General features: G+C 41.6%; 1 protein-coding gene across 1 annotated transcript; it reads left to right on the top strand.

The window, feature by feature from the left end:
* Nucleotides 1-38,003: 38,003 nt before the first annotated feature.
* Nucleotides 38,004-60,866, top strand: LOC308346921 (cationic amino acid transporter 3-like). Its single transcript, XM_080810029.1, has 2 exons — nucleotides 38,004-38,136; nucleotides 58,131-60,866. The coding sequence occupies exon 2, from the start codon at nucleotides 58,324-58,326 to the stop codon at nucleotides 60,136-60,138; it is 1,815 nt and encodes a 604-aa protein (XP_080666155.1). The 5' UTR covers nucleotides 38,004-38,136; nucleotides 58,131-58,323; the 3' UTR covers nucleotides 60,139-60,866.
* The last annotated feature ends 11,223 nt before the right edge of the window (nucleotides 60,867-72,089 follow it).

Genomic DNA, 72,089 nt, shown 5'->3' with positions numbered 1-72,089 from the left:
GGTGCCACCTCACTTGGAGTGCTTACGAGAACACAAATTGCTGGGTCCCATCCCCAGCTTTCGGAATTCAGTACGTCTGGATGGGGCCCAGAACTTGTCCTTCTAACAAGTTCCTAGGTGATGCCTGGTGACGCTCCCAAGAGTCCAGGGATTCCACTTTGAAAACTTATTTGTGGAGCATAACAAATAACATAGAGGACAAGGGTAGATGGAGAGGAGAAGGGAGTTGAGGGAAATTGGAAGGGGAGGTGAACCATGAGAGACTATGGACTCTGAAAAACAGCCTGAGGGTTTTGAAGGGGCGGGGGGGGGTGGGAGGATGGAGGAACCAGGTGGTGGGTATTAGGGAGGGCACGGATTGCATGGAGCACTGGGTGTGGTGAAAAAACAATGAATACTGTTACACTGAAAAGAAATAAAAAATTAAAAAAAAAAAAAAGAAAGAAAGAAAACCAAACTCCAGCTGAAGGCTCTCCATTTATAAAGTTGAAGGGAGGGAAACAAAGAACAGTGTTGTTCATTCAAGGAGTAACAGGGAAAATGAAGCCTTGGGACAAGACAATGCCTGAAACAACCTCCCCTGTTCAGCTCCATCTCATCCCATGGGAGGTAGGGACGGGCCTGCAGTTGGAAATTGATAGAAGGCCCAACCTGCTCTGACTCCAGGGAATCCTTGAAGGTGAGACTAGCTCCAGCAGGAGCACAACAGGTTTCTTTCTCTGTCTTTCCCCTTCCTTCCACCCATCCTTCCATCTGTCCTTTCTTCTGTCCTTCCTTCCTTCTGTCCCATCTTTCCTTTCTCTCCCTTTCCTTTCTCTCTCTCTCTTTCTTTCTTTTAGATTATATTTATTATAAATATATATATTTATATGTTTATATATTATATATTTATATAAATAATATATAAATTTATATAAATTTAAATGTTATTATTTATAAATATATATTTATTTGAGAGAGAACAAGCGAGCATGCAGTCCTGCACTCAGGAGCTGGGGGGAGGGACCAAGGGGGAGGGAGAGGGAGGGAGAAGCCTAAGCAGACTCTAAGCTGAGCAAGGAGCCCAACTCTGGGCTAGATCTCATGACCCTGAAATTGTGACCTGAGCCCAAAACCAAGAGTCAGGTGCTTAACAAACTGACCCACCCAGGCACTTCAACAGGCATCTTTCTTGATGCACTCAGAGTGTTATGCTTGGTATAGGAGGGCCAGTGTTTTTCTATTGTGTTTATGTAGACCTCTTCCAGGCAGGTTCCTAGGAGGAAAAGGATAGGAGGCTACTTTGTTACTTGTGGAATTTCCCATCTTCCCAATAGGGAGTGGGTGACTCCAGGGAAGCCTGCTAGAGACAGGGTTACCCATATACTACCAACTCCCTTAGATACTTTTTGAGAGATTGGTGCAAAAATCTTACAATAGCATCTCAGATTGTTTAGGGAGAGAGAATTTACACCCCATATAGGGAGGAAAATGGACCAACATAGGAGGAATTAATAAATGGATGTTAGACCAAGGCATCATTACTTTGAAAGGGAAGGTGGGTGTAAAAATGGGAAAGAGGTATTGGTTAAGAGACACTTCCTAGAGGAGGATGCCTATGAAGCAACTTGGGAAATAAGAGGAGGATAGGTGAGTTGGAAAAGAAATAGGACAGTAATTCTGGGTTACCTGGATCTTTAAGAGTCATGAAAGATGAGACTTGTGAGGGATGTGTTTCCACACTTGAAGAGAATTTACAAGCCGGGTTTGTATTGGGTATTGTGCCATGGAGTGAGACTCTTGAATCAGAAAAGGATGAGATATGATTCTCATTGCCATCTGGAGGATAGACAGGGAGGAGGACGTAGACAGAAGGATTGTTTCTGGGAGACACTTGTAGCAACTGCTGCAGTCATCTAGATCCTGCTCTTCAAAATACGGTCCATGGTCACTGGGGTGGCTCAGCTGGTTAAGAGTCTGCCTTCAGCTCAGGTCATGATCCCAGGGTCGTGGGATTGAGTCCCAGGCTCCCTGGTCAGTGGGAAGTCTGATTTTCCCTCTACCCATCCCCCTTGTTCATGATCTCTCTCTCTCTCTCTCTCTCTCTCTCAAATAAGTAAATAAAAATCCTTTAAAAAAAAAAAAAGTATGGTCCATAAACTAGCAATGTGGGTATCACCTTGGGTGCTTGTTAGAAATGCAGAATCTCATGCTCCAACTTAGACCTACTGATACAGAAGCTGCATTTCTAACAGAGTCCCAAGTGATTTGTGTGTTCTTTACAGTTTAAGAAATGCAGGTGATCCATGATGTGTGTCTGGCCTCAGATAAGCACTATGGAAGGTCTGAAAACTTAGGAATTTGGAGCATAAGAGGAGAGGCCTAGGCTGGGGAAGTTGAATTTGGGAAGAGGGGAAGTCTGGGCCCTGGCTACTCTCCTGTCTCCAGGCCTCCCACGATAGTCACTATGCCCACTTTGGGGAAATACCTACTGTGCCCCTCCTGGTGTCTGCCTGGTCGTCAGGGGTCTCTCCTGGTGCAAGCATTGCATGCATCAAAACTGATGCCAATTCTTTTACCCTTATTTCCTATCATGGCCTGAAAGGAACTGGGGAGGTCATGTTAGTCATACCCCACCTCAGGGTTGTACTGTCCCCTTGTCAAATGAATGATAATGTGATGATAGTAATTGAGGAGACTATGGAGGATGGGGGGATTGAAATAGGAGTTCTTAACGATTTGTCCTGGAAATTAGGATACTTTCATCTTTCAAAAGCTTTAAGGAGGTATCAGATGAGCTCATGAGGGGTTATACCCTGGTAGGGACCAAACTGATGCTTTTTAGGGGATCTTTTGATGATTTTTAGTGGGTTAATAACAAAACATAAGAGCCCTATAATTCCACAGATCTGGAGTGATAGGAAAGGAAATAATATTATCAGGTGATAATATATAGTGATATATATTATAATATATAGTGAGAATTTATAATTATAATATATAATTATAATTATATATTATATAATTATAATATATAGTGAATTATAATATATAGTGAGAATTTTAAGAATTTTAAGAATTTTAAGATTTTGAGAATTTTCTTAAGCTTTTGAGGGTTTGTGTACCTCATTTCCAATCAGAATGACTGATAAAGAGAGACAATATTGAAGGAAAACAGATAGAGATTGAACATAAGGGGGAATTTTCTGAGATTAGAGGGTGACAGGGGAGATGGGAGAGTGCAGGCCCTCTAGCCATGTGCATGGCTATCTCACTTGGGTTTGGAACATCTCAGATGGACTCCTACTCAGAAACAGGGAAATGTGCAAAATGAATTCCCAAAAAATCTTTTTCATCCCAAGAATTCTCCAATCAACTCCTGAAATGAAAGGCTGGGATGAATGTGTGGGAGTATGTAAGGTGGTGAGGCATAGGAATGATGAGTGACAGAAGAAAAACACCAATCTTCATAGAGCATTGAAATCTGCTACAACTTTTAAAACATGTCTTGGATTTAGGAGAATAATTTGCATATCAGGGCTCAAATAAGTATTTTATGTTTCCGTGGCCTCCCTCTCACAGTGTATTTAGCTTGTCTCTTTGATGAGATTTAAAAACCTCCTAAGGAAAGAACATCTTTTTTTATGTATTATGTCTTTTATCTTCAATGTCCCTAAAGTGATGATGATAATTATAGCTATTTGTTTAGTACTATGCCCTATATTTTGTACCAAACACTTTACATGATCACCTATGTAATACAAAATTTCTTTAAGGTGAGTATTGTTATGCTCACATTACAAAAGTTGAAACTAAGGCTCAGAGAGGTTAAGTCATTTGTAAAAATAAGTGATGAAGCTAGGATCTGTACTAAGATTAAGCAACGGCTATACACTTCATGGAGTAGCCACTGAGTAAGGGATAGATGATCTTTGAAACGTGATGGCATAAAGGTAACTGAAGGCAGTGGATAAGTACAAATAGTGAAAAATGAAAAAATAATTTCTATTTGTCTGTGGCATGTGGTCAGAGACACACTTAATGACACATATAGCTCACACTCAGACATTCTCTCCTTCACCTTCACTATGTCCCAGTGAGGAGCTTGGAAAGGGGATGAATCGTGTGTGTATGTCAAAGTGGTGTGTGTACCTACTATGTGGACATATGTTAGAATTTGAATGGAAATATGCACCAAGTAGTTGGGTATGTTTATTTTGGTAGGTCTGTAAACATGAGCATATTTGTTAGACTTTGTGAGTATGGGGTGTGTGTGTGTGTGTGTGTGTGTGTGTACACAAACCCTGTTTGGTGTGTTTGTACCAAACTATGATATTTATTTTTCATTACCTCTCAAGGGGACCATCAACGAATTTTCTTTCTGAGGAGTTTATGACTAAGATCCTGGGCTACTTGGAGCCCCTATACATCTGACACAATCAGACCAGTTTTGCAGAGAAAGACAAACAGCAGCCAGAGGCAATGCCTTCTTTACCTTTCTTTATAGCCTAATACACAGACACTCCTGTATGTACACCACCCACATAAACACCTCCCCTCTCCTAGAACCCCCTCATGAAAGGTACTAAGAGAACCTATTTTATTATCTTATTTGCTTCCAAGTAGGACTCTGCACTTAAGCCATCCCAGAAAGAAAAGAATTAAAAATTATACTAATTAAGGAATCTAGAGTTGAGATTGTGAAGTACTAGACATTCATGAAAACAATTTCATAAAAAAGCAATGAGCTTTGAAAATAGCAAGATTGGTAAGAAGAATTTAATGTTTGTTTTACTCTTTACTTTGTTTACATCTTTAAAAAATCCTAAGTAAAGCTTCTGGAAGCAGGAGGCAGAATGACCTTGCACAAGGTTTGAAGGCAGACACAGCATAGGAACCCTCTCCTCTACCTTCCAATGACAGTGCTCAGAAGAACTTTTTATGAGAGATTTTTATGACAAACCTTCCATCTGACATTTCACAGCATGTCTGTCCAGAGAAGGAGAAAATATACGTATTTATTTACATACAGTGCCAGAAGATCTAGGAAAATGGACTACGGAGATGGAAGGAGGAGGGGTTTCTCTCTTTCCCCAGGTATACAAATCACCTAATTTAATTAGTATAGTATATGCTTTTCTGTGCTTTGTGGTATTCTCAATGATGTGATTAAGAAATCCTTTCATTGCTAATCAAGGACTCAGTGGGGGAAGAGAGAAGGTGGGAGACATACAGAAGGAGACATACTGGGTATTCTGTCCCATTTGAACTTCACACCACTTCACTAAGATCAGGTGCAAGAAGAATGGGGATAAATGGACCCTGAGCTGGGACCCAGGTCCTGGCTCCTGTCTTCTGTATTCAAAGCCTCCAGATACTGTAGTTTTACCTTGAATTTCACTGGCCCTTGCATTTCACTCTCTCATTATGAACAAAAGTTCAATATGAAATGATACCCAAAGTTAAGAAATCCGTCCCAGTAGCTACTGTTTTCCTTGGAATTCCACCCTCTCAATATCTGACAATGAAATGGTACACAACCATCACAGTATAATTTAAATGTTACCTCCAGCCCACACCTTCCTGGATAATTTGTATCAGAAGCAATTTATTTTCTTTGATCTCCTCTACTTCTTTGTGTCATTCTTACCCTGACTGTCTTTCCACACGCTTTCTACAGTTGTAGTTACCTTGTGTCTTCCCTTTCTCCCTCACTCAACTCTAAGCTTCCAGAGTGGGGAGACTGTGTCTTGTATATTTTTATATTCTCTCCACAATGTTTAACACAGAGTTAAAGGATTACTAAATAACTTTCATGTATGGGATACAGTTTTCAGGAAGGATGCCATGGGTGGATATGTAGAATAGGGGTATTATGAACATTGATTAATGATATTATTGTTAATATAGGTCTCCGCATGATACTTTCAGGTATACATCATATTAATAGGAATTTTTATCCCACCTGTACATTTATTCCCATATAATATATTTATTCATCATGTGTTCTCCCTCTCCTTCAAATATAGAGTTTTTCCTAGTAAGAAATAGATAATAAGAAAGAAAACCGGGTGGCTCAGTTGTTTAAGCAACTGCCTTCGGCTCAGGTCATGATCCCAGGGTCCTGAGATCAAGTTCCTCATCAGGCTCCCTACTCAGAGGGCAGCCTGCTTTTTAAAGGGCACCTGGGTGGCTCGGTGGGTTAAGCCTCTGTCTTCAGCTCAGGTAATGATCTCAGGGTCCTGGGATCAAGTCCCACATCCAGCTTTCTGCTCAGCAGGGAGCCTGCTTCCCACCCCAAACCACTGCCTGCCTCTCTGCCTACTTGTGATCTCTCTCTCTGTCAAATAAATAAATAAAATCTTTTTTTTAAAAAAAGAAAGAAAACAAATGTTCAAAAATTATAATGTGTGATAAACACCCGAAAGAAGCAAACAGGGTCTTGTGATAAAGAATAATGGAATTTTCTTTAGATATGGAGGTTATGAAAAACCTTTGTGGTTTTTGTCATATATTTACCTAGTATGATTATAAGTTCATTCAATTTCTAACCTGAAGAGCAATAATAATAAATCCAAAATGAGAATAGTAGTCTTCCCAACAGGAGACATGTTTGTCAATGCAACCTTAAGATTGGTTCCCTTTTGGTTCAACTTTGTAACCTCCCCTTCCCTTGGGAAGCAGGGAAGTCTGGGCCTTCCCCTTGCCTCAGGATGGGCCCTCCCTGTCTTCTCCACCCTAGGAGCTGGCAAGGAAAACACAGGTTAAGACCTTTGATCTTGCTAGAGACAGATCAAGGTTGAGTTCTCTGAAATAATGCCCCAGGATGTGAGAAGCTAGGGAAGAGATGGAGACAGAAATACACAAAGATAGAGGTAAACTGTTGTCACAGAGACTCCCTTTCACTTCCCACCTAGACTGTATACCTCTTGGGGTAATTGGTCAGGCCTTTTTAGCTTTGGGAGAGGAGGAAGATAACTCTAAGTGACTTTTAGAGACCCCCCCACCCCCCGCCAACCGTGACAGTTATCCCTGGATCCCTGCTCCAAGGCTGAGGACTAGCAAGGCTGTGAGGAGCATGCAGACTGCCAGTATCCCAGCAGCCTCATCTAGATTTTTCATTATCAGAGTCTTCCTTTGACTACTTCTCCTGGCACCAGTTGGTAGCATTGGTTTCTGTCTCTTTTAGAGGAGTAGTAGCATTAGGAAAGGTAAAGAAAGAAAAGAAAAGAAAAAAAGAAAAGAGAAGGAAGGAAAGAAAGAAAGAAAGAGAAAGAAGAAAGAAAAGAAACAGAGAAAGAGAGGAATGGAGGAAGGGAGGAAGAAAGAGGAAGAGAAGAAGAGAGGAAGAAAGAGAAAGAAAGAAAGAGAGAAAGAAAGAAAGAAAGAAAGAAAGAAAAGGAAGAAAAAAAGGAAAGAAAGGGAAGGAAGGAAGAAAGAGAAGAAAGGAAGGGAGGGAAGAAGGAAGGAAAGGGGGAGGGAAAAGGGAAATGGGGAAGGAAAGGAAAGGGGAAAGGGAAGGTGGGGTGGGGCGGGGCGGGGCAGGGCAGGGCAGGGCAGGGCAGGGCAAGGCAAGGCTTGGGAGTGGATATGAAGAATCTGACACAGGTACCTGGAGTTTTACAAGCACTAACCCTTTCTTGACACTGTTTCCTGTGGGCTTGGTTGTTAGCTCTTGGGTGAAGGTACCCCTTCTCACAAAGGCCTTGACCTCCTTGGTCATTCTGAGGGACACCTCAGACTGTTGAGAAGGCCTTGATTATGTTACCATAAGTTCCTGTAATTCAAATTGTAGCCCACACCTCTCTTCAGCCTTCCCCCACTCCACTGGGACCAGCTTCTCTGCAAGTGGCATCCTGCACATGGGTAAAAGCTATTCTTCTGCTTCAAGAGGAACCTCACCTCTCTGCTCTATAGTCCAGAATTGTGCTTAGAGGACTCTCACTGCTTTGTTTTGAGAATTCTTTGTTGTAGGATGAGGAACTATAACTCGTTCTAACTGCTTAGGGCACACACAAGGCACACATCTATTCCTCAGAGATGTACAGGTACTTTGGAGGAGTGGCATCTACATATCCCTTGAAGTAAAAAAAACAAGTTCTCTCTCTTTCTTTAGATATTTATTTAAATTCCAGTTAGTCAACATATAGTTTAACATTATTTTCAGATGTACAATATAATGATTAAACACTTCCATATATCACCTAGTGCTCTTCCTAACAAGTACATTCCTTAATCCCCATCACCGATTTAACCTATCCCCCTAGACACCTTCCTTCTGGTAACCATCAGTTCATAGAGTTAAGTCTACTTTTTGGTTTGCCTCTCTTTCTTTATTTTTCTCTTTGCTCGTTTGTTTCTGAAGTTCTCATATGAATGAAATCATATGGTATTTGTCTTTCTTTGAATTACTTATTTTGCTTAGCATAATACTCTGTAACTGCATCCATGTTGTTGCAAATGGCAATATTTCATTCTTTTTTATCGCTGAGTAATATGCCGTTGTACAAATATATACACCGCATCTTCTCTATCTGTTCATCAATTGATGGGACACTTGGGCTCTTTCCATAATTTGTCTATTGTGGATAATGCTGCTATAAACATAGGAGTTCATGTATTCTTTTGAATTGGTATTTTTTTATTGTTTGGGTAAATACCTAGTAGTTCAATTGCTGGACTGTAAGACAGTTCTCTTTTTAATTTTCGAGGAACCTCCATACTGATTTCCATAGTGATTGCACCAGTTTCCATTCCCACCAACAGTGCATAAGTGTTCTCCTTTCTCCACATCCTTAACAACACCTGTTCTTTCTTGTGTTGTTGATTTTAGCCATTCTGACAAGATATGAGATAACTTTTCATTGTGGTTTTGATTTGCATTTCCATGATGATAAGTGATGTTGAGCATATTTTAATGTTGGACATCCATATGTCTTCTTTGGAAAATGTTCAATCATGTCTTCTGCCCATGTTTTAATTGGATTATTCACTTTTGGGGTGTTGACTTTTATAACTTCTTCATATATTTTGGATATTAACCTTTTATTGGATATGTCATTTACGAATATCTTCTCATATTGTCTCGACTGCCTTTTAGTTTTACTGACTCTTTCCTTTGCTCTGCAGAAGCTTTTTGTTTTGGTGTAGCTCCAATAGTTTATTTTTGTTTTTGTTTCCCTTGCCTCAGGAGACATATCTGGAAAGAACTTGCTATAATCCATGTCAAAGAAGTTACTGTCTGTGTTCCCTTTTAAGATTTTTATGCTTTCAGGTCTCACCTTTAAGTCTTTAAACCATTTTGAATTTATTTTTTGTATATGGTGTAAGAAAGTGGTCCAATTTCATTCCTTTGTGTCTGTTGCTGTCCAGTTTTCATAACACCATTTGATGAGGAGACAGTCTTATTTCCAACTGGATATTCTTCCCTGCTTTGTCAAACTGATCATATCATTGTGGATTCATTTCTGGTTTCTCTATTCCATTCTATTGACCTATGTGTCTGTTTTTGTGCTAGTACCAAACTGTTTTGATTACCACAGCTTTGTAATATAACTTGAAGTCCAGAATATATTGCCTCCAGGTTTCCTTTTCTTTTTCAAGGCTACTTTTATTTGGGGTCTTTTTTGGTTCTATACAAATTTTAGCATCCTTTGTATAGCTCTGTGAAAAATGATTATGCTGAGTGAAATAAGCCAAGCAGAGAGCCAATTATCATATGGCTTCACTTACTCATGGAGCATAAGGAATAACACTGAAGACATTAGGAGAAGGAAAGGAAAAGTGAATTGGGGGAAGTCAGAGGGGGAGATGAACCATGAGAGACTGTGGACTCTGAGAAACAAACTGAAGGTTTTGGAGGGGAGGGGGATGGGGGGGTTAGTTGAGCCTGATGGTGGGTACCAAGGAGGGCACATATTGCATGGAGCACTGGGTGTGGTGCATAAACAATGAAACTTGGAACACTGAAAAAATAAAATTAAATTTAAAAAAGAAAAATGCTGTTGGTATTTTGATAGGGATTACATTAAATGTGTAGATTGCTTTGGGTAGTATAGATAGTTTAACAATATTTAGTCTTCCAATTCATGAGCATGGATTATCTTTCATTTCTTTGTGTCATTTTTAATTCTTTCATCAATATTTTGTGTTTTTCAAAGTACAGGTCTTTCACCTCTTAGGTGAAACCTCTTAGGTTTATCATGAGTTATCCTATTGGTTTTGGTGCAGTTTTAGATGAGATTGATTCCTTAATTTCTCTTTCTACTGCTTCATTATTTTTTAACATCTTAATTTTATTTTTTCAGTGTTCCAAGATTCATTGTTTATGCACCAACAGATTTCTGTATATTGATTTTTATATCTTGCAACTTCACTGAATTAATTTGTCAGTTCTAGCCATTTTTTGATGCTTTGGGGTTTTCTGTATAGAAAATCATATCTTCTACAAATAGTGAAGGTTTTACTTTTTCTTGCTGATTTGGATGCATTTTATTTCTTTTTGTTGTCTGATTGCTGAGTCTATGTTGCTAAGTACCATGTTGAATAAAAGTGGTGAGAGTGGACATCCGTGTCTTATTCCTGATTATACAAGAAAAGCTTTCAGTTTTTCACCATTGAGGATGATAATAGCTGCAGGTTTTTCATATCTGGACTTTATTATGTTGAGTTAGGCTCCATCTAGACCTATTTTGTTGAGGATTTTTATCATGAATGAATGTTACTCTTTGTCAAATGGTTTTTCTGCATCTATTGAAAAATTATATGGTTCTTATTCTTTTTTTCATTAATGTGATATATCATGTTGATTGATTTGTGAATTTTGTACCACCCTTACAACCCCAAAGTAAATCCCACTTGATCATGGTAAATGATTCTTTAAATGTATTGTATTCAGTTTGCTAGTATTTTGCTGAGGATTTTGGCATCTATCTCTGTTCATCAGAGATATTGGCCTATAGTTCTCTTTTTTGGTGTGTGTCATCTTGTGTTTGGTATTAGGGTAATTCTTGCTTTATGGAATAAATTTGGAAGTTTTACTTCCTTTTCTATTTTTTGGAATAGTTTGAGAAGATAACTATCAACTCTTCTTTAAACATTTGGTAGAATTTGCCTGTGAAGCCATCTGGTATTGGACATTAGTTTGTTGGCAGTATTTTGGTTACTAATTCAATTTCTTTGCTGGTTATCGATCTGTTCATGCTTTCTTTTTTTCCCCCCATTTTAGTTTTGGTAATTTATATGTTTCTAGAAATTTGTCAAGTTATCAAGTTTGTTGGCATATAGTTTTTCACAATATTCTCTTGCAATTTTTTCGTTTTCTGTGACATTGGACATTTGTGATTTTATTTATTTGGGTTCTTTCTGTTTTCTTTTTGAAATGTCTGGCTAGAAGTTTACAATTTTGTTAATTTTTTCCAAGAGTCAGCTCCTAGTATCATTGATCTCTTCTCTCTCTCTCTCTCTCTCTCTCCTTTTTTTTTTTTTTTTTTTTTTTTTTAGTTTCTCTATCATGTATTTCTGCTCTGATCTTCTTTCTTTCTTTCTGTTAGCTTTAGGCTCTACCAAACAGCCAAGCTCTTTTCTATGTTGTGCCACTTGCTATGCCTGAAAGCAGAAGATATATCATCTAACATCTGCACTAGGGGTCAATACCTGAGATGAGCTGAAGTAGATTTCAGATCTGGCAAGGAAATTCATGCTATGGCTGCAGAGAAGTAAGGTGGGAAATAATGAACCCTGTCTGGAAGAGGAAAAGGAAGAGTGAGGCCAGAATATACATGGAAGCAGAGGAATGGTGAAGCTGACTCCTGAAATGAGGGAGCCCAAATTTATAACTTGGGCAGAGTTCATAATCTATAAACTGTACTAATACTTTAGTTCCAAGCTGAAGGGCCTTTCTGGAATCTCTCCTTCAATGGGCAGCAGCATTACTGCTTCCCTTCTGAGGCAGACAGGATAGAGCATGTGGTTCAGGACAGGCCAAGGCACATGATGGTGCCAGAGCTGACATGAACATGGGTGAATATGGGCAGATTTTCCCAAGGTGCTTTCTTCGAAGAGAGAGGATGAGAGGATGGGAGATAGGGGAAGGAAGAGAGTCAAATTATCTCTCTGGGTTCACTGGATTAGGGGATAAGAAATGGGAGGCTACAGTCAGAATCACTGTCTCCATTGATTGCTTTGCTCTCCTACTTTATCCCTTGTCAACCACAAACTAAGAGATTAAAAATAGAAAATAGGGACGCCTGGGTGGCTCAGTTGGTTAAGCGGCTGCCTTCGGCTCAGGTCATGATCCCAGCGTCCTGGGACCGAGTCCCACATCAAGCTCCTTGCTTGGCAGGGAGCCTGCTTCTTCCTCTGCCTCTGCTGCCACTCTGCCTGCCTGTGTGCGCTCTCTCTCTCTCTCTCTCTCTCTGACAAATAAATAAATAAAACCTTAAAAAAATAAAAATAGAAAATAGATTGCTAATGTATTCCCTGATCCTCCATTCCACACTATGTGAATTTATCTTATCAAGTCTTCCTAGACAGATACTCCTGTGACCCATCTCTTTCAGGGGAATGCCTTTTGGTCCCAAGTCCCTTTCAGAACAGGCTATGCAACACTAAGCAGCATATCTGTTGGGGATTTCTCCCCTAAACTTGGCCTGCTGTTGTTTCCCTACAGAAAAGCTGTCTGCCTCCCTCCCTATTCTTCTCCCATCTTCCTCTTTTCCCTCTTCATCAGGGCTGTTTCTATAACCACCTAGTGGAGTCAGGGATAATGTTCTATACATTTCACTCTCTCTAATCATGCTTCTTCAGTCTTCGATTATCCCTCTGCAACTTCTTCTTCCCTCCCTCCCCTTCTTGTTACTCCACTCCACACACTGCCTGGTGAGTTCTTTTTACTTTCTTTATGCATCATTTAACTTTTCTTTTTCTTCTCAACCTTCTTCATTTATGATTCCAACTTTGAAGGGATGGAAAGAGGAGTTTTAAGGGGAGCATCTGTGAGGGAGTGGGCTTTGGACACAGCCAGAGGCATGGTGGTCAGACATCAGGAAGAACTTTAAAGGCACCAATAAAGTGACCTCAGTGCCTCCTGACCCATCTTCCCTAATAGATGGTGCTGAGATGCAAATGACATAGACTTAAATAAAATTGGTTAGTTTAAGGGGTCAAGGAAAAGGGAACTCTTTGGTCCTACAGAATATTTCTTTCCCCGTTCTTCTCAATTTCTTAATTCATACTTTGTTTGGTGGGGTTATAATATAATTAGGGACCCTTACGAAGATATTATAGACCAAAGCTACGGCCTCAACTCCACCTTTATCCCAGCTTCAGTAGAGGTTACCTTCTTGGTCTATGTTGTTCCTTTGGTATGGCTTCAGCCTCTGGCATCACTTCCTTGATAATTATCTCATGTTTGGAGTTTGTGTGGCCATGTATACAGGGGGTTTTGGTGAGTGGTCCCCTGTTTTGATTTTTCCATTTGCTTAGTTCTGAGTAGACCAGAATCATCATAATAGTGATGATGATAATAATAATAATGGCAATAGTTATTTATTGAGAACTTATGTTAAGACCCTGCACGTATCATTGCACAATATATGCAAATATCAAATAATATATACAATTATTGAAAAAATACTCTACCTTCTCTCATTCTATAAGAATTATGTGGAATAGGTGATATTTTCATTTTACAGATGAGAAATAGAAGCTTAGACAGGTGAACTTCTTTGCTCAAGAAATTGTCTATCTGACTCCGAAGCTGTGCCTTTTCCCCACATTGCACAATATTGTATAACTATCTTTTGGAGATCTTTAGATAAAAATACTTCTTATCTTCAGTGTTGCTAATTGGTCTAAAAGCAGCAACAGGAAAGTTCAAAAGTACTGAATTACTCTTGGAATCAGAAAACTGGTAGATTCTGGAGACTGTGGAATATGTCCTCCTCCATAATGACAGGAGGATGGATGAGACCCTTTGACCAAATACAAGGATTCTCTTGTCTGTCCTGAGAACAATATCTGGTATCTGATAGGAAGTGTGGGTCTAGTGAAGAGACTGTCCTTAGTCAATTTAGAAATGGGGATACTTGTGAGAACCCAGGGTAATGCCCAACATCCTCTAAACTGGCCTCAGAGATGGTGACTCCATGGTTAGCTGGGGTTACTGGTGGAAGGATGATTACCTGTCTTCTAGAGTATTTGTGGCAGACTTTGAATTCTATACTGGCTTTCTTCAATGATACTCTCCTTGCCCACTCCCTTCAGCTTTTTTGGCTATATATACTCCCTCTGGTACCCCTGAAGGAATGTGAACTTCTAATATTTATTTGCATTGAATGGAATTAATAAGGTAAATTTGTTTTAAAATATAATGCTGTACTTTCCGGTATCTGCATCAACTGAGGACACATTCATGGATAATTCTAATCAGTAGATCATCAATTTTTAAATAATCAAAATGTCACTTTAGTTTGGAAATGATACGGACATAGGAACAGGATATATCTTCTGTTCCTGGACTTCAAAAATTTCAGATCAAATAATGGAGTGTCTTTAAAGGGGCTCAAATCTTTTTAGGGAGCAGGACAAGCTCTGGCTCCCATGTCCACCCTCTTAACTCAGACTATTACAAATAACCTGTCTATGTAGACAGAAACTTTTTGCTAATTAAATTACAACATTTTAGTAATTTATTTTAATTTTGCCATCCAAAGGACAGATGGGTGTTCTGATGGCTAGCCCAGGTCTGGAGTGGGAGATTCTCAGTCACTGGTATCTGTAGCCCTCCACCCGAAGATCTGAGGAAATAGTTCTGCAGCTGGTGAAGATGACAAAATCAAGCTGCTTTATAGACCCGAGAGAACTTAAGGGAGGGGAGGATGTGGAAGTGGGGTAGGCTGGAATAAGCAGATGGCTTGGGATGCTCCTTGGCACTGGCTCCTTGACAATAGTTACTTAGGAACCCTTGTTCATCTTTCCTGGCTGCCTTTTCCCTTGGCACCCCCCAGTCAATGCCCCCCTCCCTGTAGCCCTGTAAGGAGATAGAGGGCTTAGAATGAATGACAATATTTGGAGAAACAGCCACAACCTGAAGATCTATAGTAGCTATAAAGAAGATGGATAAGAAAATTGATGGATAATAAAAACTGCAGGTGAAGCCAACTTGATGGAGGGTGTGTGGCTCTCTCTTCCCATCCTTAGTTTCTCTGGACTCAAGGCTTCCATCTTAGTCCAGTGTCCTCCTCTTCCTTCTTTCCATTTACCTTTTACTGGCTTAGGGAGACTTGTTTGCCTTTGGGATGGAAAAAGGTAGCAAGGACCCCAGAAGTGAAGAAAACAAAGTATACAAAGGGTGATGTGGGGATGCTGGGATAAGGGATGGAGAGGGATAAGGTTGGGATTATAAGAGAGAATCTTTGAATGGAAGTGAGTTTAATTGTACCATAAAGTATTGTCCTTAGTCAAAAGAAAAACTTTATGCATGGAAATAGGGAAGTCCCATATGAAATGTATGATGTTACCCTCTCTGCAGGATACAAAGGAAAAAGTATAAACAATCTTTCTGGAAGGCCTGGGTTGTAGATATGGCTTGCATAAATGAAATAATATATGTGTAAGCACCTACTACTGACACATAGTAGGGATATAACAAGAATCACCTTCCTTCTTAGAAGTGAGGAATGGAGTAAAATACATTTTATTTTATTTTGTAAAATACATTTTAGAGGGCCATGTTGCCCTGAGCATATGTGAAAATGACTGTGCTCTTATGTCATGTTACCACTTAAATCTCTGTATCGCACATTCTCATCTTCATGATCTTCCACCCATTAACTGCTCCTCCCTCCCCAGGTTGTTTACTCTCTTTTCTTGTAAATCTGTAGCTTGAACTCTTTTTATGTTCCATTCTGAGCATAAAATTCTCAAAAATTATTGAGGAGGAAGAGGCATGTCAGGCTACACAAGTAGAGTATGACAGATACACACCAATAAAATTGCAAAATGAACACCAGATACTAATAGTATATTGTGTAAAAAAAGCTTGAAATTGGAAATTTGACTTACTTAAAGAGGTCTTCCTTGTGGAAAAGAATACTGACAGGTTTTGAAAGAAAAGAAGGGATAGACCTAGGGATAAAAGAGGAAAGAAAGTATGTGGCAGTCAGAAGTCAGTGTGAGGGTTTGAAGGCAGAGGATAAAACAGTTTGCTTTGTGGAATTACAGCCTGAAGCTGAAGCTCTTAAATTTAAGCTGAGAGATAATGATTTAAGTTTGGGGATGATCGTGACCCACCAATGGCCCTTCAGAAGAAGAAAGATCAGGATGACAGTGAAGGTTATCGTTGATGAGTGTGGAATGGCCAGATGGAAGCCCCAGGCTCTTAGGAAGCTTCTCCTGTTGTCCTGATTCTGACCAGGGACCTAGTCAGTGACCTGGTTGGGCTGTGGGAAGAGGGGGTATAAGGTAGAGGGTGAAGATCCCCAGAGCTTGCATCACAGACTTCTTCCCCCTGAACGAAACCCTCTTTTTCTAGCCTCTGCTGACTCATCCCTCCCTTTCCTGTCTCCCATTGGAGGAGTTCTCCTGGCCCCTGTGAAATCTGCTGTGGCTGATTAAGGTGGTGGTGGTAAGAGAGGAGGCCTCTGCCTCTGCTGGTCCAGGATTCCTGGATTTTCCCTTTGGGGCTTTTTGTCTGGTGTTTTGTTTTGTTTTGTTTTAATTCTTACCTGAATCTAAAGAAAAACTGAAAGAAGCTTTTAGTCAATTCCCCTCCTTCTGGGGCAGATGACCCTTGACTTTTCAGCTGCACAGAGAGGTACTAGACTTTCCTGAGCATTCCATGGCCACGTCACTGCTCAGGTCACTGTCCTAAGATTTCTCACAATATCTGTGAGATGTTGGCAAAGGTGATGGTTGAGGTTCATGAGGAGAATGGGCTCCTTGAAGGGAAGCTGACACCCCATGACCTAATACCCTAGAAGGCTTAAGTGTTTTCAGAAAAGATGGATTGATAATGTCAGGCCCAGGAAATGGGAGGATGGAGGAAATCAATTCTGCAGATCTGGAGTCCTGGGACTAATCTTCTAGCTTGGGGAATCCTGGGTAAAAGTTGAGTGAGAAGCTTCCTAGACAATGGGGGTTGGGATATAACAAATGTAATTATAAATTACATAAATTATGGAGAGAAAGCCAGCAGTGATTGAGTATGTTAGTGCTTCTTTCTCAGTTGTGTTCCTAAGACCTGTAGAGGCTAAATCTGGAAGACCCAAGGAGGTTATTCCATACAACCTGCCATCTTACCAGAGCCAAACTGAAATAAATGAAGAAACAAATATTTACTGAGTATTTATTTATAGGTGCTAGGCACTGATCTACTCTTTCCACATGTTTTCTCATGGAAGTTAAATACTCATAAAACCCTGCATAGCTGGTTCAGAAGTTAAGGTCTCAGCTGATAACTGGTGGAGCTGGGAAACAAAGTCACTTCTTTTTTATTTATTTAATTTATTTTTTTATTATGTTCAGTTAGCCACCATATAGTATATCACTAGTTTTTGATGTGGTGTTCAGTGATTCATTAGTTTCATATAACACCCAGTGCTCATCACGACTCGTGCCCTCCTCAATACCCACCACCTGGCTACTCCATTCCCCACACCACCCCCTTCCCTCTTAAGCTCTCAGTTTGTTTCCCACCACTTCTAACTTCAGAAACATTGCTTTTTCTAGGACTCTACAGCGCGTTTTCATTCCGGAAATTCGATTCTTCAGTTGGCTGGTATGGTGTCGTGTCTCTAATGATATGCACAATCATGTGTGTAAGGCACCGTGCTAAATGCCTTGGGGTGACATAAAAAGGCAGAGCCCCAACCCTCCAGTGCTTAAAGTCATTTGGGGAGATTAAATATATATCATAATATAATACATATAATTGAGTAGTGTCAATTGAGTAGGAGACTAAATATATATCATATATATAATACATATAATTGAGTGGTATAAATATTATATATTATATGTAATATATAATACAGAGTGTATTTAAGTATAGCATTGGCAAACTATACCTCAAGGCAGTAAGACAATGCCCAGATACAGATAATTAAAGGCTACTAAAATTCTGAGAAAGGAGGGAGAATTGTGATAGGGAAAGCTTCATGGAAGTGGTAGAATTTTAAGGAAAAGGTTAAGACTAGACAGAGCACTCCACATGAATGAAATGGCACAAAGTTATGGGAGTGGGAAAGCAAAAAATATATTCTGGGGATACTAAACGGAGATTTCTCTGAGCTTCTTAAGGTCAAAGGTGATGTATACTCACATTTGCCTTCCCAACATGCCAAAAATACAGTAGCTAGATGTTAAGTCCATATTTGTTGAATGAATGAGTGAGTGAATGACCGGTTTATCTGGCACGGAGCATTCATGTGCGGATCTTCTAAGAGATATGAATAGAACTGTGGGCTGTAGTGGAGGGGATGAACTGACATGCAAAGAGGTTGAAATGAGATTTTTCTTGAGGCAGTGGGAAGTAAGCTTGGAGAAGAGACAGAGGCAGAGAGACCAGTTAGGATGCTAGGGTGGAAGTCTAGATGAGAAATGCTACAAGACTAAAGTAGGATAATGGCACGGGAATAGACATGAAAGTGTGGGGTTACCAGCATTGTGTAGTTTGTGTTTTGGGTAGTTTGGTTTCAGCTTGTCCTTCTGAAGTGCCTTTATTACTGAGGAGACTCAGAAAAGAAGCCTGAGCTGGAGGAACTGAGGAACAAATGAAGCCATAAAAGATGCCAACAAAATTCCTAACAGCCCAGAATAGTCTTTGGAGCCTCTCTGAAGAATCTCAGGGCAATCTGGAAGGGCTAATTAAGACTCACAGACCTCACTGGGGATCAGGGCTGGACCAGGGCAGCCCCAAGGTTAGAAAAGGGGAGCACTGAGGGTTTATCTTCTCTCTTTCTTCCCTTGAGGGACCCTGGTATTCAAGCATCCAGTTTGGAGGTTGAATTAAGACTGAGAGGGAAAGGGAGAATGGACAATAGGAAATCCTGATGTTTTGTAAGAATCCTTTTTATGAGGGAGTGTTTGAGAACCTGGAGGCAGGATAAGTGGTGAGGAATCTGAACTGGAGGACATTAAGAATGGGGGCTCTGGGACACGAAAACAGGTACTACACATGGGAGTGGTATGAAGAATGGGTCTAGATAGGGGTGAAGGTATCTGGCCTCAGAGACTGTCAGTCATAGGGTGAGCAAGTCTGCACTGAGGGCTTATGAAGCTAAAGGATCTGTAACTGGGGACCAGTAGAACAGGAGTTCTGGATGGGGAGGTACTGTGTAGAACTAGGGAGAAGGGATCGGAGGGATGGTGAGGTTGGTGGATGGTAGGGGTTAGGAGGAGAAGCAGGGTGATGATGAGGGAAGGTACTTCAGCTGAGGTGAGTGGTTAGAAAGACTTCCCCCCCCCCCCCAGAGGAGCAATTCCTCTGTTCCTTCCAAATGAATTGGTATATTGGTCATAAAGAAATCTTATGAGCTTATGTGGCTTAAAGGTGGGAGCTAAGGAAGTGATGGGGAGAGTGTGAGGGAGAGCTAGAGAGACAGCCAGTTTCTATGCTGATGACCAAAAATCTTCACTTCTGTTCTGATTTCTGCAGCAGGTCCGGGGAAGCCATAAAGGAGAACTGCTACTTTCTCACATCCTCAAAAGAATCAAAATCTGGGGTAGACCAGGAAATTTGGTGAGGGTAGAGATCTTTGGTGGAGGTAGAGTCTCTAGTTCCATGACTGAGTTATCTCCTCTGGTATCTCTAGTTACATTTACCAAGTCTGTGGATGGAAAGATGCAGCAGAAGCCAGAGACCGTTCTTGCCAGCGGAGTGGTCTGGGGTTTCAGGGAGTCCTTCAGGCAGCGAGTGCCATTCTGACCTGAGTATAGCCAGATGGGCCTCTCTTCTGAAACCAACAACCAAGTTTGGGTAGCTATAGTCCAATGATCCTTCCTGAAATTGCTCTCACAGCACTAGGAACCTATTTCTGAGTCTCTTCAGCTCTTCAAGGAGCCTCAACGCAGTCTGGCTGATGTCAGGCACTGGGCATTGAATCATGGGAGAAGAGGTTGAGGACAGTGGGTGGGCAGGAAAGGCCATTGAAGGAGCTGTTGCTTCCATGGTTCAAGATTCACATGCGTAAGACCTGGATTTTGTAAAACTCCTGGATGTTCAATTTTGTTCACTTTCCATGGGACGGTCAGAGAATTGAGTGACTTACCCAAAGTACAAAGGTAAGATATTTCTCGCATATCAAGGATTCAAACTTGCTTTCTGTCCCAGAATACCATGACTTTTGTGTAACCGTCCCTCAGAATAATGTACTGCTTGACTATACTAGTCACCAAACATGCTTAAACATGTACTGGCAACAGGCCTCTGGGGGAGAAGATGATATTGTCCTTGAAACCTAGCAGCTGGGAACTGCCCAGCCTGCTCAGGGTGGAACCCGCCTACTTCTCTTTTCTGTTATCTGTTATAAGGTAGAGGGTGAAGATCCCCAGAGCTTGCATCACAGACTTCTTCCCCCTGAACGAAACCCTCTTTTTCTAGCCTCTGCTGACTCATCCCTCCCTTTCCTGTCTCCCATTGGAGGAGTTCTCCTGGCCCCTGTGAAATCTGCTGTGGCTGATTAAGGTGGTGGTGGTAAGAGAGGAGGCCTCTGCCTCTGCTGGTCCAGGATTCCTGGATTTTCCCTTTGGGGCTTTTTGTCTGGTGTTTTGTTTTGTTTTGTTTTAATTCTTACCTGAATCTAAAGAAAAACTGAAAGAAGCTTTTAGTCAATTCCCCTCCTTCTGGGGCAGATGACCCTTGACTTTTCAGCTGCACAGAGAGGTACTAGACTTTCCTGAGCATTCCATGGCCACGTCACTGCTCAGGTCACTGTCCTAAGATTTCTCACAATATCTGTGAGATGTTGGCAAAGGTGATGGTTGAGGTTCATGAGGAGAATGGGCTCCTTGAAGGGAAGCTGACACCCCATGACCTAATACCCTAGAAGGCTTAAGTGTTTTCAGAAAAGATGGATTGATAATGTCAGGCCCAGGAAATGGGAGGATGGAGGAAATCAATTCTGCAGATCTGGAGTCCTGGGACTAATCTTCTAGCTTGGGGAATCCTGGGTAAAAGTTGAGTGAGAAGCTTCCTAGACAATGGGGGTTGGGATATAACAAATGTAATTATAAATTACATAAATTATGGAGAGAAAGCCAGCAGTGATTGAGTATGTTAGTGCTTCTTTCTCAGTTGTGTTCCTAAGACCTGTAGAGGCTAAATCTGGAAGACCCAAGGAGGTTATTCCATACAACCTGCCATCTTACCAGAGCCAAACTGAAATAAATGAAGAAACAAATATTTACTGAGTATTTATTTATAGGTGCTAGGCACTGATCTACTCTTTCCACATGTTTTCTCATGGAAGTTAAATACTCATAAAACCCTGCATAGCTGGTTCAGAAGTTAAGGTCTCAGCTGATAACTGGTGGAGCTGGGAAACAAAGTCACTTCTTTTTTATTTATTTAATTTATTTTTTTATTATGTTCAGTTAGCCACCATATAGTATATCACTAGTTTTTGATGTGGTGTTCAGTGATTCATTAGTTTCATATAACACCCAGTGCTCATCACGACTCGTGCCCTCCTCAATACCCACCACCTGGCTACTCCATTCCCCACACCACCCCCTTCCCTCTTAAGCTCTCAGTTTGTTTCCCACCACTTCTAACTTCAGAAACATTGCTTTTTCTAGGACTCTACAGCGCGTTTTCATTCCGGAAATTCGATTCTTCAGTTGGCTGGTATGGTGTCGTGTCTCTAATGATATGCACAATCATGTGTGTAAGGCACCGTGCTAAATGCCTTGGGGTGACATAAAAAGGCAGAGCCCCAACCCTCCAGTGCTTAAAGTCATTTGGGGAGATTAAATATATATCATAATATAATACATATAATTGAGTAGTGTCAATTGAGTAGGAGACTAAATATATATCATATATATAATACATATAATTGAGTGGTATAAATATTATATATTATATGTAATATATAATACAGAGTGTATTTAAGTATAGCATTGGCAAACTATACCTCAAGGCAGTAAGACAATGCCCAGATACAGATAATTAAAGGCTACTAAAATTCTGAGAAAGGAGGGAGAATTGTGATAGGGAAAGCTTCATGGAAGTGGTAGAATTTTAAGGAAAAGGTTAAGACTAGACAGAGCACTCCACATGAATGAAATGGCACAAAGTTATGGGAGTGGGAAAGCAAAAAATATATTCTGGGGATACTAAACGGAGATTTCTCTGAGCTTCTTAAGGTCAAAGGTGATGTATACTCACATTTGCCTTCCCAACATGCCAAAAATACAGTAGCTAGATGTTAAGTCCATATTTGTTGAATGAATGAGTGAGTGAATGACCGGTTTATCTGGCACGGAGCATTCATGTGCGGATCTTCTAAGAGATATGAATAGAACTGTGGGCTGTAGTGGAGGGGATGAACTGACATGCAAAGAGGTTGAAATGAGATTTTTCTTGAGGCAGTGGAAGTAAGCTTGGAGAAGAGACAGAGGCAGAGAGACCAGTTAGGATGCTAGGGTGGAAGTCTAGATGAGAAATGCTACAAGACTAAAGTAGGATAATGGCACGGGAATAGACATGAAAGTGTGGGGTTACCAGCATTGTGTAGTTTGTGTTTTGGGTAGTTTGGTTTCAGCTTGTCCTTCTGAAGTGCCTTTATTACTGAGGAGACTCAGAAAAGAAGCCTGAGCTGGAGGAACTGAGGAACAAATGAAGCCATAAAAGATGCCAACAAAATTCCTAACAGCCCAGAATAGTCTTTGGAGCCTCTCTGAAGAATCTCAGGGCAATCTGGAAGGGCTAATTAAGACTCACAGACCTCACTGGGGATCAGGGCTGGACCAGGGCAGCCCCAAGGTTAGAAAAGGGGTGCACTGAGGGTTTATCTTCTCTCTTTCTTCCCTTGAGGGACCCTGGTATTCAAGCATCCAGTTTGGAGGTTGAATTAAGACTGAGAGGGAAAGGGAGAATGGACAATAGGAAATCCTGATGTTTTGTAAGAATCCTTTTTATGAGGGAGTGTTTGAGAACCTGGAGGCAGGATAAGTGGTGAGGAATCTGAACTGGAGGACATTAAGAATGGGGGCTCTGGGACACGAAAACAGGTACTACACATGGGAGTGGTATGAAGAATGGGTCTAGATAGGGGTGAAGGTATCTGGCCTCAAAGACTGTCAGTCATAGGGTGAGCAAGTCTGCACTGAGGGCTTATGAAGCTAAAGGATCTGTAACTGGGGACCAGTAGAACAGGAGTTCTGGATGGGGAGGTACTGTGTAGAACTAGGGAGAAGGGATCGGAGGGATGGTGAGGTTGGTGGATGGTAGGGGTTAGGAGGAGAAGTGGGGTGATGATGAGGCAACAGAAGGCTTGCTGAGGATAAAGGAGCAGCTGACACCCCCACTCCTGGGTGTGACATATGTGACATTCTTTAGGAATTTCCCAACTATCTTAATATTAACACCTTGTTAAAGGGAAAAACTTTGACAATGACAAGGTCTCAAGGCCTTAGGTATCTTGTAGGTTCTCTTTAACATATGAAAGTCTTTTGGACCCTCCCTTTTTCCTTACCTTCCCCAACCCCATGGTATATAACTTGCCACCCCTCACAACCCCAGTGCAGCAGCACTTTCTGCCCACTGGTCCTGTCCCTGTGCTTTAATAAACCACCATTTTGCACCAAAGATGTCTCCAGAATTCTTTCTTGGTCATGGGCTCTGGACTCCACCCCACTTAACCTCACCTATATTCTAAAATGTCATCAATTATGCTCCCATTCTGGTTTCACTGGTATCCTGGTGGCCTTAGTTCTCTTTCTCCTAAGCCGTTCAATGCCTGTTTCTCCTCTGCTGGTATACTGTAGCTCCTGCACCTTTGTGGCCCCTGTCTGTCTCCCTACAATATCTTCAGCCCTGCCTAGGCTCCTTTTCACTCTCCATGCCCTTTTTGCTTCACCAAATATTTTTTGAGTACCTATTATGTGCCATGTCCTCTGGTTGGTTCTGAGGGCACACAGGCTGAGGGATTTGTGGAAGCACAAAGTAATCCAGAAATTTTGATATATTGTGACAAGAGAAACTCCCAGGCCTTCTCCCAGGGTCCTCTTTTGTTTGTGACAAGTTGGATTGACTCACATCCCTTAGTAGTGCATTCCAATGCTTCACAATTTCTACAGATGTAGTTCTTCCCAATGCCTAGCCTTAGTTACTCTGCAGGTGAGATCATTCTCTGGGCTTCTGTTTACTCACTTTTTTTTTTTTTTAACTGAGCATCATAATAGTAATGTCTACTTTCCCCATCTCTATATGGGATGTTTGTGAAGACTAATTGAAATAATGGATGTAAAATTCTCTAAATAAATTTTGTGAATGTTAATGAGTGCCTCTTAACTTCTCAGTAGAAAGAGCCTTCTTCTATGAATAGTAACCAGTCAAAAGATAATTTTAAATAATTATGAGTTGTATCAACCTTTAGTCTCTTTTCTATTTACTCATTTGTAGATGGCGATTCTTTGACAGCTTTTGCCAATGAGACCCATGTCTCCTTTTATTTTTTAACTTAAATTCATTTGACGTATAGTACATCATTAGTTTCAGATGTAGTGTTCAATAATTCATCCATTGTGTATAACACCCAGTGTTCATTACATTACATGCCCTTCTTAATGTCCATTACCCAGTTAACCCACCCCCCACCCATCTCCCCTCTAGCAACCCTCAGTTTGTTTCCCAGTGTCAAGAGTATCTCATGGTTTGTTTCCATCTCTGATTTCTTCCCATTTGGTTTTTCCTCCCTTCCCCTATTGTCCTCTGCACTATTCCTTATATTCCACATGATAATTGTCTTTCTCTGCTGGACTTATTTCACTTAGCATACTACCCTTCTGTTCCATCCATGGCAATGTAAATGGTAGATATTCATCCTTTCTGATGGCTGAGTAACACTCCATTGTATATATAAACCATATCTTTATCCATTCATCTGATGAAGGACATTTTGGCTCTTTCCATAGTTTGGCCACTGTGGACACTACTGGTATGAACATTGGAGTGCAGGTGCCCCTTCATTTCACTACATATGTATCTTTGGGGTAAATACCCAGTAGTGCAATTGCTGGGTCATAGATCTTAATAAACATATAATGTATTTTTATCCCCAGGGGTACAGGTCTGTGAATCGTCTGGTTTACACATTTCACAGCACTCATCATGGCCCATACCCTCCCCAATGTCCATTTCCCCACCACCCTCTCCCGTCCCCCTTCCCCCCCGCAACCCTCAGTCTGTTTCTTGAGATTGAGTCTTTTATGGTTTGTCTCCCTCCCAATCCCATCTTTTCATTTTTTCTTTTCCTACCTCCCCCCAAACCCCCCCACCTTGCATCTCCCCTTCCTCATATCAAAGAGATCATATGATAGTTATATTTCTCCGATTGACTTATTTCGCTAAGCATGATACCCTCTAGTTCCATCCACGTCGTCGCAAATGGCAAGATTTCATGTCTTTTGATGGCTGCATAGTATTCCATTGTGTATATATACCACATCTTCTTTATCCATTCATCTGTTGATGGACATCTAGGCGCTTTCCACAGTTTGGCTATTGTGGACATTGCTGCTATAAACATTCGGGTGCACGTGCCCCTTCGGAGCACCACGTTTGTATCTTTAGGATATATACCCAGGAGTGCAATTGCTGGGTCGTAGGGTAGCTCTATTTTCAGTTTTTTGAGGAACCTCCACACTGTTTTCCAGAGTGGTTGCACCAGCTTGCATTCCCACCAGCAGTGTAGGAGGGTTCCCCTCTCTCCGCATCCTCGCCAGCATCTGTCATTTCTTGACTTGTTAATTTTAGCCATTCTGACTGGTGTGAGGTGGTATCTCATTGTGGTTTTGATTTGTATTTCCCTGATGCCGAGTGATGTGGAGCATTTTTTCATGTGTCTGTTGGCCATCTGGATGTCTTCCTTGCAGAAATGTCTGTTCATGTCCTCTGCCCATTTCTTGACTGGATTATTTGTTCTTTGGGTATTGAGTTTGATAAGCTCTTTATAGATTTTGGATACGAGCCCTTTATCTGATATGTCGTTTGCAAATATCTTCTCCCATTCTGTCAGTTGTCTTTTGGTTTTGTTAACTGTTTCCTTTGCTGTGCAAAAGCTTTTGATCTTGATGAAATCCCAATAGTTCATTTTTGCCCTTGCTTCTGTTGCCTTTGGCGATGTTCCTAGGAAGGAGTTGCTGCGGTTGAGGTCAAAGAGGTTGCTGCCTGCATTGTCCTCAAGGATTTTGATAGCTGGGTCATAGATCTATTTTTAACTTCTTGAGGAACTTCCATACCATTTTCCAGAGCGGCTGTACCAGTTTGCATTCCCACCATCAGTGTAAGAGGTTTCTCTTTCTCCACATCCTTGTCAACATTTTTTTGTTTCCCGTCTTGTTAATTTTAGCCATTCTAAGTGGTGGTATCTCATTGTGTGTGTGTGTGTGTGTGTGTGTGTGTGTGTGTGTGTGTGTTTAAGGATTTTATTTATTTATTTGACAGACAGAGATCACAAGTAGGCAGAGAGGCAGGCGGGGGTGGGGTGGGGAGGCAGGCTCCCCGCTAAGCAGAGAGCCCGATGCGGGGCTCAATCCCAGCACCCTGGGATCATGACCTGAGCCGAAGGCAGAGGCCTTAACCCACTGAGCCACCCAGGTGCTCCTATGTGTGTGTTTTTTTAAAAGATTTTATTTATTTATTTGAGAGAGGGAGGGGGAAGGAGGAAACACAGAGGGAGAGTGACAGGAAGAAGCAGACTCCCCAGTGAGCAGAGAGTCCAGGGTGGGGCCTGATCCCAGGACCCTGAGGTCATGACCTGAGCCAAGGCAGATGCCCAACTGACTGAGCTACCCAGGGGGCCCTCATTGTGGTTTTGACTTATTTTCCCCCATGACAAGTGATGTTGAGCACTTTTTCATGTGTCTCTTGGCCATTTGTATGTCTTTTTTGGAGAAATATCTGTTCATGTCTTCTGCCCATTTCTGGACTGGATTATTTATTTTTTGGGTATTGAGTTTGAGATGTTCTTTATAGATCTGGGATATTAGCCCTTTATCTGATATGTCATTTGCAAATATCCATTCCATAGGTTGCCTTTTAGCTTTGTTGACTGTTTCCTTTGCTGTTCAGGAGCTTTTTATCTTGATGAAGTCCCAAAAGTTCCTTTTTGCTTTTGATTCCCTTGCCCCATGTCTTGCAAGAAGTTATTGTGGCTGGGGTCAAAATGGTTGCTGCCTATGTTTTGATGATTTGATATGATTTGATGATTTGTGATTTGACGATTTGATGCTTGATTTTGATGGATTCCTTTCTCACATTTAGGTCTTTCATCCATTTTAATTTACCTTTGTGTGGATCCATGTCTCTTTAAAAAATTTCCTTGAAGAAAACAAATGTTCTTCAATGTAGTAATAGGCATTGAGGGCCGACTTCAGAAAGAAGCCCTTAACCACCTAAGTTTGAGGACATAAATAATAAGAGAAATCCTCCCCAGTCAAATATAATTCCTTGCATTACATTGGACACCAGGGGATTGCTATGATGGCTGGGGAGGAGCCTGAGGAATACATGAGTGCTATGACACTTGATCCCAGATGTTGGATTTCTAAAAAGAAATTAAGAGTCTGTTTAGGCTGCTCTGAATCAGTAAATATCATCAAGCTCTGCTCCTATTACTGATGTAAAATCCGGCTGGCTGGATTCACCATTATCTACAGAGGGTGGAGGCAGAGAGCAGGGGCAGAAGCTGATCAGGAGCGGAGACCTTCCCTGGATCCAAGGATGGGAAGTCAGCCTCTTCTCACTGCTTGAAGTGCTTGCTGAGTGGACTTGCTCTTATGGAAAGGTTTCAATGGTGTATCACTCTGGTGCTTCCCCAGTGACATTAGTTTCAGGCAACTCCCTGACTTCTGCAACTTTTCCTTTCTCTTCTATCTGCATCTAGACTGACCCAAAGAAATGTTTTTGGTTTTCCAATCTCCCTTCTCAACAATCCCCCCTCCACCGCTTAATCCTGTCAGGAATTTCTTCCAATTATCTAGCTTGAGGTTCTTCATTTATTTATAGGCAAGCCTACTTCACAGCCTGTGCCTAGTAGAAACATTTGCACATTGCACTGCAGTTCTGTTGTGTAGCCCCTTCTCTAGCCAAAACTGCACTTCCCACCTCCTACCCCCTTTCTGTCCCCAACTCCTTTTGATCTGTGTCTTCTATGCCTCCGACTTTAGGCGGAACAGTTTCTTTGCTTCTCTGGCCTCTTCTGGTAACCACTACTATTTTCTTCTTGGGAACCTTTCCAATTTTAATGATTGGTGGGTTCTTTTCATAGTTTGTTTTCATTCTCTATCAGTTTAGCTCATCCCTTTCCCCCTCCCCATTCTTTTGTGGAATCAGAAAACAGCTGTGCATCTCCCAGGATTCTGAGCCTGGACATTTTCAGGGCTCACTTATCCTCATCGTTAGCCTGGTTCTTTCATCTGCTGGCTGCAAAGCAAGGGGATCCATGCATGGAACCCATAGAGCAGCTCCTAGTGAATCAAGCTGAGTGGCTGAACTCAAAGGCACAACAGAAACCCATCTGTAATGTGGCTGTTTTTCTTTTAAACCCTTAAGACATAAGTGACCAGTCTTATGGTAATAGTGAAATGGGAGGAGGGGTGGGGCTGAGAGATGATTCCAAATTTTATTTTGACTTCAGGAGGCCCATATTTTGGCATCGCCTCAGCCTAGAGTGGGCTTAGATTTTAGTCATATTTAAATAGTAGCACCAACTTCTTATGACCTCTGCCTTCACTATGATTTTTTATTGTGGTAAAATATACATACATAAAATTGAGCATTTTAACCATTTTCAGGTGTGCAGTTCAGTGGCACTAAGTACATTCACATTGTTTTGCAACTGTCACCACCCTCCATCTCCAGAACTTTTCATCTTCCTAAACTGAAACTCTGTCCCTGTTAAACTGTAATTCCCCAATCCCATTGCCCCCAGCCCCCGGCATACCTTTACTATAATTTTACTTAGTTTCTTAAAGCACCATTCTGACCACAGAGGTTTTATTTCTTCTGTGAAATCTCAGCAACTCAGACTGAATTTCAAGACCCTTCTCCACTGGCATCCAATGAGCTCTTATCATTTCTTGGCCCAGAATACTGTTCTGAGAGGCAAATCTGGGCTCATGCCCTTGTGTGAATGTCCTTCTTTCCCACCCGATCTTTTGTATGTTTTGGCCCTGAGTCTTCCCATTAGTCCAGTCGGCACTTACCTTCATATTCTGTTCATAATTCTCCAGTTTTTTTTTTAAGATTTTATTTATTTATTTGACAGATAGAGATCACAATTAGGCAGAGAGGCAGGCAGAGAGAGAGAGGAGGAGGAAGCAGGCTCCCTGCTGAGCAGAGAGCCTGATGTGGGGCTCGATCCCAGGACCCTGGGATCATGACCTGAACCGAAGGCAGAGGCTTTAACCAACTGAGCCACCCAGGTGCCCCCATAATTCTCCAGTTTTAAGCAACTTCCCTGATGTCCTAAGATGTCCCAGGCTCTATTACGTAACTCCCCTTTCCAATCTCTGTAGTATTCTGCCTGGTTGCTCTTATCCTGCGTTTTGGTTCCCTCTCAGACTGGAAGCCACCTCAGGGAAGGAGGTGAAATCCATTCTGGGTTCATGTATTCTGTTTTAAGGCCTTGACACACACGGCATGATCTGAGTTCTGGGGCATTAACCTCACTCCGGGGCTTGTTAAAAATTCAGAATCTCAGACTCCACCCCAGACATACTGAGTCAGAATCTGCATTTTTAACAGGATCCCCAGATTGCCGACACGTACATTAAGTGAGAATAGCTCTGCTGGAGGAGGGGTGATGAGTAATTTATAATTTACATTTTATAATTTATATTTATAATTTATATTGCAGGTGTGTGTGTGTGTGCTTTTTAAGGCATGGGGCGATTATAAAGGAACTAGAGGGCAAAGTAGCTGGGGGTGAACTGGGAAGAAGAGGTGATATGTTGTGTAAGAAAATGATGTAGTGAGAGGTTTTTCCTCCAGAGTCATGGAAAAGATCACTCTGAGTCATTCCCACATTTTTTAGGCGTCTTTGAATTTTGCACTACTGGTGGAGACATGTATTTCTTGGTGTTCTCTTAGAGGTTATCTCTAGAGCAAAAGCCTTCAGATTATAGCCTTAGCAAAGAATTCATGTGTATCTCTTGTTATCTTTCCAAAAATATTTATCCTCAGAGGCAGTGCCATATGTATCCCAATGTTCACAGCAGCAATGTCCACAAGAGCCAAACTGTGGAAAGAGCCAAGATGGATAAAGATGTGGACCATATATACAATGAAGTATTACTCAACCATCAGAAAGGATGAATACCCAACTTTTCTATCAACATGGATGAGACTGGAGGAGTGAGTGAGACTGGAGACTGAGAGAAATAAGTCAGGCAGAGAAAGTCAATTATCATATGGTTTCACTTACTTGTGGAGCATAAGGAATAACATGAAGGACATTAGGAGAAGGAAAGGAAAAGTGAATTGGGGGAAATTGGAGGGGGAAATGAACCATGAGAGACTGTGGGCTCTGAGAAATAAACTGAGGGTTTTGGAGGGGAGGGAGGTGGGGGATGGGTGAGCCTGGTGGTCGGTATTAAGGAGGGCGTGTATTGCAGGGAGCACTGGGTGTTGTACATAAACAGTGAACCTTGGAACACTGCATCAAAAACTAATGACATATTTTAAAGTGACTAACATAACACAATAAAACAAACAACAACAGAAAAAAGCAATGCCCTTTGAACTTTGCCACAGACCATGGTCTAGTCCTTGAGTGTCAGTGCTCAGCAGGGAGTGGTAGGATGAGCCACTGGGGCCTGGTGGTCAAGACCAGGAGGGGAGTGCAGCCCAAACCTTTCAGAATAGTTTCCAGGAATTTCAGTCATTCAGAGTGAATAATACCCCTTCACCTCTCTTCTTTGGGAGGCAGCATGGGATTGGTCATTTCATCTTTCATTAGGATATCTCTCTTGTATTTTGTATCAGATCTGGGACCTCAGAACCACTGCTCTAGCATTCAGTGCAATATTTCAGTGTCCCAAACTTGTCCATTTTCTCCATCAGGCTCACGCTTTTCTTTAAGGGAATTCAATCTTTCTACTTCAAAAGGTATCTAAGATGTGGACTTATTTGCACACAGTTCCATTATTGGAGAGTTTATTAGGTTTTTTTTTTTTTTAACTCCTCAACTTCTAGGTCAGGTTATGGTGGGTCAGTTGAGTAGGATTTCTGAGGCTGGAGATTTGTATCCATATTTTGTCTCAGGCTTCTTTCTGGAGCTGACTCAGTGTTCTGAATACTTGAAAGTGGGGGGATATTGCTGATGACTGGGATATGGAGAAATCATGAAATTTTAGCCAGGAGATGCTATCTTGAAAATCCAAGATGTATGTTGTTATTTCTTTTCCAGCAGGCTGCATAATTTTTATGACCAATTATTTCATTTATAACAATGCTGAGATAACAGATCCCATCTCATGATCCATGGTACACACCAGGCACTCATGGGAGCCAGAAGACACCACCCCTTATGCAATCAGATGGTCAGAATGCTTGACCAAGACTCAGTGTTAGCAGGAGACAGGCAGGAATGCTAAAGAAATTTTTGTGATAGAAAGAGTGTGAAGTACTGGAAGCAGGGCATAGAATGGACTGCAGTTTTAAAACAGGAGATTTGTTGGAGACAGATAAAAGACCTGTCTTCCAGCCCGAAAATTCTGTGAGCCAACATAGTTTTGTTGTGTTATTTATACATAATGAATGGACAGGTGTCTTTGACTAGGAAGAGAGTATCATCTTAAGCCACAAGGAACCAGCCTTTCCCCCAAAGGATCTGGGACTCAACTGGAAAGGATTGGTTTTAGGAGGTTTAGAAAGAGCAGGCCCAGAACTGCCAAGGGTGGGAGTGGGGGTGGCGGGGAGAGTGGGGCTTCCCACTTGGGGCTAGTGGGTTTCTTTTCCTTTCTGCCCAACTTTCAAGTCAAGACAGCACCAATAATCTCCTTGACAGGCCTGGTAATTGGTCCACTGGGCCTTAAATCATACAGGTTAAGGACTGACATCTAGTTGTTCCTATCGATTGGTCTGGAACACTTACTCGCTCCTACTTCCCTAGTTTCTCCAGAATCTTTCCCATCTACCTGCCTTCTTACTATTTTTTTTTCTTCCTTATCAGTTGTTATGGGTTGGATATTTAAGGCCAGCAGGCTAAGTTTGGATCTTGGCTCTACCACTTACGGTTATGTTATTTAGACTCTTCGATCTTATTTTCCCATCTGTAAAATGGGGATACTAAGATCTACTTCTCAGACGAGTTGTAAGGGTTAAATAAGAGAATGTCCCTCTCTGTGCTCTCTGAGCACTTTTTGGTAGAAAATCAGAGAGAGAGAGTGATACTCAAGGAGATGGATAAAGGAGGCTGACTGTAAAACAACAACAACAAACAAAACAACAACGAAAGAAACAGAAGGATGACAAGAAGGATAGACACTATGGACAGAGACACAAACACAGTGATAGCTTGAGGAATAGTTAATGAAAATGAGGAAGAGGCAGAGGGAACATGAAAGATATGCAGATGGATATGGAGAGAGAGGCAGTGAAAGGGAAGAGAATGAAGAAGAGAGATAAAGTTAGAGGGAAAGGCAAAGACATAAGTGAAAGTCAAGCAAGACTGTCAGAGGACAGAAGTGGATGGTTCATCTGTAGAAGCTGGCAGTAAGATCCCAAGACCAAGAACATAACCTGCTTTCTTCTTGCCCTTTGCTATTGGGGGACTCAAGTTCTAACTCCCAGTCCCCTTCCTGCCCTTTCCTGCAATGTGACCATCACAGATCTGGCTCTACCTTGAAGCTTGAGCAGCCCTGCCCTGTGCTTGGCCACGTATCTCGGCCTGCACCATCACAGTTACCCAAGATCAGAGGGATTTTTCATTTCGAACACAACTATTTGGAGTGCAAAAGCATCATGGCATCAGCCAGTCAGTGCAATAACCATGGGTAGTTTTACCGTCACTCCCAGCAATAATAGCACCTTCATGTATCTCTGGCTGCAACAGGCAATTTTCTTTCAAAGACTGTTTTTTTCTGGATCCTGGGATTTCTACTCTTGCCTCCAACCTCTGGTATATTAAAACAGGGTCAGTGGGTTGGCAGGCTGACTGATTTCCGGTCATTTCCTAGCTCCTCTGTTCACCCTCCCTTGTAGCCACCTCACTCATCTTGGCATCCCTTGGCACCCCGTCTAGTTAGGCTAGAGGGAAGTGGCTTCTGTGGCCCTCCATACTGAGGTAATGTCATGTGTCTAAACCTGAAGAGTGGAGGCTGAGTAGAGTGCGGGTGAAGATCCAGGAGAGGATTCACCTTCTAAGCCTCACCTCTGCTCTTCGTGACCCCCACTCCCCTCATGCTGTTCTGGGAGGGAGCTGTCAGTTCCCCTCCACAAAAATATTTGAGCTTATTTTCCAGGGGGAACATTTTGAATAAATTGGTGAATTGAACTAAGATTTAACATTAAGGAATTTTTCTCTGCTAGAGACTAGGGGGTGGGGTGGGGAAGCCTGTGTAGTCTTTTTCTGGAAAATTCAGAGGAGAAATTCCCATACAGATGAAGGGCTGGGTTAGGAGAAATCTGGCATATGCATAAGGGATACGGCAACCTTTGGATCCCTGCTTCCCTAACGAGAGACTCTATGACACTGCACTGGCAGCCAAAAGTAGTCTCTTTCATTGTTTGCGGTATGAAAGTAGTCTCTTTCATTGTGGCAGTTGCTGGCCAGCAAAATCGCTTCCCTATTTCACCCAGGTAGGGTTCTTTTTTAGAAGAAAAAGCTAAACCTGCTTTGGGAGCTGCCCATTTCTCTATTCCCTTCCTTGGCCTGTGGTCTGATGCCAAAATCCTATCTGAAGTATAACTCCTGTTCCTCTTGCTTGGCCAACAGATCAAGTCCTGTTGAAAATCAACATGAGGGCTCCTGGTGGCTCAGCTGGTTGAGCAACTGCCTTTGGCTCAGGTCATGATCCTGGAGTTCCAGGATTGAGCTCCACATTAGGCTCCCTGCTCGGTGGGGAGTCTGCTTCTCCCACTGACCTCTCTCCGATCATGCTCTCTCTCTCATGCTCTCTCAAATAAATAAATAAAAATCTTAAAAAAAAATCAACATGACACCATACACTCCCCCTCCTCACTCATACCATCTCTTGTTTTTATTAAATAAAAGTGGAGCTGTGAGATGTGATTGGCCTGGATCCAGCTTCATAAAACAAACTAATATACTCTGTCAAGAGGCTGAAGCTTCCAGAGAAGGTTTCTTTGGCTGTTTTGCCATCATGTAAATGGGAATCAATATTCAATAAGCCCTTGATGCATTTCACTAGTGGTTTACTTAATACCAGATCCTAGTGTAGTAAGTGGCATTGATATAGGAAGGGCTTGTTTTTAAAATAACACTGCAGCCCTCACCTTCTGGATACTGGACCTGGCTTCCCTAGGAGAGAAGACTCAAGAAGACACTGAGCAAGAAGCATAGTCATCTTGCCAGGCCTGCTGCCTCAGCACAGACTGTCCTACAAGCTAGCTTAAAAAAGAAAACAGATTCTGTGCTTTTGTAGCAACCAGTGTAAGATGTCCTAGAAGTTAATAGGCCCACACTCCTATTAGGAAGTTTTCCACTCCGTATGGTCTGATTGCCTCTGCACTTCCAATCAATTAGTCAATTGAAGCCGACTGAAGGACAGAATTGATTCCACCATTAACTCTCCAGTAGAGTTAAGAGTAGAGTAGACTCTCCAGTGCTCTCAGAGTCTGCAGGGGTTAGTAATAATACTTCATATCTCTGAGCCCCTGTGTTTGCTGCAGGGGAAGACTGATGGCCACCTGCCCCCTGGCCCCCAGTAGATGCATGGTAGATCTGGGTTTCTCTGTGCCTAGCGAATGAGTTTGGTAGGAAACTGCCCATTTAAACATGCTCAGTTATTTAGTTCCCATTCTAGGGCATCTTTGCAAGGAACCGGTATCCTTAGATTTGTTTCTCTCACACAGCTCCAAACAAGCACGTGTTGAGGAAAAGAATCTAATGTCTGCCTCAATAACACAGATAAATCCTGTATAAAAATTTCACATAGGGGTGCCTGGGTGGCTCAGTGGGTTAAAGCCTCTGCCTTCGGCTCAGGTCATGATTCCAGGGTCCTGGGATCGAGCCCCGCATCAGGCTCTCTGCTCAGCAGGGAGCCTGCTTCTTCCCCTCTCTCTGCCTACTTCTCTGCCTACTTGTAATCTCTGTCTGTCAAATAAATAAATAAAATCTTTTAAAAAAATTTCATAAACACATTGTAGACCAAAATGGATTTTAGAAAATTTATCAACAGTTTTGGATTGTCTGTGCTGTTGTTCTCCAGTCCCAGTAGTCACAGAATACAGGAATTTACAATCCAGGGTAGAAGTGGAATCTTACAGAGGGATTTGTGCTGCATTATGGTCTTGGCCATTTCCGATCCCATTTAAGGGGTTTGAGAGTTTGGAGGAAGCTAGGGGTAGATTTTTCCATTCATTACTGTTTGGGGATACAGACCTGCTCTCCACTCTCTGCAGTAACCCTGTTGTCCCTACAGAGAGAGGTCCTGGCTTAAGTCTCCTAGAGCCATTTTAGACCAGACCTTTAGAAAGACCCCAACCTGTTGCAGATAAGTTTAGTGAACCTAAAGTAAGAGACTGGCATTTGGCCTCTCTGTTTAGGCACAGATAGCGGGGAGTGAGCTATCCTAGTGTTTGCTCGTATTGTTTTTTATGGGGTGAGCTCTCCAAGGATATTTAGTGGATGCATGTTTGAAGCTGAAATATAACAAACTATAGAAATTATCCCTGAAGGAGAGATGTAAATAAACTCTTCTGGGTTTCTTCCCTTCAAAGTTCCTCACCTGGCAAAGAATACTCCGAGTGCTGAGTTTAGAAGGGGCTCAGAGATTTGATAATGTGGCTTGGTGATTTTGCAGGCAGTTTCTGGGGTACATAAACGATGTAGAAGGGTCCTTCTTTTCTTCTTTTCCAAATAACAAGAAAAGAGATCATTTAAAGCTGGAGGTGCTGAGGTTAAACTTAGTAAAAGACTTCCTGACAGTAAGCACAACATGACCACCTCATTTAGTTTAGAGGCCATTCTGGACTTCCTCCCTGGCCTTCATTTCTGCTTCCCTGCATCGGGTGCAAAGGCCAAGTGACACTGTGGCATCTTTTACCACATCAACTTCCAGAGTTGACTGGATGGGTGTCCCTAACTCCCTCTCCCTTCAAGTCTATCCCTCTTGCAGCTGCATACTAAAACAAAACAAAACAAAAAACACCACCACTGGGACACGCCCTTCTTTGGTTAAAAATTCTTTCTTTGGTTAGATAGGAGCAACCTTCCCTGACAAGCCTCCAAACAAGCTCCCTTTGTTTTTTGTTTTGTTTTTTTTTTTTTTTTTCTGCTGCTTCTTTTTTTAAATATATTTATCTGAGAGATAGAGAGGGAGAGCACACAAAAACAGATGGAGGGGCAGGGAATGAGGAAGGGAATCCCAAAGAGACTCAACTTGAATCCAAACCTTAAGACTACACTTTAAAATATGACATTTTAAATCAAGTGTTTTCAATAGACTGTTTAATTCTTAAAATCTTGAAAATAAAAGTAAGTTAAGGAGAATAAGAACTCAAAGCGTGGCAACTAAAGCGAAAAGAAAAACACTTTCATGACCATTAAAACGGATAGGAACCACAAGGTTGGACAGATATATAAATACAAAAATTCCTAAGACTGACAAAATGGTAGGAAAAATAGGAGTGTTATAATGAAAGAAATGGTAACAGATAGCAATGCTAACCTTAGATATAAGACAGTCCCGGAGAACCGCGTGGTAGGCAGAAAGATGCTAAAATAATAAAACAAGCCACAAAGAACAATATACAACATTGAGGAAAGAAATCGTTAAACTGAACACGAAGTGGCATTTTACTATTGAGGAATCAGGTGGTAGCAAAGTGAAGTCGTTTCAGGGAATTTTTGAAAAGCTGTTTCCAGGGGTGGAAAAGCGAAATAATCAAAATATTTAAGTCAAGCATATTTAAAAAAACACAAAGAAACCCAAACCTATACTAGGTGGCACTTAAAATATCGCCTCCCGAACAACCGGGCAGTAGAGGACCCCGAGTTTCTCATGTGCACAAACGATCCCAAGAGTGAATCAAGGGCACCCCACATCAAACTTTCTCTTGCGACTATCTGCAGGAACAAAGCCCCCATCTCACTGGGAGTGAGAGCAGCGGGACCCTGGTTCAGGACAGACGTTCAGCAAAAACTTCGCCCTCCCCCGATCCCACTGACCCTCCTCCCAAGTCGGCCACTGCAAATCCAGCTCCCGCCCCTTCCAGGCAGCCCTCCTGGTCCTGCTTCCCTTGCTCAGTCCCGCAGGTCGCTGTCCCCAGTGCGGCGAACTTCATTCATTGACCGGGACAGAGGGGCGGGGGACACAAGCTCGAGCAACGGGTGTGTGAGGATCCCGTGCGAGTCCTTACTCTGGGTGTCTGTTAAGGAGATCATGGTTGCAGCAGTGAGGGACGTTGCTACAGTACCAAAGAGCGCCAAGGGCGGGAAACAAAGTTGGGAGAAAAGATGTGGGGGAAACAGCCCAGGGGAGATCCCCCGCCTCTTCCGGAAACACGCAGCCTCCCCCACCCCAGCTCCAAGACCGCTTCCCATTGGGTAAGCCCGCCCCCTATGTGAAACAATTACCCGTAGTCTAGTTCGATGACGCACGTAGTGGTTGCACCTCTTCACCAATTAGAGAAGGGTGCCACTTGTAACTGGTTGAGGAGACCTACCTGAAAAGGCGGGTGCTCGCAGCTGGAGAAGGAAAGGCTGGTGGCGGGAGGTTCTCACCAGAGAGCGGCTGAAAACCGTAAGCAGTGGTCCCGAGGGTTGGCGCCTTGAGGTCGGAGAGCCAGGCGGTTGGTCCGGGGCGGAGCGGGGAGGTGGTGCTGAAGGGGTCCTTTAACCCTTGGGGAGAGGTTCGGGGTAAATCTGCTCGGAGAGGGCTCATTTTGTCTTTCCCTTCCTGAGGGTGAGGCCGATGTGTCGCGCGTCACTTCCGTTCACCGATACATCGGTAGGAGAGAGACGGGCGAGGACCTAGCCGGTCTCTGATGGAACTTGGTCCTTGAGGGGCGCGTCGGACTGCCAACCCCCCAACCTTCGCCCCCCCCATCTCTAGCCATGTCCACGCAGGAAGTTAGGTTACCGGAGTCTGTATACAGGCAGCACCACCAGGGGACGCACGAGCATAGGGGAGCTGTTGTTTTCTAAAGGCCGGTGCTGGGGAGAGGGGGGCGGGCGTCTGCTCTAGCCTGTGGTTCCTCAGCGGTGATTGCTCCAGGCCCAATGATGGGCTGTGACCCCGCGAAGTATTTACGGTGGTGCTGTCGGGAGTTCGGAAATAGCAGACGGAACACCAGTGGGTCCCTGAAGTGGTCATTAGTAAACGTCTGTTGTGCGCCCACCACAGAACAACTGGGGAACCGGGAGCGCTCAAGCCAAAGCGGGAATGAGGATCAGGGGTATGTTGTTCCAAAGCAGCTTAGAGAGTAAGCAGTCTCCACAGTGATTAGAAAGGAACATTTCCTGAGGTGACAGGGAGTTGGTTAGTGGTTACCTCATATCAACCTTGGGAAACGGTTTTTGCTTGTGTATTCCAGAGGTATATACCAGTAATTATCCAGGTGAAGTTAGTCTTACAAAATAAATTAAATTAAGTTGTATGACTAAACTGGTTTTGTCTGCTCAGGGAATTCGCAGGGCTGGTCTCTATTACGACATGGCATGCTTTTTCTTTCCTGAGTATTTGCACATAACTTTGTCTATGATCCTCTTCCAGCAACTAATGTTCCTTAGCTAAATTCTCACTGACCTTTGGTTTTCACGAGCCATCACCTTCCCTAAGATGCTTTATAGACTATCCTTAAGACTGAGTTAAGTGTCTTCTCCTTATGTTTCAATAGCACTTTGTCATCCCCTGAATTTAGACTTATAACACCTTATTTTAAAATTACCTACTACCCCACCCGACCCTCACCGCCAGTGCTGTAAACCCCTTAGTCTCAGGGATTGTTACTAGACTCCCTTTGTATCCACAATCTTCAATTAGTAGTGAGTGCTCACTGTAGATGTGCTGAATGGATTAGTAATTCTGTAGAGCATGAGATTGTCCAGAAGTCCCCTAAGGACCTTTGGATTCATTTTCCAGAGTCAGACTCTTCCTATGCATTATGCTACCTATGCTACCTTCCTATGCTACCCCTTTAGGGAGGGAAACTAGAACAGAATGGAACTCAAGCTCCCAAAAAAAGACCATTGGAATGTAATCATTGTTTAATTATATCAATGTTTAACTATCTTCCATTTTAATGTCTAAGGCAACGTTTAACATCAACTACATTGAAGATAAGAGAAATTCAGATTATTTTCTGATAAATAAAAATTCCCCACATCTAGTTATTTTACTAGGGGAAGAGAAAGTAATAACACTTTGTATTTATACCTTTTGTTTATTGAAATCCCTTGTAGTTCCATAAAATAAGTGAAGGTATAAAGAAGGTAAAGCATATTTTCTTCCAAATGAAAAATAGACTAAACTATGGTATCAAATGGATATGGCTCATTTATTTTAGTTGACATAAAATGCTGACATTAGAAATAGGTATTATGCTAAGTGCGATACATCAATCAGAAAAAGACAGTCATCATACGGTTTCATTTATATGTGGGATAGAAGAAATAGCTCAGACAGGGCGCCTGGGTGGCTCAGTGGGTTAAGGCTCTGCCTTCGGCTCGGGTCATGATCTCAGGGTCCTAGGATCAAGCCCCGCATCGGGCTCTCTGTTCAGCAGGGAGCCTGCCTCCTACCCCCCCCCACCCCGCCCCTGTTTATCTCTCTGCCTACTTGTGGTCTCTCTCTCTGTCAAATAAATAAATAAACTCTTAAAAAAAAAAAAAGAAAAAGAAATAATGCAGAGGATTATAGGGGAAGGGAGTGAAAACTGAATGGGAAGAAATGAGAAAGGGAGCCAAACCATGAGAGACTCTTGACTCCAGGAGACAAATTGAGGGTTGTGGAAAGGGAGGTGGGTGGGGGGATGGGGAAACTGGATGATGGGCATTAAGGACAGCATGTGATGTGATGAGCACTAGGTGTTACACAAAACTAATGAATCATTGAACAGTACACCAAAAACTAATGATGTACTATATGCTGGCTAATTGAATTTAAATAAAAAAAAAGAAATAGGTTGTATCAAATAATTTTATCTGTTTTAAAAAGGAAAAAAATCTTGTTTCAAATAATACTGCCTGTACTGCATTATCTTACCCATTAATTTTTTTTAAGTTCACCCTAACCTGAGACAGATTTATATGAAAGTTTAAACATAAATTTCTCCTCTTGAAAATACTTTCAGGTTTACCTGAAACTTTAGAATTACAGCTGTCAAAATGACCTTCAATCAAATCATATCTCATAGCAACAAATTCACATTGAACATGCCAGCTCAAACGCATCAAGCTAAAAGTGAAAAGAAATTTGCATTTTGCTATTAGACTTGGGGGACACAAGTTTAACCAATTTCTGGTTTGGTTCAGGTGAGGTCATTTATTGTAGGGTCACATTTTTTTTTTTTTAGATTATTTATTTATTTTAGAGGGGGGAGGGGCAGACAGAGAGGGTGAGAGAGAATCTTTAAGTCAACTTCCTGCTGAGCAGGGAGCCTGATCTGGGGCTTGATCTCACGATGACCTAAGCTGAAATCAGGAGTGGACCACTTGGCTGACTGAGCCACCCAGGTCCCCTTGTATGGGTCACATTTTGAAGAACCGTTGTTTAAAAAAATATTTTGTACCACACACACACACACAAAAGTTGTTACTGTTGTGACTGAAATTGCATTCACAAAAGGAAAATTTTTTCTTCAGAAAGATGAAACATTTGTTTAAAGATACATATCAGCTGGCTGTTCATTGATTCACTTGAAGTAATCTAATGTATTATCAATTATAGAATACTGACAGTGTCTGCTGTTTGTAGAAAATTGGATGCCCATTTATTTCCTTCTTTCTTTAGCTCCAGCCATATGCCCCAGGAACCTATACTTCCTTTTGTATCTGTCAATGCTCCATTTCGGAAGGAATATTAATGTCATTTATCAGATGGCATGAGTTACAGAATCATAACGTAATGATCCTCCTCACATTAAAAGATAATTTAGAGGGGCTCCTGGGTGGCTCAGTGGGTTAAGCCTCTGCCTTTGGCTCAGGTCATGATCCCGGGGTCCTGGGATCGAGCCCCACATCAGGCTCCCTGCTCAGTGGGGAGCCTGCTTCCCCCTCTTCTCTCTTCCTGCTTCTCTGCCTACTTGTGATCTCTCTTTCTCTGTCACGTAAATAAAATCTTAAAAAAAAAAATTAGAAATGTTCCAAAATATTATATAAACCTAAATCATATTGAAAAACAAATAACTCTTTTAACAATATTCCTATTTTCCTTTTACATGTCTTGTCCTCTGTCCTATGATGATTTACTTTCTTTTGCCTGCCCCTAAATGCACTTGTTTCTCAAAATTCTCTTGTCTGTGAAGTTCTCTTCCCTTTTTGAACTGCCTTTATAACACATGTTCTCTTTGTTGCCTATTGAATATCCGTTCTTCCCTTCCTCTTTACTAACAGAATTCTTATTTTGTTAAGTTGACAATATGCTACCTAAAAGTATTGGTCTTTCCAATATTTTTGCTGCTGAGGTGGCCAGGTGACACTGTTCTGGAGATCACTAAGTAAGTAGAAATCAGTCAGGGATTTAGGAAACCTTTGTCCTCCTGATACAGGTACTACTAGTTCTTCCTTTATCCTTCTTCCTGTCTGGAATGCGGATGTGAGATTGGGGGTAGAGCAACCATCTTGCAACCATGAGATCAGAAGTGTGAAGATGGAAGATATATTCGCTAATGATGGGCAGGGGAGAGATGGAAAGACCCTTCTCTAAGACTTAATTGAGTCCCTTTTAAAACTCTGGGTTGCCTACCTCCAGGCCTCTTGTTGCCTGAGATAAATAAATCTCTGTATGTTTAAGCCACTATTAGTTTTCTGTGCTTCTTGCTGAAAATAATCCTGACCTAGCCCCCTTTTACTTTATTTATTACCTAAGGACAGAAACATTTGATTCATTCTTATTGTGTCTTCAAACTGTATTTATTCCTATTGCTTATTCCGGATTTCCTTTCAAAGGGCTATTTGAAAGTGTACAAAACTGAAGGCATTTTATACCATTTGCAAAGTCAAACAAATTGTTTTTATTTCAGAAGAGTTTAGTGATTCATTGTGGCATCTTTCACTGTAATTTATCTGCAACATTTTGCTGTAGGCATGATGTGATTTATTATTTGGGGACCTGCTGATAGTTTGATTTCCTTATGCCGTTCCTGACCACAACTAACGTCAATTCATATTTATCGTTTCTGCAAATCCGATCCAGATTTATCTTTTTGTGAATTTACTTTGTGAGAGGGTATGACATAATTTATTAGACACAGATTTCAATTTGTTACCCTTTCTATATTGCAGTTGCTTAGCAGTGAGCAAGAAGTAGGCCTCTATGCAGACCAACTTATAATTAACACCTGTATGTATTCATATGTATGTCCACATCTGGATTTATATTGGAATGTCTATATTTATGTCTAGATCTGATTGAGATATCAAATAGTTGTATTTGATATATACTGTTTATGTTACATAAACATAGGTATAACTATTTCTAAGGCAGTGACTTTTTTTCCTCCTGATCATCATGGATTTTATTTGATAATTTAATATAGCAAATTTCTGAGTCTGAATATATTTCTTCAGTTTCATAAAAGTTTGTATTAATCATAATTAGCTAAATAAGCTCAATAATCTCAATAATTTTTACTACTGTAATGAAAAACCTAATAAAGTGAGTTAACAATTACATTTAAGTTATGCAAATACAAATCAGCATGATCATTCTAATGTCACTTAAAAGTTTAAACATCATTACACTTTTACTGACTTATTCATTTAACAAATATTTACTGAGCATCTGCTGTGAGCCACATACTGTTTCAGGTCCCTGGGATATATCTGTGAATAAAACAAACAAAAATTTCTGTCCTACCAGGGAAAGACAGACAATAAAATAAATAAAATATATAGGGTTGTATGTTTAAAACTGCTAAGTGCATGGAAAACAGAGCAGGAAAATGGGATCAGTAATATGGGTAAAGATGTGCTTTTGCAATTTGCATTAAAGTCAATAGGGCAGTCTCATTGAAAAGATGATATTTGAGCTAAGACATGAAGGTGATGAAAGAGCCATGCAGATGTCTGGGAAGAGCATTATAAGTGATGGGGCAAGGACAATGTAGTGGGCAGGAAGTGTGACGGCCCTGAAATGGATACATTATCTAGCATGAACAAGGGATTGCCATGAGGCCAGTCTGTCTGGACTAGAGCCCTGAGGGGGAAAGAGTAAGGGAGACTCGGCAAACAGGTAGACAGAATAAGTAGAGCTTTGTAGGCCATGTGATAACTTTGGCATATTTAATGAACTGAGAAGTCATTGCAGGGCTTTAAACATGAAAGTGACTTGCTCTGAAGGCAAGGTCAAAAGAAGAGAGACAAAATGCAGTAAGTGAGAGGAGATGGTGGCTTGCACTGGGAAGAAGTATTTGGATTCTGGATATATTTTGAAAGAAGAGTTAACAGGAATTGGGAGGTTGACTAACTCCCGAAAAGTATACAAAAATGTAGACTTTTTTTTTGTTTTTATAATGTATGCATTTCTAAAACAGAAAAGTGATACGATTAAGTATTACACAAAAACAAGAGACATAAAGCAGAACTCTCCTGGATAAAACTGGTCAGAAAATCATTATAGATATTAGTGACCTTGAAAAAGCTTTTTTTCCCCCCTCTTCCTTTGCATAACAAGTTCTTTTCATCTTTCCTCTTAAACCCCCTCCAGTCAGGCTTTGCCCCAGAATCCACACAAATTGATCCATTTTACAGTTGTTTATCCTGGGTTGAAAAAGTGTCCGCTGGGAAAGAGAAGCATTAAATGCTGGGAGAGATATGCTAGAAGATAAAGAGAAGCAAGTATTGCTCCAGAGTTTTTGGCTTAAGTAGCTAGAAGGATGATGGGATAATAATGCTATCCACTGAGATGGGGAAATCTGCACAAAGAATTGGGTTATTTATTTATTTATAGAGAAGTGGGGAAGAGAAGATCAATTCTATTTTGTGTATGTTAAGTTTGATATGTGCCTTGGAAATCCAGTAGAGATGATGAGTAGACATATATCTGAAGTTTGGTAGTAATATCCAGGCTAGATATATCCATTTGGGAATCCTCAGCTTATAGGGAGTGTTTACAAGCCATTAAACTAGATGAGATCACTGAGGAAGTTGAATACAGATGAAGTAGAGAAGAGGACCAAGGACTTCATGGCTCAGTCCTTGGTCTGAGTAGTATATATACTACTGAACTATTCAGTAAAGATTCTTGGAAAAAGTGGGTGTGGATCAGTGCTCATTTTAGACAAGGGCCATTCTATATCATAGTTGTAGTTTGGAAAATGCAGTGGACAGGCATATGGATTTCTTTCTGCTGCTTTCTCTTGAGGATTTTTTTTTTTTTAAAGAGAAAGTCCACAGGGAAGTGGGAAAGGGAGAGAGGCTGCTGGGGAGAGAGAGTGAGAGAGAGAGAGAGATCTTAAGTAGTCTCTATGCCCAGGGTGGGCCTCAACACAGGACTCTGTCCCATGACCCTGGGAAAGAGACCTGAGCCAAAACCAAGAGTTAGATGCTTAACTAACTGAGCCACCCAGGCACCTATTTCCTGAGGACTTTTTTTTAGGTGTTCTGTGTTGATAGGATTCAGGGTTGAGTAAAGGAGAGTAGAGAATTGTATGGGAAGTAGAAAAGAAATCGATTTTAATTATTGACATCAATGTATCACATCAATTTCTAATCCCCTAATTGCATACCTTCCTTGGTTTTCCCAGGTCTCTTCCTGATTCCTGTTTGTAAATTCTTATTCTGATTATTCCTGGTAGCCCATCTAGTTTCTGACAACCTCCAGAAGCAGAAGCTCAGGCTTTTCTGATTTGTCAGATTGATCATCTTGATTTGGTGTGATGGAAATATTAAGAATTTCCAAAACTAGAATCTGACTGAAAGTAAACCTGTCAACGTGTCGCATCATGATTGAGGAAGGTTGCGTTTAACTCTGTATTCTCTGCAGTTATCCCAAGGGACTAAGAAAAGGTACCTGTTCACAACCATCCCAGAATGATACTAGATACTATGCAATCTATAGAGCCTCTAGAGAAGCTCTGGCTATCTTCTTGTTTACTGAAGTAATGGCGTCATTTTACTAATGTAGTGTGTGTGTGTTGCTGGGGCTCCATAGATACCTTGGGAAGGAATTTTGGTCTCTATTTGGTCTACATTTGGCTGGATGGATTTGGTCTACATACAGTTGCTCTGGTTTGCATTAGTCTGCATCAGGATGGGTTTTCATGGTCTTGGAATTCAGTCTCTGCCAGACTGGGATGGAATTGGAGAGGTGTAGTGCTGGGGCTGGTAGGGTAGATAGGTGAGTTGGAGGAGGTGGCTGTGTTTCCTCTTGGCCTAATGAGAAGTTAGGCAGGGGGACTGCCATGCCTTCAAGTTTAAGTCTTAGTTGCACCTGGTAATATTTATTTGCACAATTAGGGTTTCTCTCCTCGTTGAGGAAACACAAAGCAGCTTCTACCTTAAGGTTTTATTTTAGAAAGGGAGACAAAGGCTTCTTCCAAGTAACATGCAAACAATATAGTACAAAGGAAGATCATAGGTGGGAGGATGCCTGGTAAGTGGTCCATTTGGTGAAGTTGTTCTCAGGAGACTCCTGGAAGATAAATTGGGATATTTATATTCTTTTGTATGAGCTGAATTTGGTATTTCAACTTTCGTTCCACCTTTCAGGGAAGCTCTCTGACCTTTCCTTCTCCTTCCTCCAGGGAGAAGTTACACACTTATTACTCTGTAATGGTTTCTCTTTCTTTTCCTTTTCTGCAGACCAAGACTGAGAATTATTGTATTAATTATTATTTATATCTAAATATCTAGATCTGTATCAGTGTCTCTAGCGTATATTTACCTGGATCTCTCTAGCTGGGCAACCTGGATTTACTGGTTTAAGGTGTGGTGGAGTTTATGGTTTTTGGTGGGGAGCATGGAAGGAAGGCCCAAAAGAGGCTCTGTTTATTGGATCATGGCCCAAGCTGAAGATGTAACTTGAACTGATTTTCCTGGGAACAGTTAAACAGAAAGCCAGGGTGGGGGTAATTCCCCCCTGTTTGATGTGGCACTCTTAGGCTGACCCACAGTGCGCAGAGATACTCAGTACTTTTTTCAATGAAAATGAGGTCCTTTCTGCTCTTATTTTCCATCAAGTTGGAAGTCATCTGGGATCTTGACATGCCTTTGCCTGACCATTTCTAATTGAGGGATACACTTCCTTGTTCATAGTTCATGTGTCTTTTATTTATTTTGGCAGATGGGCAGGAGTTCATGTAATGCCCTTACTTGTATTTCTCAGAGAGGGGAATTGTGTATTTGCCACCATTGTCTTGGACTGTGTGTAACTGAATGTGATGATTTGGGGGTAATTTGGTGGTGTTGCTAATTTAGGGGAAATCAAATGTTGCTTTTGGTTGAGTTCTTTTGCACAAAAAATCAGTGTGGTGCCTTTGTATTCACTTATACTTAGTTAAATCTGATCTTTAATAGATTGGATTCAGTCTTTCTCACTTAGAAACTTTTTGTGGTTTCTACCTGAGGGACCATCCATTTTCTCACTTTGGACGCACCCAAAGTACACTGAACCCATCTGTGTAGGCATCTAAAGAAAGTAAGGAAAAATGATAGCAAATAGAGAATTTTCCCCTTCTGGGAACTTACTATATAAGGGCATCTTTTTTCTTTTCTTTCTTTCTTTCTTTCTTTCTTTCTTTCTTTATTTATTTGAGAATGAGGGACAGAGGGCAAACACCAGTGGGGGAGTGGGCAGAGGAGAGAGAGAGAGTCCCAAGCAGACCCCACGCTGAGTGTGGACCCGACGGGTTCTTAATCCCATGACCCTGAGATAGATCACAATCCCAGTCAAAATCAAGAGTCAGAGTATCAACTGACTGATCCACCCATGTGCCTAAAAAAGAGCATTTCATGGACTTTTTCCTATTCTCCTGAAACTGTATACTCCCTTTTGTGTTCTAGCCTTACATGTAGTTATTGCAGTTTGAGAATCATTTCGTGTTGCCAAATGCCAAAGCATTAGGTGACTTATTTTCCAAAAAAGTAAAGCAGTGAAAGTAATAAAACTCTGTGTTGTCTGTCTGTTCAGTTGTTCACATCAAGGGGATGACACTGGAGCAAATCATAACTGTCATAGATACTGCACTTTTATCTCAGCTGACAGGTTACTTCCCTTGTACTTTCACTTTGTTTTGGTGAAATAGAGTTGGACCTCAGTTCCTGTGTCAGACTGAATTTTCCAAACTGGGCTGTGGAGCTTGGGGTACTTCCTTGGCTGTGGTCAGTTAATCCTTTGAAGACCTCAGTCTTCAGCTGGGAAAGGAAGGGCAAGCTGAGAGTGTCATCAGACAGAAGCTCTGTTCCTGTGCTCCACCTCATCACTTACTACCCCTGCCCTCTTCCCTAACTGCAGTTTCTCCCAGCATAAAGTTCTAGGCCCTGAGTTATGCCACAACATTAATGAGAGGGAGAGCAGGGGGCAAGGAGAGCCTACTAGAGAAATCAGGTATTTCTCTATAGGTATGGCCAGAGAAGGGTGGGGGAGGAGGGTCCTGTGGAACAGGGTTTGGAAAGAGTGTGTTCAAGATACAGAGGTTCAGTCTGTTTGAGGGTTGATGTTAATGCCAGCAAGATGTGCATGTGTGGGGAAAGATTTGTCCTATTGAAACAGGAGCCACAGAAAAGGATAATGGAAGGGGTAAGTGGTAGAAGAGCCGTGAAAAGAAAAACAAATATAATCTTTAAAGTTTTGACTGAGAGCAGGAAACTACAGGTTGGTTGAGAGTGTGTATGTGTTCGAGGTGGAGGGGGTGGTGTGCGCGTGTGATTCTTTTTAAGACTTGAGGAAAGTGTCGTTTTCCAGAAGGAAGGTAGAGAGCACTCACACTTCAGTTATCTGGTGCTATGTAGTAGTCAGGAAGAATGTGATTTAGGGCTTTATCCTGTTTCAAGGAAGGGCAGCATATAGTAGTTGGGTGAACGTAAGTGAGAGCTGAGAGGATCTCACTGTTCCGAGTTACCAATTTTATGGACCAGGAGGGTGGACCAGGAAGTATGGCATGAGGCTGACTGTGGATATGCAGTGTTTGTAACCTTAGGAACCTACTAGATAGAGGTCTAGTGTGGACACAGTGCTAAGTGTCTAAGTGATTTCATGTCAAGTGATTTGAATTAAGGGCTAAGTTGGTGATCCCTAAATACCTGATATCAGTGAGTTCAGTTGTAGTTTCTTAGATTTGTTCCAAATTTATATGCAATTTCCCTAAATAAAGTCAGGATCCTTAGAGGCAGCTTTGTCAATCCTCCTTTTTTTCTGAACATATTTGGGGTTTTGTCTTTTTGAAATTAAAACAGAAAGGCAATCCTTTATCTTCTCTGTTGATCTTCCTATAGTAATAACATGTTCAGAATACCCATTATTCTTTATCTCATGTCCATATTCATTAGTAACTTTAAAAAAAATAAGGAGGGGAGCCTTGGTGGCTCATTTGGTTAAGTGTCTAACACCTGATCTCAGTTCAGATCTTGATCTCAGTCATTAAGTTCAAGCCTCATGTGGGAGCCTCTCAGCATGGAGCCTACTTAAAAAAGTAGTGATGAGGAGATCCAAAAATAGACCAGGAGGTCTGTACTGATGCCTGATATCCATTGGTCTTTGTGCTTTTATATCCATGGGTGAATAATATTAAAAATGCTCTAGGTGCTGTGAGCTCTGAGCTGGTCACAGACATAGGTCATAGTGCGAAACACTGATGCCCATTTTATATATTCTACTAGGTCTCTGGTTGTCAACAATAACCAAGCCAGGATGATCAGTCTGACATAGCTTAACTCCTATTACCAGCATCACTCAGCCATTTTAGCTCTGGAAAGGAGTTAATCATATTTTGGATGATTGGTGAGCTAACATTTTTCTGGTACTGGTTTTTCTTGGTTAAGGATATCAAGGACACTGCCATTCTCTGGAAACATTCCCAGTCTGCTCCTGATTGGCAGCCAAGTCTAGGGAGCAAAAGGCCAAGGGAATTAGAAAGCTTAAAATGACATTTTGTTGGGGCACCTGGGTGGCTCACTCCATTAAGGGTCTGCCTTCTTCTCAGGTCATGATCTCAGGGTCCTGGTATCCAGCCCCACCTCAGTCTTCCTGCTCAGTCGGGAGTCTGCTTCTTCAGCCTCTCTGCTGCTCTCCCTGATTGTGTGCTCTCTCTCTTTCTCTCTCGTACTCCTTCTCTCTCTCTCTCTCTGTCAAATAAATAAATAAATAATCTTAAAAAAAAATGTTTTGTTAAACTGTCCTCATTAAGCTGGCACCATATGCCTTCCTACCCTCTTTTGTCCGAGGTGGGGCTGTCCATTGTGACAGATGTTTCCTAATGGTATGTGCAGGCAGCATCAGGAAGCCTCGGATGATGTCTGAGGTTTGGGAAGGCCAAACCTGGAGGCATTCACATTGTCTGGGAAATCGCAACCATCTTCCTGCCATTGGGCTCCCATTTTAGAAAATATATGCTCCCCACTTCCATCTTCCTTTACACAGTGAGAATTAAGGTTTCATTTTCTACTCTAGCACTCCTTAAATGCACTGAACATGGGTTTTCTTTCTTTTTGAGTCTAGAGATCTTTTATCCTGTATTTATACTAAAAGCCAAGCAAAAGGAAATGGGCTAAAGTTTTGGACAGGAATTAACAGTTACATATAAAACCATATCTGGGAACTACTGGAATAGGTACAGGAATGCTGTGGAATCTTTCTTGGCATCTAAACGGTTGGTCTGGAGACATTTAGGCCCTAGAGTAGGTTTGGATTTTAGCAGGAAACTCTTTAGTTGGAGCTTTCAGATTTAATGATCACAGTACTTCCAGCTCTGGCTAGTATCTATTCTAGCTCTGGCCAGTATCTATTTGGGAAGATATGGATGACATTGGCAGAAAGTGACCTAATATGAGAACTGGTTCAAATAGTCCTTTATTAGCCATGCCCTATAGTGTTACTTTTTGTGGAGATAGGGTGTTATGGGAGATATAACATGGTCTTTGGTGAAACAAAGAAGCTGAAATTCCAGCTTTTCTTTGTACTGGCTATATGAGCTTAGGGCAGTTATCTAACCTCTCAGTTTGTAAAGGGAATAATAATACTTACATCATTGGGTTGTTAATGGGAGTTAAGTGAAATAACATCTGTGCAATTCTTGCGCCTTATCAAATTCTTCTCTTTCACCCTGCTGCCTCTAGAGTTCAAGCCTAGGGCCCTGGTATATTAATTTGTGTTAGTCCCACAAAATGACAAAATTATGCAGTTATTATAACCGTAATAACATGAGCCAACATTGTGCTTTCTTTCCAGGCAGTTTTCTTCCCGACAATTTTGGTTGTAAATCAAAGACAAAGGCATTCTCTCTTTCCACCCAATCCTCTGATATAGAGTTCCTGATTTGGGGCCAGATCATTCTGAGTGGAATTTGGTTCCAACCAAAAGTGATGGCAAGCTTGTTTATAAAGGACCATTAGGGAAGGAGAAACCATAACCTTTACTACTGGGACATTGTTGTTTTCCTCCCACCCTTGCAGATAGACAAATATTAAATCTACAGAAATTTGTAAGAATAGTAGCATTAATACTCCTTTATCTTTCATTGAGTTTGAGCCATTAATATTTTGGCACAGTTTCTTGCTCTCTCCAGTGTGTGTATCTGTGTGTGTGTGTGTCTGTGTTTATGTGTGTGTAATGAAATATGGGCCATATTCAAAGTTTACTAATTATTCAATTTTTTATAGTAAAATGTTTCTTCCTGATCCAGGTGCAATCCAGGGTTCTGTGTTGCAATCCAGGGTTCTGTGTTGCATCTCATTTTTATGTCTCTTTATTCTCCTTTAATCTGCAACAGTTCCTGAGCCTGCCATTCCTTACATTGACAGTTTTTAACAGCACAGGTCAGTTGTTTTATAGAAAGTCAACTTTCTATAGTTGACTATTTTTCTATGGAAAGTTATTTTTTAGACTGATCATTTTTTTATTTCAAGTTTTTATTTAAATTCTAGTTAGTTAACACATACAGTAAAATTGGTTTCAGGTGTAAAATTTAGTGATTCATCACTTACACCCTTACACCTAATGCCCAGTGCTCATCACAAGTGTCCTCCTTAAAACCCATCATCCAGTTAGCCCATCTCCCACACACCACCCCCCTGTAGCAACCCTCAGTTTGTTCTCTATTATTAAGAATATTTTATGGTTTGCCTCTCTCTCCGTTTTCATCTTGTTTTATTTTTCCTTTCCTTCTCCTATGTTTATCTGTTTTGTTTTTTAAATCCCACAAATGAGTGAAATCATGGCATTTGTCTTTCTCTGACTTATTTTTATAATTTTGGCTATTGTTGATAATGCTGCTGTAAACATCAGGGTGCATGTTCCTGTCTTCAAATCAGTATTTTTGTATCCTTTGGTAAATACCTAGTAATACTGTGCTGGATAGAAGAGTGTAGTTCTATTTTTAACTTTTTGAGGAACCTCCATACTCTTCTCCAGAGTGGCTGCACTAGTTTGCATTCCCACCAACAGTGCAAGAGCGTTGTCTTTTCTCCATATCCTAGGCAACACCATTGTTTTCTTTGTTATTTTTAGCCATTCTGACAGGTGTGAGGTGGTATTTCATCATGGTTTTGATTTTTTCCCTGATGATGAGTGATGGTGAGCATCATTACATGTGTCCATTAGCCATCTACATGTCATCTTTGGAACAATGTCTTTTCATGTCTTCTGCCCATTTCTTGACTGGATTATTTATTTTGGGGGTGTTGAGTTTGATAAGTTCTTTGTAGATTTTGGATACTAACCCAATTATCAGATATGTCCTTTGTAAATATCTTCTCCCATTCTGTAGTTGTCTTTTAGTTTTGTTTTTTTTTTTAAGATATTATTCATTTTTTGAGAGAGAGAGAGAGAGAGCATACAAGTGGGGGGAGGGGCAGAGGAAGAAGCAAACTTTCCGTTGAGCAGGGAGCCTGATGCAAGACTTGATCCTAGGACCCTGAAATCGTGACCAGATCAGAAGGCAGCTGCTTAATCTACTGAGCCACCCAGGCAACTTATGTCTTTTAGTTTTGTTGATTGTTTCCTTTGTTGTACAGAAGCTTTTTATTTTGATGAAGTCCCAGTAGTTCATTCTCTCTTTCCAAAAAAACAAAACAAAACAATTGTTCTTCTAGGAATCTCAATATAGAATAGTTAATAAGTATAACTATATATTCGTTTTCTCTGTCCTAAGTGCCTCTTTTGGTTGCTGCTACAATTATCAGCAGATCCTTATCCTGCGTAGTGAGGGTTGGAGATGAAAGTGTGGAATCCAGAATGAGGAGGCATCCGGAAATTTTTAGAATATAAATGAATTTAAGTGACACACCCAGGATACTAGCTGACAAATAGGGAAAATTAGTTTTAGCTGACCATCAGGACAGACTGTAAGTGCTGGTGGGAAGGGGAGGAAGTTTGGAGTTGGGGATCAGTCAGAATGGCTTAAGAAAGGCTTCCTAGATGCAGGGTAGGGAAAGATTGTAGAATAGGGCTGCGAAGAGCTAGAGTGTCAAGACTGCACAGAAGGAGTGAGGAGGGTGTCCCTTGTAGGTCAGGTAATTTACCCAGGCCCAAGGGTCATTCCAGGAAGGGCAAGTCAGGATGTGAGGAGCTGACTTAGGAAAAAGGTAATAGGACTGAGGGTAGGGGGTGAATTAGGGTGGGGCTCCGACTACTGGGTCAGAGTCTGGACTGAATATAAACCATTGGAATAATTGCAGATTATTGCACAGAAAAAGGGCAATGTTTCTGCACATGGTGTTTGAGGATGATGTTTCTCTGTGTTGTTATAAGGTTGGTTTGTGGTAGGCTCTCTCAGGATTCCCAATCATGGATTTGCTTTACCTTCTATATGTTTGGTTGTTCATTTTTTTTTGTTCTGCCTATTCCTTTTGGAGTAATAAAATATGACAATTTAATTTCCAGATGTTTTTTTCTTCGGATTGCTTTTCTGGTATCTTTCTACTTTGTCTGTAGGCCCACTTTCCCTCATCTTCAGTAAAAGTGGAAAGAGCATAAGGACCATCCTGCACAATCCAGTTGAGGGAAACAGAAATTATCAAGCATTACCCCTCTCTGATCCTGCCATTCAGATGGTCCTCCTCTAGGATTCCTGCTCAGGTCCCACGGATGGACTTTAGAAGAGTGTATGACATTTTTTTGAGGTGACTAACCTCAGAGGGGTCTGTGATTCAACAAATGTTAAGAGCCACTGTTGTGTCTTTGTTGAGAGGTGGTAGCTGGGGACAGTTCCCCAGAGAGAGAAACATGGTACAGACATTCTTAGTGCCAACTACAGGAGCCTCCAAATACAGTTGAAGGGGCTGAAGGAGAAGGAGGAATTGGGAAAAGGGAAATGTGTTCAGAGGAAACTAGTAGGAGGGGTGCCCCATCTTTCCTGTTCTTCACTCTCCAGCAGGTATTCCTTCTTTGTATTCTCCACATCCTAACGAATACAGTTTAAATCTACTGAAAGCCTGCCATTTACTAGGCTCTGTCCCAGGTCCTCTCCTGCAGTCCTGTGTTGAACACACTTTGCACAGAGCGAAGTCACTCTCTTCCTCAGTCATGGTGTGTTTGCACCATTGCTTTCGTCAGGCCCCCTTTCAATGTATTATATTTTCCCCTTTCATCTTTACCTCTCTTCTCATTCCCCTTCCTCACAGGGGGCACTTGCTTCAGTGTATTTAACAAATGCTCTTCCATTCCGTGTTCTATATTTGTTTTAGATACATTCACCCATTCATCAACTACAGAGCCCAATTGTGTGTGCATTCTGAATTCCACTAAAATTGTGCTTGTGCTTCAGTATGGCCCCCAGTGACTCTCCCACCACCAGCATGTGGTAGTTTGTAGCTTATTATCGAATTCTCATGTTGACCCAGTGAGGGAGGTTAAGGTTCATAGTGGATGAGAAGACTGAGGCTTAGAGAGAGTGAGCAAATTACCCGAGTTCATGTAGTCACAGGGAAGGGCAGCACTCACACCCAGAACTTCTGACGTAATATTCGTTGTTCTTTATAGTACCTAGTACTGCCTGTTCCAGATGAGGCATCTATTGACAAAGATATTATTATTATATTTCTTCTTCTTCTTCTTCTTCTTTTAGAGCCTTGCATTTCTTGATGCCTGGTCTAGCTTAGTAAGCCTAGGAACCCCCATGTGTTAGCATGAGTATGGATGAGGGTGTCTAATTAGAGTCCTTAGCATTTCAAGTTGAATCATATGGAATAAAACTTGTTTCATGAGAGCTAGCTAACAAGCTCGAGTTTTTTTGTTCGTTTTTTGTTTTTTGTTTTTAATTTATTTGACAGACAGGTCATAGAGAAGCAGGCAGAGAGGAGGAAGCAGGCTCGCTGCTAAGCAGAGACCCTGATGTGGGCCTCGATCCCAGCACCCTGGGATCATGACCCGAGCCGAAGGCAGAGGCTTTAACCCGCTGAGCCACCCAGGCGCCCCAAGCTCGAGTTTTAGTGGATGATTTTCAGCCTGCACATATATAAAGACTGATTCAATTTCAATGTTTGGTTGCTTTGGACCAGATTTTAATTTAAGTAATAGTAGATGATATTAAGCCCATATTGTTTGCTAGGCACTGAGTTATGTACTTACAGACATCATTTCACTTACTCCTCACAGCTGTCCTGTGAGGTATTTACTTTTACTTCCATTTGACTGTTGTGGAAACTAAAGCCCCAAGAGGTAAACTAATTTAACCAGAGTCGCTGAGTGTGAGGTTGAGGTCTGATTTTAAACCTGAACAGTCTACCTACAGATCCTTAGTCCTGGCTACTGGACTGTGCTGCCTTTCTGTGAAGGAAGATTTTAGAATCTCTTCCCCTTGAATTTGAGGACAATTTCTTACCAGTTGGGGTGGTTTAGAGCAGTCATGGGAAGTACAGGACTATTGGACAAGAATCTCCAAGGGAGAGGATCTGAAGTTTGAAAATGTCCTCAGGTGTCTTCCTTATGCCTGCTTCTGTCCGAGGTGAGAACCTCTGCCTTAGGACATCCTACCTGGATTATAGGGCCTGAGCATGATGCATTGAATAAAGTAGAAATTCTCTAACTGGTCATGGGTGGTTCATTGGCTGATAATTTTAAACGAGTGTCCTCAAAGGCAAACAATTTTTAACACTCATGTGTGGTTCTTACCTGCCCTGAATGGTGTGTGGCCAAGGTTTTATCACTGTTGGTTTCCCCTTTACACTATCCATTTTGCTTACCTTCTGCGAGAAAGGCTATACCATGTATACCTTTACCTGATCCAGGTTTATAAAGGTTGCTTGGCTACAAAGTATGTATATCCATGTCCAGTAGATAGGAATTCTGGATTATGGCCTCTTTCAGGTTTCTCTTCTCAACATGGTTATTTGTTGAAGAAGTATTTATTGAGCACCTAACTTAGTCTGATGGAGGAGATCAGTAGCTGGACCTGGAATTCTGACACATTAGGATCAGTGGCACATGGGCAAAGCCCAGTACTAGGAAAGCACATAGGAAGGGCAACATAAACATCAGGAGAGGCTTCCTGGGGAAATGTCTTCTGAAGTGGGAACTGAAAAAGAAGTGGGGGTTCGCTAAGTGAAGGGGCCAAGAAGACATTAGAGGCAGGGGAACAATGTGAGTGTCAGATTTCACAGCTGGAGCAGGAACTGGGCAGGAGATGAGGCTGGAGGAATAAGCACAGGTTGGATTATGAAGGAAGGAAGGATTGTGAAGGAAGGGCAGTGAGGAACCCTGGAAGGGTTTGAAGCCTGGTCGGATGTCGGGGACACCTCAAAATAAAAAGATTCCATGAGTTAAGAATTCACCCTCCTTATCTATCTCATGTGCTTCTTGGTAAATCATAACATTGGAGCTGGTGAGTGGCAAATAAGGAGTCTAGATGGATTTGTAGACAGAAGGTCTGGCCCATAACCCATAACCCAAGGGTTCCTTTTGATCAAATATAGAGTAGCCTTTCCAATTTTGACTTGATCTTTCTGTCTTTAAAAACTTCTGACAGCATTTCCTAATATTCTCAAAAGCAAAGCCTGAGTAAGGAGGAGAGTGGGGGCTGCATGACTTTGTTCTCTCTGATCTCCACTATTCCTTTCCTGGGCATTGCTGTGAATTGTTCATCCAGAGCCTTTCTTTCCTTGTGGAGAGGGTCATTTGAATAGCAGCAGAGGAGAAGGAGAAAGAAGAAATCACATGCAAAATTCCTTCATTAAGAAAGTATTCAGCAAAAGTTTAAGTTAAAAATTACTCCTTGTGAAAAATTCATAGGGAGTTACAAGTGAGTGTTTTAAAACAAGCTGCCAGAGCAGAGCAGATTCTCCAGGTCCCTGGCAGCTGACATCACAAACAGCACAGGGTGTGTAGAAAGCACAGTGTGGCCAGTGAGGAGACTGTCTGCAGAATTGAACTCACCTTCTCTCCTGGAATCCAGAGAGGGAGGAGAGAGAAGGAAGTTTTTGGTCGTGAACTTCTGGAGTGAGTGACTTACTTCTTTTCTCCCTACTTATCACACTGTCATAACTATGGACATAAAAAAAAGTAGAGAATTTTTATCTGGTTGCTTTGGGTGAGGTTTATTGAATGTCAAAATTCACAAAACCACCGTCCTGGCTCCTCACCCTTCTCAGTCATGGACCTTGGGTTGGCTGCTGCCCTCATTTCTTCCGTGTTTCCTTCCCAGGCAGCCTGGTCCTCTCCTTCTTGCAGGTGGTTATGAAGGCCCTGCCCCTTTCCCTCCTCTTCTCTGTTCACAACGCCCCTGTGGATCTAGGTGACTAAAGGGAAGGGGTGAACTATACATTCTTGGCCATCAGCACAGCTAAACGAATGATGCAGAATGAGGAAAAACAGGGCCAAAGTGACATCTGACCTTGGGTAGCAGATTTTGGGGCTAACAGTTTTAAGACTGAGAGACCAATATTTGTATTTTAAACTTTGATAATATATAAAAAATGGGTCTGTAATAGCAACGAGGCCTACTCATCCATGAATTAATGTGTCATAACTCATGCACAAATACCATGTACACATCCCTGGTGTGAATTCTTGCACAATACATTCATGTCCTGTTGTGTCTTACTGCCTAATCAGCAACATGACTTATGAACTCAAATGGGATTATGTTATGTGGTGTGTAAAAAAGGAAAATGTTGGAGTATCTGGGTGGCTTAGTTGGTTGAGACCCTGACACCTGATAGCAGCTCAGGTCTTGATCTCAGGGTTGTGAGGTTGGGCTCCATGCTGGACATTGAGCCTACTGAAAAATTAAAAAAAAAAAAAAAAAAAAAAGCAGAATGTTGGGAGATATTTGGTACTTTTTCTAGTGGGAAAGCAGGACTGATTTTTCTATTATGTCTTTTGGTGTCATTTCTATATTACATGGGCTGCAACAAGTTATATGAGACCTCTGAGTTTCAGTTGGTTGAATACCATTGTTTAGTAAATATTTACTGTTTCCCTAGGCACTATGAAAGGATAGCATTTACCAGAAGAAGTATGAAGCGGCAGCTTTGAAGCCTGAACAACAGACCTCAGGAGCCCCAACTCAACTTGGCTTAACTTAGCCTCACTGATCCAGATCCAGCACCGATCCAGATCCAGCACTCTTGGCAACCTGAGCTTGCTACAGCTGTCTAATCCTTAAAATCTTCTTCAATGCCTGCCAGAATGCTGTGTCAGAAACTTCGCAGACTTGGTCAAAAGCTGGTACGCAAACGTACAGTGGAGCAACTGGTACCTGAGATGGCCCCTGACAGAATCCTGAGCACTCTGGATTTAGTGGCACTGGGTGTGGGCCGCACAGTGGGTGTAGGTATATATATCCTGGCTAATGAAGTGGCCGGCAATCAAGCAGGACCATCCACTGTGATCTGCTTTTTGGTGGCCGGCCTAACAGCGTTGTTGGCTGGTCTATGCTATGCAGAGTTTAGTGCCCGGATTCCCCATTCTGGCTCGGCATATCTCTACACCTATGTCACTATGGGTGAAATCTGGGCTTTCATCACTGGCTGGAACCTCGTCATTAACTTCGTTACTGATGCATTCATTATGATCCACATCTGGAAACTAATTTTTGACAACCTAATTGGGAAACAGATCTCTGAAACCATGCATGAGAGCATCTCACAGCATGTTCCCCAAGTCTTTGCAGACAATCTGGGCTGCGTTGCTGTGGTCCTTCTGTTATTGTTTATAGAAATTCAAAGTCTGAATGATCGTTGGTTCTTCATAGTTTTCAAACAGTTCACATTGGTGAAACTTTTGGTTCTCTGTTGTGTCATCATCTCAGGCTTCATTAAGGGGAACCCGCACAACTGGAAGCTCACAGAAGAGGACTACATACAGGCGGGACTCAATGACACCTCTAGCTTGGGCCCTCTGGGCTCTGGAGGATTTGTTCCTTTTGGCTTCCAGGGGATTCTCCTTGGATCAGCTACCTGTTTCTATGCATATATAGGTTTTGAAAATATTGTTATCAGAGATGAAAGAGCCAAGCATCCCCAGCGTTCCATCCCCAAGGGCATTGTGGTTTCACTGCTCATCTGCTGTTTGCTGTATTTTGGTGTCTCTGTGGCGCTTACGCTTATGATGCCTTACTACCAGCTTCGACCCAGGAGCACCTTGCCTGAGGTATTTCTCTATATTGGCTGGGCCCCTGCCTATTATGCTGTAGCTTTTGCAACTTTTTGTAGTATTTTTGTCAGCACCTATCGGGGCTTTATGGTTCCCATACAGTGGATGATATACATGATGGCAAAGGGTGGCCTCCTGAGTCCTTTCTTTGCCAGGATGTGTACAGATCTCCGCCTCTTTTCCACTGTGTTACTTGGCATTGGTGTAGCACTCTCGCTATTCCTTTTTGGAATTACTTTTTTGATGTACTCCAGGTCAGTTGGGACCCTGATATCTTATTCCTTGGTAGCTTTTTGTGTTCTCATCGTCAGGTATCAGCCTGAGAGGAGGAAGGAGGAAAATGAAGCACAGGTTCAGGAGGAGACTGAGGCAAATGAAGCGCAGATGCAGGAGGAGACTGCACCTGCAGCAGAGAAGCTGACTCTAAGGAGACTATTTTTCCCAGGCAGCCCCACCCCCACTCCACTCTCTGGCCGGATTGTCTATGTTTGCTCTTCACTGCTTGTTCTGTTGCTGACTCTCCTCTCCCTGGTGCTGGCCCACTGGCCAGGTCTGCTTTCTGGAGACCCATTGCCCATCACAGTGGTTGTGCTGCTCCTGGTGCTCATCACTGGGATCACTGGGGTCATCTGGAGACAGCCACAGAGCTCCACTCCCCTTCCCTTTAAGGTCCCTGCTGTGCCTCTCCTCCCACTCCTGAGCATCTTTGTGAATGTTTGCCTTATGATGCAGATGACATTTGTCATGTGGATTTGGTTTGGTATCTGGATGCTGTTTGGGTTTGCTTTGTATGTACTTAAGCAATGCCTGCCACTGAACCCAAACTCTAGACCTTGAACTTAGCAGTACCAGTACATATTTGGCTTGACATCACACCTGAATATAGTCTGACCTCCTACACACCAATGGGTAGTACTCCTGAACTCATGAAAATGTAGGCCTCTCATGAGGTGCTGGTGGAGGAACACTATTAGAGCACTGTATTTATGGTAAGGTGAAGGATGTGTCTTTGCTTTTTCTCCATTTTTAAAAAAAGTTTTTATTTTACTTTTCAGTTGTGTCTATAGCTGCTTACTGGCTTTTACAAAATTAGTATTAAAAAAAAAAAAGACTTGAAAAAGTGTTTCCCCTTTCTTTGGTTAAATATCCACTAATGAAGGCGGTACCTTGCTGATGGAATTAGTAGAGCATGATTCTTGCTCTCAGGCTGGTGAGTTGAGCCCCACATTGGCTGTAGAGATCACTTAAGAAAATATCCAGTAGCAGAATTAGTGGATCATATGGTAGTGCTGTTTTAAACTTTTTGAGGAACCTCCATACTGTTTTCCATAGTGGTTGTACCAGTTGACATTCCCACCAGCAGGGCATGAGGGTTCCTTCGCCTCTGTATCTTTGGCAACACTTGTTTTTCTTATCTTTTTTATTTTAGCTATCCTGACAGGTATAAAGTGATATCTGATTGAAGTTTTAATTTGTATTTCTGTGATGATTAGTGATGGTCAGCATCTTTTCATGTGTCTGTTGGCCATCTGTATGTCTTCTTTGGATAAATATCTATTCAGGTCTCTGCCTGTCTTGTATTGGATTGTTTGTCTTTCTGGTATTGAGTTATATAGACCTTTAAGAGTCATGAAAGAGACTCATGTGAGGGATGTGTTTTTACATTTAAAGGGAATTTATGAGCCAGGTTTGTATTGTGTATTGTACCATGGTGTGAGATTTCTGAATCAGGAAGGGGTGAGAGATGATTCTCATTGCCATCTGGTGGATAGACAGAAGGATGTGGACAGATAGACTCTTCCTGGGAGACGGTTGTAGCAACTGCTACAGTCCTGTTGATCCTTCTATTCAAACTATGGTCCATGGACCAGCAGCGAGGGTGTCACGTGGGAACTTCTTAGAAATACAGAATCTCAGGCCCCAATGCAGAGGTGAATCAGAATATGCATTTTTAACAGGCTCCCAAGTGATTTGTATGCTTTTTCAGATTTGAGAAACCTTAGGTGATTAATGATAGGTGTCTGGTCTCAGATGAGCACTAGGGAAGGTGTGAAAACTTTTGAATTGGGAGCACAAGGGGAGGGGCTTAGGCTGGGGAAGTTGAATTTGGGGAAGAGAAAGAAGTGTGGGCCCCAGCTGCCCTTCTGTCTCCAGGCCTCCCACACTGGTCACTGTGGCAGGTTTTGGCACTCTGGCCACTTTGGGACAGTGCCTCTTGTGCCCTCCCAGGAGTCTGCTTGGTCTTCAGGGACTCCCCTGGGGCAAGAATTGCACGGGTGGGGACTGCTGCCCGTTCTCATACTCCTTTTTCATATGATGCCCTTATGCCCCAGCTCAGGGTTGTACTGTCTCTTAATCAGATGAGTGATAACAATTTGATGCTAATTGAGGAAACTGTGGAGGTTGGGGGATGAAAGTATCCTAATGTCCTGGACATTAGGATACTTTCATTTTTCAGATGCCTTCAGAAAAGACCAGATGTCTACATAAAGGGTTTTACCCCAGTAGGGGCCAAATTAATGCTTTTTAAGGGATCTTTTGATTATTTTTAATGGGTCAATAACAAACTGTATGAGACCAATAATTCCAGAGACCTGGAGTGATAGGCAGTGCAACAATATTACCTGGTGGGCATTGGAGAATTTTCTTAGGCTTTTGAGGGTTTGTGTGCCTCATCCCTTATAAGAATGGATGACAAATAGAGGCCAAAATTAAAGGGAAACAGATGGAGATTGAACATGACAAAGAATTTTCTGAGATCAGAGGTTGATGGGATGGGAAGGTGCAGGCTCTCTGGCCATGTGCATGGCTGGCTCACTTGGTGTTGAAAACCTCAAATGGGCTTCTGCCCAGAAAAAAGGAAATGTGTAAAATGGGCTTGCAAAATCTTTGTTATCCCAGGAATACTTCAGTCAACTTCTTAAATGAGAGGCTGGCGTGAGAACGTATGGTGTATGTAGGTGCTGAGGCATGGGGATGATGAATGACAGAAGAAAAAACACAATCTTATTAGAGCACCGAAATCTATCAAATCTCCTAAATCTCCTTGGACTTAGGAGAATATATTAGACATAAAGGCTCGAATAGAATTTTAGGTTTACAGGTCCCACCTCTTTTCACGTATTTACCTCGTGTCATAGGAAAATTTAAAAACTTCATTGGGAAAGGAACACCTCTTATGTATTACTTCTATGTCCACAGCCCCAAAATGATGATGGTGAACTTATAAGAGCTACCATTTGCTGAGTACTCCAAACACTTTACATGATCACCTACTTGATACAAAGTTGAATGAGATGCGTGTAGTTATGCTCATTTTACAAAAGTTGAAACTGAGGCTCAGAGAGATTAAGTCATTTGTGCAGAGTGAGTTGTGATGCTCAGATTTGAACCAAGTTTGATTCAAAGTCTCATGCCTGTAACCCCTGAGCTATACTCTGCAGGGAGTGGCTCAGGAAGGATTAGATGCTCATTGAATCTTCATGGCATAGAAGTAATTGAAGGGCAGTGGGTAATTCCCAATAGTGAATAATGAAAAACCAATTTATTTTGTGGCATGTAGTCAGAGACACACTTAGTGACACTTGCAGCTCATACTCAGACACTCTCTCCTTCACCTTCACTGTGTCCCACTCTGCAGTCAGGAGCTGGGGAAGGGGTGAGGCTAGGTGCATAGATTCATAAACCTCGTTGAAAGTCGTGTGTGTGCATACGGTATGGACATATGTGTTTGAAATTTGAGGGGAAATATGCTCTAAGGAGTGATGTATGTCTATCTCAGTAGATCTATAAACATAAGCATGTTTGTTAGAGTTTTTGTATGCTGTGCATGTGTGTGTGTGTTTGTGTGTATGTGTGTGTACACAAAACCTGTAGGAATTCAGCCAGCTCCAAGGAACTGGCTGCCTTCCATCCCTGGCCTTGGATGGTGTGTTGGTACCAAACCCTGATACTTATTTTCTGTCCCAACTCCAGGGAATCTCAAACTTTCTGGGAAGTTTATGGCTAAGATGCTGGGCTGCTGTGGAGCCCTGTACATCTGCTACAATTAGAAGAGGTTTGCAGAGAAAGAGAAACAGCAGCCAAAAGGAAATTCCCTCATGTTTTTTACACATTAGCCTGATATACGGCTGCAGTTACAGGTATACCACCCACATAACCATGGTCCCTCTCCTAGAACCCCCTCAGGGAGGGTACTAGGAGAAGCCATTTTATTTACGTCTTTGCTTCCAAATGGAACTCTATTTGAGCCATCCTAGAAAGAGAAGAATTAAAAATTATACTAATTAAAGAATCTAGAATGGAGATTGTGAGAAACTAGCCATTTGTGAAACTAAATTCATAGAAAGCAGTGGGCTTTGACAGGACCAAGAATGGTAAAAAGAGTTGAATGTGTCTGTTTACTTCTTTAGAAAACTTGAGGCAAAGCTCCTGAAAGCAGGAGGCAGGATGACCTGCATGTGGTTTGAAGGCAGACACAGCACGGGAAGCCCCTCCTCTGCCTTCTAACACCAGTGCTTGGGAGACTTTTTTTTTTTTTTTTAATATTTTATTTATTTAATTGACAGACAGAGATCACAAGTAGGCAGAGGCAGGCAGAGAGAGAGGAAGGGAAGCTGAGCAGAGAGCCTGACGTGGGGCTCGATCCCAGGACACTGAGATCATGACCTGAGCTGAAGGCAGAGGCTTAACCCACTGAGCCACCCAGGCACCCCGGGAGACTGTTTTATGAGGGATTTTTATGACAAACTTTGCTTCTGACATGTAACAGCATCTCTGTCCAGAGAAGGAGGAAGTGTGGATATTTATTGACATCTATTGTCAGAAGATCTAGGAAAATGAACTATGGAGATGGAAGGAGGAGGAGTTTCTCTCTTTCCCTAGGTATGCAAATTACCTTAGTTAATTTGTATAGGATATGCTTTTCTTCTTGCTCCTTTCAGTAATAAGATTAAGAAATCCTTTCATTCTTATTAAAGAACTCAGTGGGGAGAAGGAGGTGAGAGAGATAATATAGATGGAAGCATAATGGGTACCCTCTCCCATTTGAAGCTTTACCTCTTCAAGAAGATCAAGTGGAAAAGTGGGGATAAATGGGTCCTGAGCTGGAACAGGGGTTCCACCTTCTGTCTTCTGTATTCAAACCCTCCAGTTTCTGTAGTTTTATCTTAAATTTCACTGGTTCTTACATTTCACTCTCTTATGATGAACAGAAGTTTAATATCAAATGATGCCCAAAGTCAGGAAATCCTTCCTAGTAGCTGTGTGTTTTCTTGGAATTCTGTTCTCCAAATCTGACAACTTAAATCCTAAATAATCATCCAGATCGATTTTAAATGTTAGCTCTGCATATACCTTCCTGGATTATCTGCCTTTGAAGAAATTTATTTCCTTTGATCTCCTCTCTGCACACTGTCTTCAGCTGTAGTTAACCCTGTGGCTTTTCTTTCTCCCTTACTCAACTGTACACTTTTGGAGGACAGGGGAATGGCAATCAGCGTCCCAGGTCTGAGGCTGGGTGGAGACTGGGTCCTGAGGCCTATACTCAGGGCTGAGCTCAGGAAGAGATGAGAGGCTCTGCTCTGACCAGGGAGGGCCATAAAGGGCGGTGAAGGGTGAGTAGAAGGGAGGCCAGACAGTGGAGGGTTCAGGTCTGTTCTCTTCCTGGATCCACCTAAGAGATTTGGGAGTAATGTAACCAGGCTGCTCTCCTAACTCTAGGCTCCACCCACTCTGCCTAAGGGCCTTAAGGGTCTAAGCTCCCTTCTGAGGCTGGGATGACCTGATCACAATGAAGACTTCTGTCTCTAGTCAGTCCTACCCAAAGAGGTCCAAAACAACTCCTTGTCTCTGAGAGGCCTCTGGTGAGGTCATGTATACATTCTTACTGAATTTCACATAAGCTGAGGCTTTCAGACCCATTGTGCAGGGAAGTTCTTACTGAGTCTAACTGAGATCCTGCTGTGGACTTCATGCTGTATAACCCCAGGCTGAGTTTTTGATATTTGAACCCACACCCACATCCACAAGCATAGACGTAGTGTCTTCTGGATGGGAAGTGGGTCAGAGTGTAGGGACACTGAGAAGGATGTGGGGTAAAGCCTGATGGATCATAGATGGTCAGACCTTTCCTGGGCAGGAGGGCAGTGATCAGCAGGGCAGATTCAGAGAAGAGAGCTCAGAGACCACCAGTTAAACACTTCTACTTTATAGACTGGAGCCAGAGGCCCTTGGGGGGTGGGAACACTCTGTCCCCTACTCTGTGATGGCTGCCTCTGGAAATGTGGCACCTGATTCCTGGTCTAGAAGTCTTTCTTCAAAGTGCCCCATTTGGAGGCCCCTAGACTCTGCTGCTATTCTCTTGGCTTTATGGGATGGGGAGTAGAGGAGAAATACTTAAGCTAGACTGGGGTGCTGTCCCCTTCCTTTTTAAAAAATTAACATATAATGTATTATTTGTTTCAGAGGTACAGGTCTGTGAATCATCAGTCTTAAACAATCACAGCATTCACCATAGCACATACCTCTCCAGTGTCCATCACCCAGCTACCCTATCCCTCCCATCCCCCTCCCCTCCAGCAACCCTGTTTGTTTCATGAGATTAAGAGTCTCTCATGATTTGTCTCCCTCTCTGGTCCCATCTTGTTTCATTTTTCTCTCCCTTCCCCCCACAACCCCATGCCCTGCCTCTCAAATTCCTCATATCAGAGCAATCATATGATAATTGTCTTTCTCTGATTAACTTACTTTGCTTAGCATAACACCCCCTAGTAATATCCGTGACATTGCAAATGGCAAGCTTTGGGGGTTTTTTTGATGGCTGCATGGTATTCCATTCCATACATACATACACCACATCTTCTTTATCCATTCATCGGTTGATGGACATCTAGCCTCTTTCCATAGTTTGGCTATTGTGGACATTGCTGCTATAAACATTTAGGTGTGTGTGCCCCTTCAGATCACTACATTTGTATCTTTAGGGTAAATACCCAGTAGTGCAATCGCTGGATTGTAGGGTAGCTCTATTTTCAACTTTTTGAGGAACCTCCATGCTGTTTTCCAGAGTGGCTGCACCAGCTTGCATTCCCACCAACAAAGCAGGAAGGTTCCCCTTTCTCTGTATCCTCACCAATATCTGTCATTTCCGACTTAACTAATTTTAGCCATTCTGACTGGTGTGAGGTGGTATCTCATTGTGGTTTTGATTTGTATTTCCCTAATGCTGAGTGATATTGAGCATTTTTCATGTGTCTGTGGGCCATTTGGATGTCTTCTTTGCAGCAATGTCTGTTCATGTCCTCTTCCCATTTCTTGATTGGATTATTTGTTCTTTGGGTGTTGAGTTTGATAAGTTCTTTCTAGATTTTGGATACTAGCCCTTTATCTGATATATCATTTGCAAATATCTTCTCCCATTCTGTCTGTTGTCTTTTGATTTTGTTAACTGCTTCCTTTGCTGTGCAAAAGCTTTTTATCTTGATGAAGTCCCAATAATTCATTTTTGCTCTTGCCTCCCTTGCCTTTGGTGATGTTTCTAGGAAGATGTTGCTGCAGCTTTGGTCAAAGAGGTTGCTGCCTATGTTCTCCACAAGGATTTTGATGGATTCCTTTCTCACATTGAGGTCCTTCATCCATTTTGAGTCTATTTTCATGTGTGGTGTAAGGAAATGGTCCAGTTTCATTCTGCTTGTGGCTGTCCAATTTTCCCAATACCATTTGTTGAAGGGACTGTCTTTTTTCCATTGGACATTCTTTCCCGCTTTGTCAAAGATGAGGTGACCATAGAGTTGAGGGTCCATTTCTGGCTCTCTATTCTGTTCCATTGATCTGTGTGTCTGTTTTTGTGCCAGTACATACTGTCTTGATGATTGCAGCTTTGTAATAGAGCTTGAAGTCTGGAATTGTGATGCCGCCAACTTTGGTTTTCTTTTTCAACATTCTTCTGGCTATTTGGGGTCTTTTCTGGTTCCATATAAATTTTAGGATTATTTGTTCCATTTCTGTGAAAAAAGTTGATGGTATTTTGATAGGGATTATATGAAATGTGTAGATTGTTCCAGGTAGCATAGGCATTTTCACAATATTTGTTCTTCCCATCCATGAGCATGGAACGTTTTTCCATTTTCTTTGTGTCTTCCTCACTTTCTTTTATGAGTACTTTATAGTTTTCTGAGTACAGATTCTTTGCTTTTCTGGTTAGATTTATTCGTAGGCATCTTATGGTTTTGGGTGCAATTGTATATGGGATTGACTCCTTAAGTTCTCTTTCTTCTGTCTTGTTGGTGTATAGAAATGCAACTGATTTCTGTGCATTGATTTTATATCCTGATACTTTACTGAATTCCTGTATGAGTTCTAGCAGTTTTGGAGTAGAGTCTTGGGTTTCCCACAAAAAGTATCTTATCATCTGCAAAGATTGAGAATTTGGCTTTTTCTTTGCCAATTTGGATGCCTTTAATTTCTTTTTGTTGTCTGATTGCTGAGGCTAGGCCTTCTAGTACTATGTTGAATAGCAGTGGTGATAGTGCCATGTTCCTGACCTTAGGGGAAAAGCTTTGTTTTTCCCCACTGAGAATGATAGTCACTGTGGGTTTTTCATAGATGGGTTTCATAGATGGCTTTGATGACATTGAGGTATCCCTACACTCTGAAGAATTTTGATCAAGAAAGGATGCTGAACTGTTTAGATGCTTTTTCAGCATTGGTTGAGAGGATCATATAGTTCTTATTCTTTCTTTTGTTAATGTATTGTATGTATTAATGTAATGTATTGTATCACATTGGTTGATTTGAGGATATTGAACCAACCTTGCAGCCCAGGATTAAATCCCACTTGGTCGTGGTGAATAATCCTTTTAATGTACTGTTGGATCCTCTTGTCTGGTATTTTGGTGAGAATTTTTGCATCCATGTTCATCAGGGATATTGGGTCTATAATTCTCCTTTTTATGGGGTCTTTGTCGGTTTTGGGATCAAGGTAATGCTGGCCAAATAACATGAGGTTAGAAGTTTTCCTTCCATTTCTATTTTTTGGAACAGTTTCAGGAGAATAGGTATTTATTCTTTAAATGTTTGGTAGAATTCCCCTGGGAAGCCGTCTGGCCCTGGGCTCTTGTTTGTTGGGAGATTTTTGATGACTGCTTCAATCCCCTTACTGGTTATGGTTCTGTTCAGGTTTTCCATTTCTTTCTGGTTCAGTTTTGGTAGTTTATACATCTCTAAGAATGCATCTATTTCTTCCACATTGTCAGACTTGCTGGCGTATAGTTACTCATAATATGTTCTTATAATTGTTTGTATTTCTTTGGTGTTGTTTGTGATCTCTCCTCTTTCATTCATGATTTTATTAATTTGGGTCCTTTTTCTTTTCTTTTTGGTAAGTCTGGCCGGGGGTTTATCAATCTTATTAATTCTTTCAAAGAACCAGCTCCTAGATTCATTGATCTGTTCTGCTATTCTCGTGGTTTCTATTTCATTGATTTCTGTTCTGATCTTTATTATTTCTCTTCTCCTTTGGGCTTTATTTGCTGTTCTTTCTCCAGCTCCTTTAGGTGTAGGATTAGGTTGTATACTTTACACCTTTCTTGCTTCTTGAGAAAGGCTTGTATTGCTATATACTTTCCGCTCAGGACTGCCTTTGCTGTATCTCAGAGATTTTGAATAGTTTTGTTTTCATTTTCATTTTTTTCCAGGAAATTTTTAAATTCTTCTATAATTTCTGGTTGACTCATTCATTCTTTAGTAGAATGCTCTTTAGCCTCCATGTATTTGAGTTCCTTCCAACTTTCCTCTTGTGGTTTAGTTCTAGTTTCCAAGCACTGTGGTCTGAAAATATGCAGGGAATGATCCCAGTATTTTGGTACCAGCTGAGAACTGATTTGTGACCGAGGATGTGATCTGTTCTGGAGAATGTTCCATGTGCACTAGAGAAGAGTGTGTATTCTGTTGCTTTGGGATGGAATGTTCTGAATATATCTGTGATGTCCATCTGGTCCAGTGTGTCATTTAAGGCCTTTATTTCCTTGTTGATCTTTTGCTTGGATGATCTGTCCATTTCAGTGAGGGGGTTGTTAAAGTCCCCTACTACTATTGTATTATTGTTGATGTATTTCTTTGATTTTGTTATTAATTGGTTTATATAATTTGCTGCTCCCATGTTAGGGGCATAGATATTTAAAATTGTTAGATCTTCTTGTTGGACAGACCCTGTATGTATTATATATTGTCCTTCCTCATCTCTTATTATAGTCTTTGGCTTAAAATCTAATTTATCTGGGGGCACCTGGGTGGCTCAGTGGGTTAAGCCTCTGCCTTCGGCTCAGGTCATGATCTCATGGTCCTGGGATGGAACCCTCTATCAGGCTCTTTGCTCAGCAGGGAGCCTGCTTACCCACCCCCACGCCCCCCGCCTCACTCTCTGCCTACTCGTGATCTCTATCAAATAAATAAGTAAAATCTTTTAAAAAATAGACTAATTTATGTGGCATAAGGGTTGCCACCCCAGTTTTCTTTTGATGTTCATTAGCAGGGTAAATTGTTTTCCATCTCCTCACTTTAAATCTGGAGGTGTCTTTGGGTCTAAAATGAGTTTCTTGAAGATGACAAATCTGTGGGTTTTGTTTTGTTGTTGTTGTTGTTTTTAAATCCATTCTGATACCTGTCTTTTGATTGGGGCATTTAGCCCACTTACATTCGGGAAACTATTGAAAGATATGAATTTAGTGCCATTGTATTGCCTGTTTGTATTGACTATTACTATATATTGTCTCTGTTCCTTTCTGATCTGTTTCTTTTAGGCTCTCTTTTGCTTAGAGGACTCCTTTCAGTATTTCCTGTAGGGCTGCTTTGGTGTTCGCAAATTCTTTTAGTTTTTGTTTGTCCTGGAAGCTTTTTATCTCTCCTTCTATTTTCAATGACAGCCTAGTTGGATATAGTATTCTTGGCTGCATATTTTTCTCATTTAGTGCTCTGAATATATCACACTAGTCTTTTCTGGCCTGCCAGGTCTCTGTGGTTAATATTTGGTGGTCTAATATTTGTGGTCTAATATTTCTACTGATATAGGTTACAGACCTCTTATCCCATGGTGCTTTCAGGATTTTCTCTTTGTCTCCTAGAACTGTAAATTTTACTATTAGATGATGAGGTGTTGATCTATTTTTATTGATTTGATGGGGTTTCTCTCTGTCTCCTGGATTTTGATGCTTGTTCCCTTCCCCAAATTAGGGACATTCTCTGCTACAATTTGCTCCAATATACCTCTGTCCCCCTCTCTCTTCTTCTTCTGGGATCCCAATTCATCTAATATTGTTTCATCTTATGGTATCACTTATCTCTCGAATTCTCCCCTTATGGTTCAGTAGTTGCTTTTCTCACTTTTTCTCAGCTCTTTATTCTCCATCATTTGGTGTTCTGTATCACTAATTCTCTCTTCTGACTCACTTGTCCTAGCAGTAAGAGCCTTCATTTTTTATTGTACCTCATTAATAGCTTTTTTTATTTCAACTTGGTTAGATTTTAGTTCTCTTATTTCTCTAGAAAGGGATTTTATTTCTCCAGAAAAGGATTCTCTAGTGTCCTCTATACTTTTTCTTTTTTTAAGGATTTTATTTATTTATTTGACAGAGATCACAAGTAGGCAGAGAGGCAGGTAGAGAGAAAGGAGGAAGCAGGTTTCCCGCTGAGCAGAGAGCCCAATGCGGGGTTGATCCAAGGTCCCTGGGATCATGACCCGACCCGAAGGCAGAGGCCCCAACTCACTGAGCCACCCAGGTGCCCCATACTTTCTTCAAGCCCAGCTAGCATCTCGATAATCGTCATTCTGATCTCTAGTTCTGACATCTTACTAATGTCTGGTTGATTGATTACCCTAGCTATTGGTACTGCCTCTTGTTCTTTTTTTCGTTTTTGTTTTTTTTTTTCTTAAGGTGTTTTTTGCTTTGTCATTTTATCCAGAGAAGAATAGATGAATGTGAGAACAGAATACTAAAAGGCTAGCAACAACTCCAGAAAAATATACACTAACCAAATCAGAAGACCCGAAAGTGGGGGGAGAAGAAACACACACACACACACACACACACACACACAGTGAATAGAACAGAGCCACATACTTGATTTTGAGTGTATCTTGGTCTGTTAGAAGAAACTGCCTCCCAAAATTTTAAAGAAAGAAAAATTTACATATATACAAAATTAAGGGTAAACACGATGAAGTGTTAGAATATGACTATAAAGATAAAAATTAAAAAAACATTTTTTAAAAAGGAATTGATAAGAAGTTGGTTGAGAAAAGAAAAGAAAAGAAAAAGGAATGTGATCAGGCTGGAGACTTGAACAAAGCCATTTGCTAGATTTGGGGTATATTTTGATCTGTTAGAAGAAAGTATGTCCCAAAATTTTAAAGAAAGAAAAACTTATATTTATACAAAAAATAAGGTTAAATACAATGAAGGGATAGCATATGACGATGAAGATTAAAAAATATTTTTAAAATGGTATTGTTAAGATAAATAGTTTAAGAAAGGTTAAAATAGGAAAGAGGGAAAAGAATAGAATAAGAAAAAAAAAATTTTTTTTTTTAATTTAACTTTGAAACTAGAGAATCATGGGAAAAAATCCGTGAATTCTATATGCTGTATTCCCCCTAGCTCTGGGGTTTTTCACTTCTCATTGATTGGTAAACTTGGTTTTGGCTGGATGTTCTTACTGATCCTTTGGGGGAAGGGCCTGTTGCCATGATTCTCAAATGTCTTTGCCAGCGGTGGAATTGCACCACCCTTGCA

Source organism: Martes martes, assembly GCF_963455335.1.
Source record: "Martes martes genome assembly, chromosome: 8".
Classification (NCBI taxonomy): Eukaryota; Metazoa; Chordata; class Mammalia; order Carnivora; family Mustelidae; genus Martes; species Martes martes.
Note: the sequence above shows the minus strand (reverse complement) of the source record. Positions and strands in the feature narration are given on the sequence as shown.

Bases quoted from the DNA above. Each gene is read 5' to 3' on its own strand.
- LOC308346921 (XM_080810029.1), top strand. From the start codon at position 58,324: ATGCCTGCCAGAATGCTGTGTCAGAAACTTCGCAGACTTGGTCAAAAG.